Here is a 60,948-nt window from a genome sequence, read left to right as displayed (position 1 = left end):
TTTTTATTCTTTTGGTTTTTTGAGACAGGGTTTCTCTGTGTAGACCTGGCTGTCCTGAAACTAGCTCTACAGAGCAGGCTGGTCTCAAACTTAGTGATCCGCCCGCTTCTGCCTCCCGGGGGCGGATCAAAAGTGTGCACCACCACCGCCCGACTGCAGTTCGCTCTCAGTTTCGTTTCTTTTCTTTTCTTTTTTTTTTCTTTTCTTTTCTTTTTTGGCACAGGATCTCACTAGCCTGGAACTCACTATGCAGATCAGACTTGCTTCAAACTCACTGGGATCTGCCTCCCGCTGCCTCCTGAGTGCTGGATTCTTCATATTTTCAATAACGTAAACACATCTAGGTCTAGGAATGTGGCATTTTAACTAAAATGCACTAGGTCCTGTCTAAAGAACGGCATAAAACCAGACATGGTAGCCCGTCAGAAGGCATCCTCAGTATGTAGTGAATTTGAGCCCAGCCTGGTCTGCCTGAGCATCTCTATGGACACCCGGGAGGGAGTTCCACTCTGCCTTATACACAAGGGTGGAGTTACTGGGTGGAGGGCTCCAGGAACTCTTGCTGGGTAATAATTATGAATTACCTTGCAACCTAGATGTTTAACAACTTTTTTTTTGTTGTTGTTTTTTTGTTGAGGGACTGGACCAAGGCCTTTCACATGCTAGGCAAGCACTCCATAGAGTCACACCACTAGATCAACAGTTCTTAAATCTCTCACACAGGTGTGAAGTTGGCAGAGCCCTGCTGCTGGAGGGGGGTGAATTCAGTGGAAAGTTTCTTCACACCCACAGCTGGTGTCTGGGCTGCCTGGCTAGATCAGCCCAGGATGGGGAGATGAGATAGCATCTCCTAAGTGACAAGAGGTTTGCAGCCATCTTTCATCTTCATGGTGGCTAGACTCGTCAGCTCTGTCTAACATCAGCTGCAAACTAGCTCCTGAGCGGTTTCCGCTCTCACCGGTAGCAAGGATTCGGACTCCATTGGATTTTATTGTTTGTTTGTTGCTTGTTCTGCTTTGTTTTGTTTAGTTTTTCGAGACCTGTTTTCTCTGTGTAGCCCTAGCTGTCCTGGGATTCGCTCTGTAGACCAGGCTGGCCTTGAACTCACGGAGATCCGCCTGCCTCTGCCTCCCAAATGCTGGGATTAAAGGTATGCACCACTATCACCCGGCTGTTGCTTGTTTTTGAGGTTGGGTCTCCTGTAGACCAGGCTGACCTCTAGCTCACTATATAGCTGAGGATGGCCTTGAACTTTGATTCTCCTGTCCCTCCCTACCTACTAAGTTGATGATGGGGGAGTGTTACCATGTTCATTGTAGTCCCTGCTGGGATGGAATCCCCAGCTTCCTGAACACCAAGCAAGCGCTCTGCCATCAGCACCTTTCCTGTCTCCTTTTCTTTTCTTTTCTTTTCTTTTCTTTTCTTTTTCTTTCTTTCTTTTTTTTAAAAAAATATTTATTTATTTATTTATTATGTATACAATAGTCTATCTGTATGTATGTTTGCAGGCCAGAAGAGGGCACCAGACCTCATTACAGATGGTTGTGAGCCACCATGTGGTTGCTGGGAATTGAACTTAGAGCCTTTGGAAGAGCAGGCAGTGCTCTTAACCACTGAGCCATCTCTCCAGCCCTCTCCTTTTCTTTTTGTTGTGTTTTGTTTTAAGACTAAGTCTCAGTCGTGCGGTCCTGGATGGCCTGGAACTTGCTACATAGATCAAGTTAGCCTAAAAAACCACAGGGATGCCTCTCCTGGTTGCTGTGCCTAGCTATTTGTTTGTTTTTTTAAACAGCGTTTTATTTTTTGTTTTTTGAGACAGGGTTTGCCTGTGTAGTTCTGGTTGTCTTGGAACTTGCTCTGTAGACCAGGCTGGCCTGGAACTTCAGAGATCCACCTGCCTCTACCTCCTGGAGTGCTGGGGTTAAAGGCGTGCACTACCACTGCCTGGCTTGAAACAGGGTCTTACTATATAGCCCTGGCTAGCTTGGAACTCACTATGCAGACAAGGCTGCCCTTGAACTCACAGTGCTGGGGATGGAATCAAAAGCATAGACCGCCGCCGAGCCTCTTTGTTTTTCTGTTTTGTTATTGGACACGACTTGATGTTTCCCATGCTGATCTCATTCTTTGATGTTGTGAAGATGACCCTGACCTCTTACATTTCTTTTCAATTGTTTCTATGTGTATGTTACTAGGTGTTTTGCCTGCATGTCATCTGTGCACCATGTGGGTGTGTTGCCCAAGGAGGTCAGAAGGTGTTGGATTCTCTTGGACTGGAGTTATAGTCAGTTGTGAGCCACAGTGTGGTGCTGAGAATTGAACCCTGTCCTCTGGAAGAGCAGCCAGTGCCCTTAACTGCTGAGTCAGCTCTCCATCCCTGACTTTGATAAGCGTTGGGAGCACAGGGATGCAGCCCAAAGCCAACCTGCCTCTAACCCCCTTGCAGGCTGGAGAAATGGCTCAACTGTTAAAGGCTAGGCTCACAACCACAAAAAAGTGTTGACTTCCAATGGCTTTAAAATGTGCCTTCCATACGTCTAAGCAAGCTGCGACCTTATGTTCCCTCACTCTGGAGAGATTTAAAGCTGGAAAGCCTTGGGCTGTTTCAAAGAACTCTTGCCACAGCCTCTCTAGAGGTTGAGGCAAGGGGATTACCATGAGCTCAGTGAGCTAGGGTCTAGTACAGAGTCCCGAGCTGCAGAGCGAGGTTCTGTTTTTGTTCTTCCTTCCTTCCTTTCTTTTCTTTTTTGTTCTTTTTTTGTTTTTTTTTTTTTTGTTTTTTTTTTTTTTTTGTTTTTTAGAGACAAAGTTTCTCTTTGTAGCCCTGACTGTGCTGGAACTCGCTCTGTAGTACAGACTGACCTCACACCCTGAAATCCTCCTGACTCTGCCTCCCAAATGCTGGAATTAAAATTAAAGGCCTGGGCTACCACCACCACCTGGTTAATTGTAATTTATTAGGGGGATATCCTTTGGAGGCCAGTTCTCTTTTTGTTTGTTAAAGGGAACAGAAGGAGGGGTGGATGGGGGAGAGAGAAGGGGAAAGGTGGGAGGGGTGGAGGGAAGGAACTGCCATCAGGATATAATGTATGAGAGAAAAAAGTGCAAAAAAAAAAAAACCAACTAAAAAACAAACAAAGAAAAAAAGTTAATTATGGTAAACCCAACGACTGGTGTACCCACAAGGGGAAGACAGAGCAAGGCTGCCATACAAGCAGAGGTGACCTCTGGAGAGACAACAACCCTCTCTATAGCCAGAGGCCTCAGGAGGAACCCACTGTGCGGTCTCTTTGACTTTCTAGGACTGTGAGAAATGAATTTCTATGTAAGTCACCCATTCTGGTATTTGTCCACGGCTCTGCAGAATACAGGATACCAGTGTTTCAGTTTACATCTGCAGCTCGCTCATCCTGCCCAGTTTATGTTTTGTCTGAAATGCAAATAGACCTCCGCCTGCTGCTTCTGATGCCTAGCGTCAACACGCTGTCCACTGACCGCTTTCCTTCCATCTGTCCCGCGGCCTGCAGCCCGATTCCTCTCAGCTGTCCTCCATGCGTCTAGTCTCCTCGCTAGGGTCCTCTGGCTGGAGGTGGGCGCGCGGGGGGTGGGGGTGGGGGTGGGTTCTGCTGGTCCCCAGGTCGTGCCCTTTCCACAAGGATTGCCTCTTCCATCTTTTGCTGTCTCCTCTTTGTGCAGGTTTGGGGTTTAAATGCCTAGTACCTGGGGAGAAAACCACGAGGCGGAAACAGCCGAGTTTGGGGTCTAGAAGAGCCAGCGCCGGGTGCTCCGAGCAGAACCTTTTAGGCGGGTTTGGACAATGAATGGACCGGGAAATCACGCTGAGCACATCTGGCCCGGACTGGGATCCTGCGGTGAAGGAAGCCTCTTCAGAGTTTCCTGCTGGGAGCCTGGGGTCCCCCGACAGGGCAACAGGATGCGTGGGGGGAGGGGAGCTCCGGCCACCCCTCCCCCGGCTCACGATCCTAAGGAAGCAGAAGCAAGGCCTGCTCCTGGAGTCCTGAAACCGCACGGATCTGGGAACAGAAACTTTTCTGACGGAGGCTGTGGATGAGACGACACATCAGACCACTTGCTCCACCTCTAGTCCTTGAGCTCGCCTGAGAGTCCCTGCATCCCAGTGAGGACCAGCGCGGGGGGCGGGGGCGGGTTTGAACCCCTAGTCCTCCCCTTCGTACTGGACATTGAAGATTGGACTACTTCCCCGCCGCGCCCTTAGCACTCATTGCGGTGAGCCCCGCCCCATCCAGGCTTTCACTTGCAGGTGGGGCAGTTGGCGCAGCACCCAGGCCGGGACAGCACCTGGGGGCCGGGGGACAGGAGAGGTCCCCGTAGTGGACCTCTTTATCGGACCTCTGTCCCCTCCTGTGCCTTCTCCACGCTCCCAGGACCCCCAGCCCCACCTCGACTTTCGGCTATCGTCTGTCAGCCCCTGCTGTGTCTCCCAGGATCCCGGATCTCTCCTGCCCATCTCTACTACCCTGTGTCGGCTCCCTTGATCTTCGCCGGGTACCTCCAGACCCCCAGGGCGGACGGAGTCGGGGCCCCTTCGAGAGTGTCCTCTCGGAGCAAGCTGAAAGCGCCATGAGGCTGCAGGCACTCGACCTCCGGTTACTGGTGCTACTGCTGGTTCTTCTGCTTCAGCCTGTGCACGGGACTCCCAGGGCGCAGGACATGAGCCTGGGCGTGGTGAGCTCGGGTCCGCTGGCTCCTGGGATCATAGAGAGCCTGTAAAAGGAAAGGGGTAGGGCGGACTCCTGGGTCTGAAGGAAAGAGGGGGCTGGATTCAAATGTCCTGAAGAGTGTCTAGGGATGGGCTCTTGGGCCCCTGGATTGCTGGCTCTATCTGCAGGTTTGGTGACTGGGATTCGGAACTGTGGAAAGGAGCTAAATTGGGAAGCTGGGGCCTCATCTGCTGCTCTATCAAGACTGACAAACCCAGAGCTGGGGGGTGGGGACCCTGGCTGTATGTATAAGGGAGGTGGGTTCTATCATCCAGGACTAGGAGCTCTGGCTCTGGATTCCCTAGAGGGTTGGACTTTTCAAATAACGGTGAGAAGGGAAAGCCCCATCGTTTCAGGGCTTCATCATTCCTCTCCTATGCCCCAGGAATGGCTGACTCGCTATGGCTACCTGCCACCGGCTGATCCTTCCCAAGCCCAGCTGCAGAGCCTTGAGAAGCTGCAGGATGCGATCAAAGTCATGCAGAGATTTGCAGGCCTGCCTGAGACAGGTCAAATGGGTAGGTAGGCCACCAAGGCATGGGGCAGTCCTGCCTCTGCCTTTAAACTGCAGGGAACGCTGCAGACCCTGGAGGTCTGCGGGTATCCAGCTATCCTGTCCTGGTTTTGTCAGGCTCCGATGTGGCAGCAGGGATGGAACAGGTCTGGTCCACACTCTCTGGAGCTGACTTTATAAGGGAGAAAGAAACAGACGAAGAACATCAATATGCAAAATTATTTCAAATGGTGCCAGCTTGGCCTCGAACTTGAGATTCTCCTGCCTCAGCCTGAGTCTGCACCTAGCTGGGCAGGCCACTCTGAAAGGTGTCTTGTGAGTTTATAAGCTGATATCACAAATAGGAGGACACAGCCACAGGACCATGTGGGAGGAAATGGCCCAGTAACTGCAGAAGAACTGCGGCAGGCACGGATTATATGCCTGCAGTGAACAGCAGAGGGGCTTAGGCAAGGGCATGATCAGGTTATCTTGAAAGAGGTTTGTTCCAAGTATAATAAGAAACCAGGGGAGCAGGACTGGAAGGAGGGAGTTAACTTCATCTGACTTTCAGGTTTTTGTTTTTGTGGGGTCAGGTGTTCTTCTCTGTGTTGCTTAGGCCGCTCTTGAACACGCAGTCTTCCTGTTTTAGCTTCACTGAATGGGTCGTTGGGAAACAGTGGCCATGCCATATTGCTCTGTTCTGGTTTGATCTTAAGCTTCTTTGGTCTGTTGATGTGGAGTGGAGGGTGGGTGGAGAACCAGAAGAAGCCTTTTGCAGGTGGTGCTGGGGACCAGGGGTGGGGATGTGGCAGAGAGTATATTTTGAAGGTAGAGTCAAGGGCTGTTAAATAGAAAGACAGAGGGAACTTGGAGAATCTTCAAGGAAAAAACTCCTCCCTCTCTGTTCCTTCTCAGCCCAGAACAGAGTATGACGCCACTATGTTCTTGGTTACTGTTTGCTATTGCTGCCATGAGATGCAGTTTGACCTCACTTGAAGCTGAAATGACTCCTGGAAAAGGGAGGTGCTAGAAAGGGGGTTTACAGATGGGCCTAATGTGAGAAGGGGTGGCAAGGTGCTGCAGACTAAAGACCCCTGCTGGACTTCAGACTTTGATCAGCATTCCACGAGGACTAAAGCCAGGCGGGATGGTGGTGGTGCTCGCCTTTAACCCCAGCATTTGGGAGGTAGAGGCAGGCAGATCTCTGAGTTCAAGTTTGTGGCCAGCCTGGTCTACAGAGCAAGTTCCAGGACAGTCAGAGTTACACAGAGGAACCCTTTTTTTGAAAAACCAGGAGAGGAAAAAAAAGAGTGACGGACAGCTTTAAGGGGAGAGCACAGTCGTTTGGATTCTGGTCTTAAAGGAGAGAGGAGAGGACCTAGTTGGTAAAGTGTTCACCTTGCAAGCTTGGAGACTTGAGTTGGGCTCTAGAACCCAGCTGAAAAGGGGCCTGGTGGAGTGGCCTTGTGATCCCAGCCCCGTGGAGGCTGAGATGCAGATCCAGTCTAACCTAACCTAGTTGGGGAGTTCTGGACCATGTGAGAGATCCTGTCTCAAAAAACCAAAGTCAATGAAGCAAGCAAACAAACCCAAGGTTGACAGCACAGGAAGGACACCCAAGGTTGCCCTCTGGTCTCCACTCCCAGGTGCGCTCCCTACCCTATAGACATACGTATCAGCCCCTTCCACCTTTGGGGTACCTTCCTTCAGCATCCACCAGCTGGGGCCAGGGAAGGGGTAAGACCCAGCTTAAGCCTGTAAGTGCCTCCTACGGTGGCCAGTCCACCCATGGTCAGGTAGAGAGGGCACCTGGCTTGAGCTAGTTTTCCCAGTGACTGTTTGGGTTCGGGCCATTTGTTTTCTTTTTTAAACATTTAGTTATTTTTATTTTATGTGTTTGGCCTGTGTGTTTGTCTATGCCTCACAGAGGTCAGAAGAGGGTGTCAGGTCCCCTGAAACTGGAGTTACAGACTAATGTAAGCCACCAGGTGGGTGCTGAGACTTGAACTCAGGTCCCTCTAGAAGAGCAGCCAGTGACTTCAAGTGTTGAGCTAACTTTTCAACTCTATTGAGTCAATTTTTTAGTTAGTGGGTACCGTGATGACGGACTGTTCTGTCACTCGCCACGCCTGTCTCCCACAGACACAGAAACAATAGCTGCCATGCACAAGCCCCGCTGCTCCCTGCCTGATATTCTGGGGGCTGCTGGGCTGGTCAGGCGCCGGCGTCGCTATGCTCTGAGTGGCAGTGTATGGAAGAAGCGCACCCTGACATGGAGGTAGGTCTTGGTTCCTCTGCTTCCCCTTGACCTGCTGACCAGGTCCCAGACTTGCCTGGCTGGCCGGTACCTCCACAGCCACGGGCTCTCCTCCTCTCTCCTCAGTATCCAGTCCTTCCCTCAGAGCTACCAGTTGAGCCAATCGACCGTGCGGGCCCTCATGAGTTATGCCCTGGCTGTCTGGGCTGTTGAGTCAGGCCTTACCTTCCAGGAGGTGGATTCTCAGCATCAGGAGCCCGACATCCTTATCCATTTCTCCCGGGGCTACCACCAAGACAGTTACCCCTTTGATGGACCCGGTGGCACCCTGGCTCATGCCTTCTTCCCTGGAGAGCACCCCATCTCTGGAGACACTCACTTCGATGATGAGGAGACTTGGACTTTTGGGTCACAAGGTAAAAGTTTCCATCTTCAGAGTGGTTCCCTCTTTGTATCTTTCTGTGCTGAAGAACTAGGTTTAAGTTAATTGATTGGTGAAAGCTGTGTCGGTCAGAGATCCCCCAGAGAAGCTGGAGGCATGTACTACAGTGGTATGCTGCTTGTCTAGCATGTATGGGCTCAGAACACACCACACACACACACACACACACACACACACACACACACACACACACCACACGGTCCAACACGGTAACACACAACTTTAATCCCAGCACTCAGGTGACAGTGGCAGGTGGCTATCTATGAATTTGAGGTTCGCCTGCTCTACATGGTGAGTCTAGCCATGGCTACATAGTGGGAGCTTGCATTGCAGAAAATAAAAAAAAAATTTTTTTAAGTTGATTTAATTTTAATTTTATGTGTATGGGTGTTTTATCTGCATGTTTGTCTGTGTACCAGGTGCATTGCCTGGTGCCTCTGAGGCCAGAAGAGGGTGAGGAACTGGCATTAAATATGGTGTGATCGATCGTGTGGTTTCTGGGAGTCGAGCCTGGATCCTGTGGAAGTTCAGCCAGTGCTCCTAATCACTAAACTGCCTCTCCAGTCCCCAGATCCCTAAAAAGCATTTAAAAAGAGGGTTTTGCTTTTGTTTTTGAGATGTGACCTCATTATTGTAGCCCAGACTGGCTTTGAGCTCACTGTTTATTCCAGGCTGTCCTTGAAGAGATTTGCTCTGAGGAGTTGGCTCATGGGGATTGTGGGGATTAGCATGGCCAGAATTTATAAAGGACTAGGAAAACTCAAGGTAGATTTCTGTCTTGAGACAGAATTTCTTCCCTCCTAGAACCCTCAGTGTTCCTAGGGCTGGATGGATATGGTCCTTCTGCACCGGGGTGGCTTGCTTCGGTGAGAGCAGATCCTAGTTAGATCTCTGAAGCACCTTCACAGTCACATCTGGGCTGCTGTTTGGGCAGTTCACTAGGCACAACCAAATCAATGCAAAATCACCACTACAGAGGCCTTTCAAGTGCCCAGCTCAGGCAGTAGTGGCACTCACCTTTGATCCCAGCACTTGGGAGGCAGAAAAAGGCAGGTCTCTGTGAGTTCAAGGACATCCTGATCTACAGAATGAGTTCCAGGACAGCCAGGGCTACACAGAGAAACCCTGTCTCAAAAAAAAAAAAAAAAAAAAAAAAAAAGGAAAAAAAAAAGAAAAGCAAGCAAGCAAGCAAAAGCATTGCCTTGTCAAGTGCCCAGCTCACAGATGCAATGATGTAAAAACTCAAACCCCGTCAATTTAGGCAGAAGGGTGACTGTCACCACTGTGCACCGTGATGCGATAGCTAAAATTCACAGCAGAGGAAAGTCTCAGCTTGAGTTTCCCGAGGAGTTTCTTGGGCAGGGGAGGTTTCCTAGAAGTGATGACTCTTTCTGCTTAAATAGACTCGTGTGCCGGATGTGGTGGCGCTGAGGGTGACGGCACATATCTGTAATTCAGCGCTTGAGAAGCTGTGGCAGGAGGATTGTGAAATCGAGACCAGCTGAAGACAGATAGCAAGAACCCAGAACTGGGTGTGGTCCCGCACACCTTTAATCCCTGCACTCGGGAGGCAGAGGCAGGCGGATCTCTGGGAGTTTGAGGCCAGTCTGGTCTATAGAGCAAGTTCCAGGACAGCCAGGGGCTGGGCCTGTTCTGATTTCCCTCAGATCTGCCCCTTCCAGAGCAGTTCCCATATTCTCTTACCCGGACTCTCTGGCCACTTCCTGCCTCTTTCCCTCTCTCCGAGATTCCGCCTCCCCATGCATCCAGGAATATGTCTAGGATGCAAAACTATTCGATGTGATCCCATTGCTTCCCGAATCCTGTTGTTCAAATTCTATTTACTTTCCCAGACCCTTTGTAATCCAGAGCCCACTCTCACCTGTGACGTCATCCCTTTGTAATCTAGAGCCTGCCCTCGCCTGTGACGTCATCGTCACTGATCCCACCCACAATTCTGTTTTCCAGCCATCGATGCTCCTGATCCTATCTCCCTGGCTATCACCTCTGGCTACGAGGCACTCAGCTCACTGGCTGGTGTGCTCTCCTTGAGTGTCCCCTGTACCTATGCACTTCAGACGAACAAGATTTGCCCATCTAGCCTGTGACACCTGGTGCTCAGCATTCTTTTGTTTTGTTTTGTTCAAGACAGGGTCACTCTGTAGCCTAGGTTGGCCTTCATCTCACTATGTAGCTGCAGCTTGGCCTCAAATTTGCTACAATCTTTTGTTTGTTTTGTTTTGTTTTTCGAGACAGGGTTTCTCTGTATAGACCTGGCTCTCCTGAAACTTTCTTTGTAGACCAGGCTAGGCTGGAACTCACAGAGATCTGCCTGCCTCTGCCTCCTGAGTGCTGGGATTAAAGGTGTGCACCACCACCATCCAACCAGATAGAAGTTCTTAAGCAGTTTGTCAAGGGAGAGGGTTCTCAGGAGAAAGGATAGCAGGAGGGGAATATGTAGTGATATGGAGCGGCGGGCTGCATTCCTGGCACCCAGCTGCCCGCATGGCTAGCTTTATACCCGAAATAATTACACGGAAACTGTATTCTTTTGAACACTGCCTGGCCCATTAGTTCCAGCCTCTTATTGGCTAGCTCTTACATATTGATCTAACCCATTTCTAATATTCTGTGTAGTACCACGAGCTGGCTTACCAGGAAAGATCTTAACCTGCGTCTGTCTGGAGTGGGAGAATCATGGCGACTCACTGACTCAGCTTCTTTCTCCCAGCATTCTGTTCTGTCTACTCCGCCTACCTAATTTTCTGTCCTATCAGGCCAAGCAGTTTTCTTTATTAGTTAACCAATGAAACTAACAGATAAGATACAAGACCCACCTCCATCATTAATAGAACTGAACATGGATGTGGGGCCAGCTCTTCTCAGTTCTGTATCAGTCAGTCTTTTACTGCACTAGGGTAGGATGAGTGGGGAGATGATAGTTGGGTCAGGTGCCCAGGTGTGGAGCCCCACTGACAGCCAGTCACAGACTGACAGCAGGCAGTACCCTGCAGCACACCGAAGCTAGAGATGAAGGCCGGGAGCCTGGGGAGACCACAGAGCTGCAGTCTCCAGTGCAAGCAGGTCAGCTTTGAAGATGAATCAGCTCAGGTTCCTCCACTCGTTGCTCTCTGTTTCCTCAGCTGAGAAATGAGGGAAGAAGCGCCCGCTTGCTGAGTGGTCTGTGTTCTTTTCACTCCTTGGCACCCGTGCTACTGACTTATTGCCAACTGCTCTCAGAGCTGAGTGTGGGGAGGGATTAAAGGGTGCCAGGAAGAAAGTACAGCATGCAAAAGTCAAAAGCAGAGCAATGGAGAGCCTTGGAGTTAAGAAGTAGGTAGCTAGGAAGAGAGATGGGGAGTTGGGCTTGGGTACATAACTATCATCCCAACATTTGGAGTCAAAGGCAAGGTGGCTGATACAAGTGACCAGCCAGGGAATAATCTACATAAAGAGATCTAGGCCTGCAAGCAAGAGATGCTGCCTTGGAAAACAAACAAACAAACAAAAAACAACCCAAACTGGAGGTGGGGAGAAAAAACGGGCTGAAAGACAATGAATAATAGTTGAGAGGAAGAGGTTAGGTCCAGCAAGCACAGCAAGGCAGGGAAAAGTCCAGCAAGTTACATGGCCAGGATTTAGTTATGTGGGGACAAATGACTTTTTTTTTTCAAGACAGGGTTTCTCTGTGTAGTCCTAGCTGTCCTGGAACTCACTCTGTAGACCAGGCTGGCCTCGAACTCACAGAGATCTGCCTGCCTCTGTCTCCGAAGTACTGGGAATAAAGGCGTGCGCCACCCCCACCCCCCTCGGCTGACGAGTGACCTTTTTGTGCCCGCTTGCTCTGTGGCGTGAGAAGAATCTCAAACTGTCCTTAGGCGTGAGAAAAAAGAGGAAGCGTTGACTGTTTATACCACTGGCTGGGGAGCTTGACTGGGAAGCAAGGGCAGAAACTGGTAAAGCCAGAATCCCGGTGACCTAAGAGTGTCTCAGGATGGAGTGTTCTAGGCTTTGGATCTCCCAGTTGAGTCAACAGAAGGGTGGATGTGGATGCCTGGACAGACAGCACCCCTTTCACCCCAGCACTTGGCAGACAGGCAGGCAGATCTCTGCGAGCTTATAGTCTATATACACTCAAAAATAGGGGGCGGGCACAGATGCCTGGATAGAAAGGAAGAAGTGGGCACTGGCAGGAGACAAGAGGCAAGTGTGGGACCATGAAGCTATCTGTCCCTGGGCACATGCGTAGCAAAAGTGAAGACATCACACGCCACTGCCTGCCTTTTGTTTGGTTTGCTTTCGGTCTTATTTTCAAGATTTATTTTTGTTGGTTTTAGCCATGTGTATGCCCATCTGTGTGGGGGTATATGCCCATGGGTGCAGGTGCCAGAGGAGGGTACGGACTCCCTTAGACCTGGAGCTACAGGCAGTCGTGAGCCACTTGAGGTGGATGCCAAACTGGGGTCCTCTGGAAGAGCCGTAAAACATTCTTAATAGCTGAACCATCACCTCAGCCCCCGGGTTTGTTTTCTTGGGAAAGGGTCTCATGTATCTCAGGCTGGTCTCAAACTTGCTGTGCAGCTAAGGATAGCCTTGAGCACCTGGTCAATCTACTATCATCTCCCCCACATGCATGCACCATTATGGCTATTTTACCTTGTGCTGGGAATCAAACCCAGGGCTCTATGCATTCTGGGCACGCTCTCTACCAACCGAGTACATCCACAGCCCTGCCTGTCTTGAGAAACAAGAAGCACACTTGCCAGCTGTGGCACATGCAGGTGGGGACTGAGTCTTGGCCTCACCTGAGTCTCATCTCAACTCCAGAATAAGAAGTTGAGGGGACCAAAGCAGCCACCTGCTAGGCCAAAGACAAGAAAGACAGGCACCCTGAACATGGTCCACCAGGACTCCCACAGGGTTAGTTTGGGTGATTATGTAAATTTCTCCGCCTGCATAGGGTGAGAACAGTGCAGGAAGGGGTTCGTGGCCCGGAAGCCCCGTGTTGCCCCAAGAGAGGTGAGATAAGGAAGGAGAAAGAGAACATCTTGATTGAGACACCAAACTTCCTCTGATTTCTCAGTAAAAGGATGCATGGCAATAAGATGACATGCAGCCAACATGGAAGTTCAGTTGTAGCTCAAACAAATTCGTCTAAAGACGGAACCTGCCGAAAGGCAGAGGCACAGCCAGGGCACTCAGTGTCCGTGCCAGCTCTGCCTCTGACCTTGATGGCTCTGTTTCCCCTTTGTGGAATGATGGGAGACAGAGAAGCTCACTCTGTAGACCAGGATGGCCTCGACCTCACAGAGATCTGCCTGCCTCTGCCTCCCAAGAATGCTGGGGTTAAAGGTGTGCGCCACCACCGCCTGGCCAAAGCATAGCATTTGCTGCTTTTAGAATTTACCCAGTGTGCCAAGTGTAGTGGCACATAACAGTAGTACTTTTGCTTATGAGGTAGAGACAGGAGGATTGCATGAAGGTCAAGCTCTGTTACCTGAACAATGAATGAAAGTCTAGCCAGCTCTACATAGTGGGATCCAGTCTCAAAAAAGAAAAAAAAAAAACTGCTGTCCTTTCTTTCTTTCTTTCTTTCTTTCTTTCTTTCTTTCTTTCTTTCTTTCTTTCTTTCTTTTCCTGTTAGGGCAAGTGGCTTTTCAGTTGACTAGTCATATCTCACTTTCAATATCATCAATACTGGTTAGGATCTATGAGGCAGAGCAACATTCGGGAACCTAGGCTTTTCTGGGAGACCGCCTGGCTCTGCTAACTCTTTTAGTGTCTTCTGGGCCTTAACCACTAAAGGCAGAGATCGATGAAGCCAAGCGTTGAGAGGCTCTGTCCTGACCTGGGTGGAATCCCCAGGGAAGAAACTGTGGCGGGAAAAGGCTCCAGAGCAGGGGCTGTGGTCTGGGAGTGCCGAGTTCTGACTTCTCGCTCAGTTAGGGAAGGGTGGCACGTGGGAGGGGTGAGGGCTCTGGGAGAGGTGGGCAGAGACGTGAAGTGGCCTGGAAATGTGGATCCAGGGAGGGATGGAAAGAAAGGGGATGAAAGAGACCCTGGTGTGAAGACTGGGAAGGAGGGTGCTTCTTTTCCTTTTTCTTTTCTTCCTTCCTTTTATTTCTTGAGATGTGGTTTCTCTATGTAGTCCTGACTAGACTTTAGTTTGCAATATAGGCTGGGCTGGCATCAAACACACAGAGATTCTCCTGCCTCTGCCTCCCGAATGCTGAGATCAAAGGCCTGCACCATCACACCCCGCAGAGTGAGCACTTCTTCCTCTTCTTCTTTTTTTAAAGAGATTCACTTTTTTATTTTATGTGTGTGAGTGCTCTGTCTACCTTTATGCCAGGAGAGGGCCTCAGGCTGTGAGCCACCGTATTGGTACTGGGAATTGAACTCAGGTCCTCTGGAAGAGCAGCCGACGTTCTTTCCCATTGAGCCATAGAGTGGGGATTTCTAAGCACAGACTGGAGTTGGGGGGGGATGGTCTGAGTGCTTAGTTCCCCAAGGGCTCTGCACCCTAAGTTTCTATATACAGTTTTCCCTTCCCGGGTGAGGGTACAGCAGCATAAGGACAGCTTCCTCGTGTCCTTTGGGTGTCTTTTTACCCGTGTCCAGTGTCACAGCAAACACATTTGCTGCATGGTTGAAGGATACAGAAGTAGGGGTGCCACTCGGGAGGGTGCAGGGCAGAGGAGGTGCGGCCTCACCCCAGGGTTTCCTGGGTCTTCCTTCTGGCCAGCAGACTCAGTCCCTCTTTCCCTTCCCAGCATGGGAAGGTCTTAGCTTCCCCCCCTGTCCTCTCTCCCCAGATGGTGAAGGAACCGACCTGTTTGCAGTAGCAGTACATGAGTTTGGCCATGCTCTAGGCCTTGGTCACTCTTCTGCTCCCGACTCCATTATGAGGCCGTTCTACCAGGGCCCGGTGGGTGACCCTGACAAATACCGCTTATCCCGAGATGACCGTGATGGATTGCAGCAGCTCTATGGTATGAGAAGGAGATGCCAGAACCAGCCCCAGGTATAGCTTCCGTGTGACCTATACAGCACGTCCGGGGAACTCATCTGCCTGCCTCTCCCCACAGGGAAAGTGTCCCATACCCCGTATGATAAGCCCACAAGGAAACCCTTGGCTCCACCTCCACAGCCTCCAGCCTTGCCCCCCGACAGGTGAGTCTCCTACTAGCTGCGCGATCAGCACCCTGGCTCACTGTCCTCCATGAAGTGCTAGAGAGATGACTCAGTATTTAAGAGCATTTGCTGTTCTCTGAGACCCAAGTTGAGTTCCCAGAACCCACTCTAGACTGCCCACAGTCACCCGTAACTCCCACTCCGGAGGACACTTTGTGGATCTCAGACACCCACACACATGTAGTGGTATACACACACATAAATAAAAATTTTAAAAAATAATAAAAAGATTGGGGAGATTGCGTCTTTAGCAAAGCAACTGTCATGCAAGTGTGAGGACCCGAATGCAGACCCGAAACAGCCCTGAAAGCCCAAGGCTTGGGTCTGTAATCCCATTACTCAAGAAGGCAGAGACAAGCATGCCAGCCTAGCTGAATTAATGAACTCCAGGTTCAGCAAGAGAGCTTGTCTCAAAAAATAAGGTTTTCCAGAGGTCCTGAGTTCAATCCCCAGCAACCACATGGTGGCTCCTAAGCATTTGTAATGAGATCTGGTGCCCTCTTCTGGGGTACAGGCATACATGTGGGCAGAGCACATACAAGCACACAAAAGATGTGGATGGGAGCCGGGAGATGGTGACACGCGCTTTTAATCACAGCACTCGGGAGGCAGAGGCAGGAGGATCTCTGTGAGTTTGAGGCCAGCCTGGTCTACAAGAGCTAGTTCCAGGACAGGCTCCAAAGCTACAGGAAACCCTGTCTCGACAAACCGGGGGAAAACCAAACAAAACAAAAAAAACCTGTGGATGGGAAGTGTTCTTGCCAGACTAGTCAAGAACAAGGAACAGGCAGCCCTAACCCGTCACTCGCCATTCCTCCGCAGCCCCTCCACACCTGTGCCTGATCGCTGTGAGGGCAATTTTGATGCTATTGCCAATATCCGTGGGGAGATCTTCTTCTTCAAAGGTAAGTCAAATAGGATGGCCCTTGAGTCTGCATAATTGGCTTTTTGCGTACTTCAGGTGACCTACCTAGACTGCAAAGTTTCCCGGGACGTGAGATTGTTGGCGTTAATAAAAGGGAGCGGTGGTCTGGGGAGACATCGTGGGCAAGTCATAAAATGATGGTCATAGATCTGCTTGATATGTAGAGGGATCCGCCCCTGCCCAGTCACTCGCTGGGTTGGATAGAGGGACATCAGTGAAGGGACAAGATCTCTGACCTTGTGTATCCCTAGGCCTTGTTCCCTTCTTTCCCTGCAGGCCCCTGGTTCTGGCGCCTCCAACCCTCAGGACAGCTGGTGTCGCCCCGACCAGCTCGGCTGCACCGCTTTTGGGAGGGGCTGCCCACCCACGTGAGGGTCATCCAGGCTGCTTACGCCCGACCCCTAGATGGCCGAATCATCCTTTTCAGCGGTGGGTAGGGGTCATGGGTACTGGATAGGGCAGGTCCAAGGAACCCCCCATCCCCTGCCCAAGTTACCTAAACTTGCCTCCTTCCAGGCCCCCAGTTCTGGGTGTTCCAGGACCGACAGCTGGAGGGCGCAGCACGGCCACTGGTAGAGTTTGGGCTTCCCCCGGGAGAAGAAGTGGATGCTGTGTTTTCTTGGCCTCTCAATGGCAAGACCTACCTGATCCGAGGCCAGCAGTACTGGCGGTATGACGAAGCGGCTGCCCGCCTAGACCCTGGCTACCCACGCGTCCTGAGTCACTGGGAGGGGGCGCCGCCCGCCCCAGACGATGTCACCGTCAGCAACACAGGTGTGGGGAACTCTGGAAATCCTCATTTGCCAACTGTAGTCCCTGGGGGAGGGAAAGGAAGGAGAAAGATGGAGATGGGATGACAACGTGCCCGGGAGTTGGTGCGGGGGGGGGGGGGGGGGAGGGGAAGGAGCAGTGGCTTTGGGGCAGGCCTGGACCAAGGCTCTGAGGTGTCTCCTCCCCTACAGGTGACACCTACTTTTTCAAGGGTACTCTTTTCTGGCGCTTTGCGAAGGGCAGTGTCAAATCTGAGTCGGATTCCCCCCAGCCCATGGGGCCCAAGTGGCTGGACTGCCCTGCCCCCAGCTATGACCCTCAAGTCCCCAACCGCCCGAAAATGACACCCAAAACCGGAACCTGTGATTGTCAGTGCGAACTCAATCAGGCCACAGGGCCGCTGTCAATGACCCTCCTGCTGTCCCTCCTTCCCTTCCTGACTGGAGTTGTCTTTTCTTGCTGAAACCTGGTCCTTCCTAGCAGATCAGCTTCCTACACCGAAGAGTCTCCGGCAGCTGGACCTAGTGTAGGGTCGTGAGATGCTGCGGAGTCTCACTGTCTGTTCCCACGGGGAAATCAGGCTCACAGAGCTGGGCGGGTTCCTAGCAGAAGCAGAGCTGGGACGCTTTTATGGGGCGGGGGGGGGGGGCGAGGAACCCAAACCTGCTTGCTATTAGGGCACAGGAGCTGCGGCAGTAGTCAGGGCTACCGCCAGGGGGCGGAATGCACCCTTCTCCATCGCCAGGAATAAGGCTTTGCTGCCTGGAGCTAGGAAGTCATCTGAACCGCGGATTGAACACACAGTGCTCGGCCCTACCCCGTTGCTCCTCAGACACCACACCTGCCTCATGTTGTGTGCTGTGGTGACTGACTTTCTGCACCCCTCTGATTCTCCACAATTGTTCATACTGGTGACAGTGGGACAGCAACTGTACTCTGACTAGATGGTTAAACAGGACCGGGACATTGAACTCCAGTGCCTCCAATAGCGCTGAATGTGTTGCTGAACCTTCTAACGCTACATTCACGGTACTCTACATTCCTTTACAGTCACTGCCATAGGGTGGGGCGAAGACCAAGAGCTGCTACCTCCCCCAGGGCATGCCTCGAACCCTGCTTGTCGCCAGCGTTGGTGTGGGTGGGGTTTCTTCACGTTGGGCCCAGTTGCTCTCATTTCATATCACCCTCATGTCAGAACACAACCGGCACGGGGGAGGGTCACCCCGAATTCAGGATCGCCAGATTCCATTGGAAGGGATCCGATGACACCTGTCCCCGCACCAAGTGAAGTGACCGCTAGTTCCTTCTGGAACGGCGTGGCTCCCGTCTGCACAGTGCTGCGGTGGACAGGACCCTCTCAGCGATGCTATATTGCTTCCTCCTCCTCTTCCCTTTCCTTCTCACATTCTAATTTCAGTTGTGTCTGTGAGTACTGGAGCCCGGGGGGCCCAGCGGTGCTGGATCCTCTCGGAGGTGGAGTGGTCTGGTCGTGAGCCCTGGGTCCTGAGTGTAGAACTCGGGTCCTCTACTAGAACAACATGAGACAGCTCCAGCCCCTGCCATTGCCTTCTGAGCCCTTCCCAGGGGCCCAATGATACAGTAAGGAATGATGAGAACTGAGGCAGCTGCCTTCAACCCAACATCCCCATAGATTGAGAACCTAGATCGATGATTCTAGAATATTCCTCATCAGAATAACTTTATGGGATTTTATTTTTTTCAAGATAGGGTTTCTCTGTGCAGCCCTGGCTGCCCTGAAACTCACTATGTAGGCCAGCCTGGCTTTGGACATCCACCTGTCTCTGCATCCCGAGTCCTGGGGTTAAAGGCATGTGTCAACACCATCTCATGGGAATTTAAAAATGCAGGTCCCATTCACTCTGCCTGAATCCTCATTCTGGGGTGGGGCAGGCATCTGCACTTTAACAAGTCAGGGGGTGGGCCCTGAAGCACCAGGTCTTCTCAGTGCCACTTCTCCCAGGGACCATCTCTTCTTGTGTTCTCCACAAGGTCAGGCTGATGGTTGGGGAGCCATCTCCCCCAGACTCCTTTCCAAGTGTGAATGGGCCAGGTGTCATGGGGCTCTCTCTCCATTCTTGTTTTCTTGAAGGGATGAATTCAGTCGAGAGACAGACAGGTTGATTAGTTTAAGACAATACCTGGTAGCGAGCAAAGTGCTCTGAAAAGAGATTGAGCGGTAAGCAGCCTAATGGACAAGACCAGAGAGGCTCTATAAATTATTATGAATATTTATGAAGTAGGTGGAATATCGATTGGGTTCTATGATCTTTTCCCATCACAAACCATGGTAGACCATATCTTCCTATCAAGATCATTCCATTGTTAGCTCTGCAAAAGGAAGGCATGTCAGAAGGATTCAGAGCTTTTGTTAGTGCAGAGCTATAGGTTGAGTGACCTCACGGTTTGGTTTCTGATCCTATGGGGACAATGTGCCTGCTTCTTCAAGGATGTGCAGGCAAAGCAGGCAGTCTGGCCCTCAGGAGACAGCTACCAACATGCAACTGTAGAATCCTTCATATCGCTTACCTAGCTCCTGGTCTACAGCATGGTCTCTGCTGGAATTTGGAGCATTTTAGAGACACAGTATTTTTGTTGTAGGCCTTTTCTTTCTTTCTGTCTTTCTTTTTTTTTTTTTTTTTTTTTTTTTTTGGTTTTTCGAGACAGGGTCTCTCTGTGGTTTTGGGGCCTGTCCTGGAACTAGCTCTTGTAGACCAGGCTGGTCTCGAACTCACAGAGATCTGCCTGCCTCTGCCTCCCAAGTGCTGAGATTAAAGGCATGTGCCACCACCGCCCGGCTAGGCCTTTTCTTTTGAGCCATCAACCAGCTCCCAAATCACAACACAGAGACTTATCATCAGTTATGAATGCTCAGACTTATGTTTGTCCTATGAAGTCTTCTAACTTAAATTAACCTGTTTCTCTTCTACATTTTTGCCTTGGTGCTTATTACTTTTCTTCCATTCTGTAAGTCCTACTCCTCCCCTGACTGGCTGTGGCCTGGCCCCAGGAGTCTCCCTTCCTTTCTCCCTACTTCTCTTATCTCCTCTCTCACAAGCCTAGATTCCTCCTACCTATTTTCTCTGCACATCAGCACCAACTATCCCTCTACTGCCTTGCTATTGGCCCTTCATATTTTCACTAGACCAATCAGGTGCCTTAGGCAGGCAAGGTGAAATAGCAGCATCTTCACATAATTGAGCAAATGTAGCTCACCATTCCAGAGTTAAAGTACTATTCCACAACATGCTATACCAGTTTAGTCTGGTACAGTGAGATGAGTTAGGAGAGCCGGTGAAAGGGCAATGACACCTTGGATGGGTCCCTCAGGGCCTTCTGGGGTTCCAATTAGAGCCTACGCCTCAGAGCAGCTCACTGGCTTTTTCATAGAGCCCCATCTTCTGATCCTGTCAGCTTTGCTATTTCATGCCCAGGAGCAAACCCTCTTATTTTTATCCTCAGTGTTTTGAGCCTGTCCCACTCTAGCTCTGGCTAGCCTGGAACTGTCTGTGTAGATGAGGATACCTCATAGTTGCAAAGACCATCAGGCCTCTGCCTCTGAAGTGCTGGGATTAAAGGCTGGGAATAAACTCTGGTGCTTCAGGGTTCTTGATCCCTACAACCTCATCACATGACTTCACTTTAACTCACATGCTTGCTTTTACAATAATCGGAGGGGCAGGAAACCAAGGCAGGAGCAGGAAAAGAACAAATAGTGGCCGAGGCTGGAGAAATGCGCACTGGAGACCCTGACCTTGCAGAGGACTCAGTTCTGGTTCCCAGCACCCATGTAGTGGTAACTCCAGCTCCAGGGGATCTGATGTCCTTTTCTGACCTCTGTAGGCATGTGGTACATGTGCAAGCTAAACACTCCTATAAATAAATGTCAAATGTTGTTAAAAAGGCGATTAGAGAAAGCCTTTCATCTTTTGTCAGCATTGATGGGTCCGGGGTGCAGGTCTGAAACAAACATCAATAACTGTTTCCCAGAAGCGGCAGGTCGGGGTGGGGTGTTGAAGGACTTTTAAGGGTGTGGGACCCAGCTGTTCTGAGGTTGCACGGGTCCCACACACATAGGCAAAGGACAACAGAGCCAAGGTACACTCCTGTGATAATAATGGCCTATTTACACAGAATTCACCCAAAAGTGGCATTCTGCACATGAATTACATCACTCTTTACTCAGGGGCTCTCCAGGTATCCAGGGTCAGCTTTCATTTGATCCCTGGAGGCCGGGATCAGTGCCTTACTCACTCCTGACATCTCCTTCATCGCTCTAACCTTACTGGCCCCGTGCTTCTGTTGCCTACAGGAATTTTTGAGCAAATAAGCAGATGACATGTGAACATCTGTAATTGGGAGTCTGAGGCAGGAGGATGACTCGGGCCCCAGAATTTGAAGCCAGTTTAAGTTAGACACTATGTCAAAACAAACAAACAAGCAAAAGCAAGCATGCCTCCTCTAGCCTCTGACACAGACAATGGACAGGCTGACGGCAGTTCCACAGGTCTAAACGTGCTGGCCCCACACTGAGGGATCACGGAACACCGACTATGTGCCTGAGTGCAGTTCTCTATCAGGAGTCCACCACAAGGCAGTGACCAGTGTCCCAGGGTACACACAGTAGAGACGATGTAACCTTCCAAAGGAGGAACTTTGCAGTGGGTTCTCAAATAGACCTACTGCCTGCCTGTCAGAGAAGATTCCAGACAAATACTTGATTCCTTTAAAGCAACTTTTATTAAGAAACATGGGACAAGAGGAACAGAATAAACATACAGGGAACAGGTTACACAGGGGCCTGAGGGTCAGAGTGGACAATAGACAAAATAAGAGGGTCTTGAGGACTTTCTGTGCAGGACATTAGGGGAGGACAGGCTCCGCACTGTTACCTACGCCTGTTTGGATGCCTCCAGATGTCTCTCATGAATAAAGGGGAAATTTTCTTATTAGTTCCCTGAGTAACCCAAAACACCTAGCCAAATATTTAGAAATTTTCTTCAACATCTCTAAGACTTGCAGGCATAGGTCCCTAAAACTCCTGTGTTTGCGCCTACCTTGTCTTTTTTTTTTATCACTATCTCCTTTGGCCTTGTCTTCTCTCTTTTTGGTCTTGACTTTTTTCCGATTCTTAGCTTTGCTCTGCTTTTTCACTGCTCTACTCTCCTTGGCGTGGCTCTCATTGGTCTGGACTTGTTTCTGATCTTTAGGTTTGCTATCCTCTCCTACAGCTCCCATCTTGGCTTGTGCTCGGGTCAGCTCAGCCTGGGCTCGGACCAGCTCAGCCTGGGCTCGGACCAGCTCAGCCTGGGCTTGCGGGTGCTCAGGATGGGATCGGGTCAGCTCAGCCTGGGCTCGGACCAGCTCAGCCTGGGCTTGCGGGTGCTCAGGATGGGATCGGGTCAGCTCAGCCTGGGCTCGGATCTTCTCAATCCCAGCTCTGATTTCTGCTTCCCCAGCTCTGTCAGACAGGATCTGGTAGTAAAGTATCACGGGTTTAAAAGCCCAGATCTTCAGTTTTGTACCCAAACCCTGTTCCCAGACCTCATAATCCCCTTAAATGGCACCCTAACCCTAACCAGCTAGGACATAGAGACCAGTTAGCCCGGGATCCCTGCCCTGTTTTCAATGTGGTGTAGGATATGGACACCTCCTTTGGTCTCCAAGGCCTCCTGTGTCCCATCACCTAGCACGGCTGTCAACTGAGAAGTTGGTGAGCTACAGGAGTCTGTGCATGAAGCATGGGCAAGCCTGAGAACGCAGCTTCCTCACTGAGCTGGGACAACTTTCTCCAACCAACGAACACGAGTTGGAGGCTGAGGCTGTTGGGACATAAACCCAGGGACTGAGGGCAAATTCAACAGTCTGGTACCTTATGTTTCTTTGCTAAATTGACTCTATACTTTTTTGAGAATGTTCCTTTGACTCTGTAGACCAGCTTGCTTAGGGCTTATGGTCACCTTCCTGCCTCAGCCTTCAGAGTTCAGGAATTACAGGAGAGAGTCAGTAAGTACCTGCTCTATATAGCCAGTTTTTGCTTGTAAACAAAAGAATTCTTTCTCTCTCTCTCTCTGTCTCTCTCTCTCTCTGTCTCTGTCTCTCTGTCTCTGTCTCTCTCTGTCTCTGTCTCTCTCTCTCTGTCTCTCTCTCTCTCTTCATGTCTATGTGTTGAGATGGGGTCTCACAGTGTAGCTATGGCTTGCCTGAAACTCATTGTGTAGACCAGGCTGACTTTGAGTTCACAGCCACCTGCCCCTGCCCCCTCTGCACACTCCCTCCCCGAGTGCTGGGATTAAAGAGGCATGCCACCACATCTGGGTTGCCAAGGGTGTTTATCAAAGCATCTCTCTAAATATAGATGTGATTGTGATGAGATACAGAGGTGGGATCATGCTGCGAGATCCTTCTTCCTCTTGGGTGCCAGGAGGGCCAGAACCTCCTCAGCACCACAGAAGGACAAGGGTCAACAGTACTCTGGACCCACTTGCAGAACAGCCTTGCCAATGTGTACCTCCACTGTCCCAGGGATCGTCTTTTACCTGTGGAAATAGGGAGCACTCTGCCCCTTCTGTGACCTTTGCCATCCCCAGTCAGCCACAGATATCACAGCGTGTCCTACAGATGCCATTGCACAGAAACATGTGATGATGAACATCTCCAGATATGCCACCCCAGATCGCTTCCAAGACCCCGGAGTCTAGCACCCCGACCAGCAATGTTTGGAACAATCTCTGCACCTTATCCCCAAAGATTACCTGCAGCTTCTGGGTCGTTGCATTGTCAGCATCTGGGAAGCTCTCAGAGTAACCCTGCGATTTGTGTCGTACTCGCTCCACATCAGAGAAGAAGAGAGGCGAGTCCTGTGGGAAGAGAGAGTGCTCAGGGCTGATGGCTCAAGTTGCTTAGCCCAGGGTCTGACTCTCCGGGTCCTGGGCAACTTGAGGCCACCTCACATCTGTGAGTGTTGTGGGAAGAGAGGTCAGTTTCCTGAGGACAATCCCACAGACACACTGCCCTTTCCTAGACCCTTATCCTACATTTTCCTCTATAAGAGGCCAGAACTCACTGGACATGAGAGTGCACACACAGGGCTGACTATCAGTTTGGATTTAGACAGAGGACCTGTGTTGGAGAGGAAGGCATTGCTGCCCCTTTTGTGGAGCAGTGATGGAAATCACGCCAGCTGGGAACTCACTATGGAGCCAGGCTGGTCTTGAAACCACGGAAGTCCTGCCTCAGTCACGGGTGCACTGTGATCACAAGTGAGTCCAAACATACTCAGATCAAAGGCTCATTTTTTTCCAGTGAAGACAAATGACCTGGTAAGTAACTGACCAGTCTGTCCCCTATCCTCATTTAATTTTCTTCTTTCTTTTTTCTTTCTTTCTTTTTTCTGTTTTTGGGACAGGCTCTCTCTGTGTAGCCTTTCCTGTTTAGGAACTCACTCTCTAGACCAGACTGTACTTGAAATCATAGAGATCCAACAGCCGTTCCCTCCCAAGTGCTGGGATTAAAGGTGTGCACATCACCACCAAACTATTCTCATTTCTTTTTTTTTTTTTTTTTTTTTTTTGTTTTTCGAGACAGGGTTTCTCTGTGGCTTTGGAGCCTGTCCTGGAACTAGCTCTGTAGACCAGGCTGGCCTCGAACTCACAGAGATCCGCCTGCCTCTGCCTCCCAAGTGCTGGGATTAAAGGCGTGCGCCACCACCGCCCAGCACTATTCTCATTTCTTAACTCTATTCCTGCTGGTCATCCGGTGTATCTCAGTTCCTTTTCTCAACCTCAAACAATCACGCCCCAGTCCTCCAGTCTAGAATATTCCCTGTCTGGAGTGTGTTCCATATTCGTGACCAGCTATTTCTGCTTGACAAGGTTCCAGCATGTTGACTTTGGGGATCATTGTTCTCCAGCGCCTTTCACTTTAGTTCCTAATGACTCCACTATATGTTATGGGAATTGTCCTACACAATTTCCTTTGGGAAATTTTGTTCGGGCTTGAAGGATAAAGATATATAAAATGGCAGACTCTCTAAACAAAAGACTTTTTTGGAAAAAAAAAAAAAACACCACTGTAGAACCACAAAGTGTGATAACTGTCTACTCCTGTACAAGTTAACCCCAGGATGCTAGAAAATTTATATAAATAACATTTGCTTGATAAATAAGGCATATTTGATAATCAAGACTTATAAATTCTAAAGGTCTACTCAGGTTTACAGAAATATATATCTGGCCTCATCTTTGCTCACTTTTAAGCTTTCGTTAATTGAATAGACTAAGCCACACAAAAGCTACCATATTCTATAATATCAGATTCTATAATCTTGTCTCATCTCCCAAGAGAGTCCTTTTTTCCAAGGTCAGGCATTTAGACAAAAAAAAAATCACATTCTTTCAGAGGCTTGAAGAAAGTTAGTGTTTGCTAATAAAAAGGAGACTTTCCTATCTCTGGCAAGAGGAACTTTGACCCTGCATTAATATGTAACTTGTCAAAGTCAACACTAGCTTTCTCTATCCCTAGTCCCAAGCCACACTGCAGTCCACATCCCCCTTTCTCCTGTTTAATCCTATGTGCAGCTATAGAGTATAAACAGTGTAGTCTTTCCTTAAGAAACGCGCGGGAAGCCATCCCGATTCACCCTCAGATCCTTTTGTGTCTCCACCTTCCCCCAGCTGACTCCACATCCTTCTTAGGACCAGAACGCCCGCCAAAGCTGGGCTCCAGCAGTTAGGACAGGACAGTGACAGCAGAGCAGTCGCCAGGTGAGCAGCACATCTGGAGAGACTCATTGTCTCCTGACTAAAGAGTGGGTTTTGTCCAAGGAGAACGAGGGAGACTGCTCCCACCACCCAGCCCACTGCCTCCTCTCACTCACCTTGGTGCCACCCATAGCTCAGCAAGGGTCAGGGTCGAAGCCTGTTTGGGAGGAACAGAGGAGGGGGAAATGCATTAGATAACTTCCTGGACACTAGCCCAGAGAGTCAGGGCCTCAGGAATGGAGGCCAACTCCCTGTAGTAAGAGTCTGCTACTGACCTTGTTCTCAGGGTTCTGATCTCCACTAAGACTGTCACCTTCCCCTTCTTGTCCTCCCAGCACGAAGGCCAGCTGGTGTCTACCCAGGAGGAAGGCCCTGGCTGTTCTGATTCCAGAGGAGGGAGGAAGGAAAGGTGGAGCTTCTGTGGAGGGGAGGATCCTTCAGAGAGGACAGTGAGAGTGAAAGGGAAAGAGAAACAAGCAGATTGAAGGCAGGAAAGTCCCTTGATCCACTACAGGAGCCAGGAACCTGAGTCGGAGCTCAGCTGCTCACTCCTCTTTAGAACAGCAGGGTTAGGTGGGATGTAGCTCAACAGACTATTTTCTTTAGCATGGGCCCCATCCTGGGCTGACCCCACACTGGAAAGAAACAAGAAAAAGTTTTGACTTGGAGGAGCAGTTGGGAGTGAGGAGCACAGTCAAGTGTGTGGGGGTCAGAGGGGAAGATTGACCAAGCGTGCCCAGGGCACTGCACCTTTTAGAACCCTGAAGAGCTCTTGCTGTAGCGGCTGAGTGAGAGGAGGCAGAACCTGTCAGTCCTGGTGGGGGCCTTCAGGGATAGAGATCTGTGAGGCTGTGGTAGTTAGGCTTTCTATTGCTGTGAAAAGACAGTGACCATGGCAACTCATAAAGAAAATCATTTAATTGGGGCTGGCTTAGAGTTTCAGACGTTCAGTAAATTATCATTATGGCGGGGAACATGGCAACTTGCAGGCAAGCGTGGTTTTGGTAAAGTAGCAGAGAGTCCTACATCTTGTAGGCAAGAGGAAGTGGTCTGAGTGTCACACTGAGGGAAGCTTGAGCAAAAGATTCCTCCAAGCCCCCACCTCACAGTGACACACTTCCTCCAGCAAGCCCACACCTCTCTTTGTAGGAACTTAAAGTATTGGAGATATAATGCATGCTACTTCAGGAAGTGCTGCTTTGGATTTAGCAGTGGGTAACATTTAGCATTACCTCCACACATTCCTTGTTGTACAATAGCCACTGGAATGTGTGGTCGTCTTCCCCCAGGGACAGTAGGAGTAAGTATGGGAAGCAGTAGTTTAACATCTTAAGGATTTATTGTACCTCTAGGAATTATAGATGTTGATTCCCAGGGAGGAATTAAAGTTATGGTTTATGGAGAGAAGGCTATGCCAGTAGGAACTGGTGTTAGAATTGCCCAATTACAATGCCTCCCTATCTTAAAGGGAAAGCAGCTCCAGTATGTATAACAGGAAGGTTTGGCAGTACTGGAAAAAGATATTTGGGCAAACAGTCACCAGTGATGAAAGATGTAAGTTAAAAATAAAACTAAGCCTGGTGATGATAGCGCAAGCCTTAAATCCCAGCACTCGGGAGGCGGATCTCTGTGAGTTTGAGGCCAGTCTGGTCTACAGAGTGAGTTCCAGGACAGGTTCCAAAGCTACAGAGAAACCCTGTCTCGAAAAACCAAGCAAGCAACCAACCAGCCAAACAAACAAACAAACAACAAACAAACAAACAAACAAAACCACCAAAAGTCAATCCTTATTTGTTGGCAGTGCTAGTAAGTGACTCTCAGCTCACATTTCTTTTAGGCTTACAATTTTATATTTCTTTATTTTTACATTCCTGTTCCTGGATCCTCCATTCCCATATTTCTATTCTCTTCAAGAAGAAGATTTGCTTTTACACTTCCTACTCACAATAATGCTCGTTCCCACAGAAAATGTTAAATAATTCAACTTATGCCAATATTTTGTAAACCAACCACTAGAAGTCGTTCATAAACAATTCCCTCAGATTATTGCTTACCATATTTGGATGATATCTTAATAGCTGCCTCTGATACTGATACCCTTGAATAGGTGTTTGCTGAGGTACAATAGATCTTACCTCAACAGGAATTGCAAATTGCTCCTGAAAAAAACTCAAAGAGAAAATTCTTTACATATCTAAGATTTTTTTTATGAGCAAACAAAAAATTCAACTCCAAGGTACATATTAGAAAAGATCATTTGCACTTAATTTTTTTTTTTTTAATTTTGGTTTTTCAAGACTGGTCTTCTCCATGTAACAGCCCTGGCTGGCTTAAAACTTGCAGAGATCTGCCTGTCTCTGCCACCCAAGTGCTGGCATTAAAGGTATGCACCACCACCGACGGGTATCAATGGCCCACTCTTAATGATTCTCAGAAATCATTGTGGGGTATCAGTTGGTTTCTGTTGGAGAAACTGCTGGCCAGCCTACCCAAGCCTCAGTCGTCCCGCCCAAACCAGCCAGCGTGAGCATGCGCAGCGTGCACTTCCACCCTGAGACAACCTAGGTCCAGCCGCTACACCCAGAGACTGTTGACGCCCAGACACCTGACCAGAGATGCCAATGAGGGAGAGACAATGCAGCAGAGGCAGCTACCTGAGCATTGGGACGCTGGCACGGTGTGGGAACCCACAGAAGTGGATCTGGTCCACCTTGATACAGGTCAGAGAGTTTAAGCCTATTCTTGCTCCTTCAAGGTTGGTGAATTCATGAGTTCACTGGGTTGCTTTCAGGAGCATGGACAACTCACAAGAAGATCCCTATCTGGAAGTCTCACTCCTGGTCAGCTTTTGTTGTGGTGGTTGTTGTTGCTGCTGCTGTTTTTGTTTGTTCTGTTTTTGGTTTTTGAGATGAAAGGCTTTGGGGCACCTTAACATTACTGCACCCCCTCTTCCTGGGAACTAGGGGACCCTGGTAACCAACCATGCATGCAGTGGAGTTTGAGTACTCTCCATACCCTTTGTAGTCTTTCTTCAATAGACCCAGACCCTGGAACTGGGGTGAGACGACCTGCAGTTAACCTGCAGGAGTTTCCTCCTTGTTTAACCAATCCAGCAACCACCATAGCATTGGTCAATTAAGAGTTAGCTGACCATTAAATGAACTAGTCAAAATAGTTGACAAATGATTTCTGGACTCTCCCTTTTGATTCTGTACTACCCCTCCCTGATTTTGTGTTTTTTTTTTCTTTAAAAGAGCCTGTAATAGACAAAGCAGGGGTCCTTCTTCTCTCGAGGCTGAGAGACCTCTGCCGCGGCAGCAGAATAAAAATTCCTCTAGCCCTTGCATAAACCATGCTGAGGGTGTCTCTTGGGGCGACCTCCTCCTTGGTGGGGCTTTAGGGCCCAACAGAGATAGTTTCTCTGTAGCTTTGGAGCCTGTCCTGGAACTAGCTCTTGTAGACCAGACTGGTCTCAAGCTCACAGAGATCCACCTGTCTCTGCCTCCCTCATGCTGGGATTAAAGGTGTGCACCACCACCACCCGCCCGGCTCTCCTGGTCAGTTATTAACCCTTGTAGCATTTCACACGTCCTTTTTGTTTTAGGAAACGGTCTGTGTAGCCTGGGATTCCGTCAAGCTCACTGTATAGCTGAGGCTGGTCTTGAGCTCCTGACCCAACACTCCCAGTTTTTTTTTTTTTTTTTTGGTTTTTCTAGACAGGGTTTCTCTGTGGTTTTGGAGCCTGTCCTGGAACTAGCTTTTGTAGACCAGGCTGGTCTCGAACTCACAGAGATCCGCCTGCCTCTGCCTCCCAAGTGCTAGGATTAAAGGCGTGCGCCACCACCGCCCGACCCAACACTCCCAGTTTTACTTCAGAGTTCCTAACAGGATGTATAGCTGGGGCAGGGCAGGAGGTGGTCTTGTCTCACCCTTTCAGAAGGATGGTCAACAGCCCTACCACCAGAGACCTTGCTGCTGTGATCCAGCTGCCCTCACTCCCCCTGACCAGCAGGGGAACTTCCTTGTGGTCTGTAATTGACAAGGATGTTTGTGTTCTTTCTGGCTGGTGGGTCTCCACAGAAGGAGTAGAGGTATAAAAGGTTGCTGAGAAAAATAAAGGTTGCTGTTCTTCCACCTGAAAAGAAGCCTCCCTGTCTCAATCCCGGCACCCCACCCCCCCCCCCCCCCCCCCCGTCAGTCTCGGCTATCCAGGCCCCCCGCCAGTCTCTGCTATCCAGGCTGTGCTGGCTGTGCTGGTTGCAGCAAGTGGAGGTCCCACCGAGGTCTGGAAAGTGGGGACACGTGAACGGGGTCGCTCCAGCCGCCGGCTAAATCGAGGAGCGTATTGGGAAAGGTAAAGTGTTCTAATTTTTCATCCCCAGAGATAACTCTGAGGGACATCCTCCAAAAGATAAGTATAAAGAGGCAGGAGGGTGAATTGAAAGACCTCAAAAAGTAACTGAAACTCTTAAAGCAACAAGGCACTGAAGTAACAAGGAAGACAGCCAAAGATTTTGTGCAGGAGGGGGTTTAAATGTTCCAGATTGGGAACAAGCCAAGCCAGATTAAAAAGAGTATGTATGTCTTCATCTCCAGAGATGCTCTGAGGGATGCCCTTTGGAACTTTGGCTAGTAGGGAAGAAATAAAAAGGAGGCAGGAAGGTGGATTGAGGGCCTCAAAAGATAGAATGTGTAGAGATATATGTTATTGTGCTGATTGTGTTGTCTTTTGTGTTCTGGACTGGAGAAAGACATTTGATTCTGGGAACTGCTAAGAAAGGTATTTTGACTTTAAAATATGAGCCTAAGAATTTGATGCTTTGGAAAAGAGGTTATGCTTTTGTCTCCACAGAGGATGAGAACCTGTGGATTCATTGCAAATTTATGTGGTTTGAATAACCGAAAACCCCTGAAATGTTGATGTAAAATACCCCCCAAGAATGCAGCGCCCCAGCTCAGGAGGAAGTAGCCAGACAGGTTGACGACGCCCGAACTCCCTAAAAGATTGTTAAAGTGGGGCCCCTTCAATGGTTCTGGAGCAGGAGCAGCGAGCCTGCTTCCCTGAGTTCTGCTCCACTCCATGCAGCAGTTTGGATCCAGAGTGAGTGCGGCTGGGGCCAGAAGGCAGCTGGAGCAGAGCTTTGCCACCACAGCTACTGCTGCCTGCTCTCTCACAGACTGTGCAGACGGCTGAGACTGTCAACCAGCTTGCTGAAAGAGTCTGCAATGCTTTGAACATTCAAAGTGATCTTAATGGACATATTCATTTGGACATATTGACCCTGAACCAACAAGTGGCTCTGGTTCAGGAGCAAGAGGACTATCTTTGGACTTTTCAACAATTAATCATGTGATGTGAGTTACTCATGGCACTGTATTGTATGCTTCTGCTACTGTTATGGAGCTCGACCGTCATATGAGAGGGGTTTGGAATACTGCTTTTGTTAATTTTACCACACCCAGTTAGTGCATGCTAGATGGTTACAGCGCTGGTCTGGCTCCTTGACACTGTCAGTCCTGGGGATACTTGGTTTAGGGCTGTGTGTCTGGGTAGCCACAGATGGGAAATACTTTGGGGGCAGGATGCCAGCTAAGACAGGGACTATTAGAGAGCTATTCCCCATGACAGGCAAGGTATTATAAAGTAAAATAGGGGGAGCTGCTGTGATCCAGCTGCCCTCACTCCCCCTGACCGGCAGGGCAACTTCCTTGTGGTCTGTAATTGACAAGGATGTTTGTGTTCTTTCTGGCTGGTGGGTCTCCACAGACGGAGTAGAGGTATAAAAGGTTGCTGGGAAAAATAAAGGTTGCTGTTCTTCCACCTGAAAAGAAGTCTCCGTGTCTCAATCCTGGCACCCCCTCCCGCCAGTCTTGGCTGTCCAGGGTGCTCTGGCTGCAGCACCTTGCTATTAGCTATATATTGTTTATTTTATTCCCATGGTGACCACAGTGGTTCTGCTTCCTGGTGGCAGTGGTCATGGCAGGCCTGGAATAAATAGCCACACCACAGTTCCCACACTACTTATTCACTGGGGACGGGTGAAGGAGTTTGACAAGGTCCAGGCTACCAAGGCAGAGGCCAGGAGGTTGAGGAGAATTCAAAGAGCTGTAGGCAGACGAGACTTGCTTTATTTACCGGAACACAGGCCTTACACACACGCACAGGCAAAGGATAGCAGGGCGAAGGAACACACCTGTGATAATAATGATCCATTTACACAGAATTCACCCAAAAGTGGCATTCTGCACAATTACATCACTCTTTACTCTGGAGCTCTCCAGGTATCCGGGGTCAGCCTTCATTTGATTCCTGGCTTCCCTTACTCCTGACGTCTCTTTTGTCTCTCTAACCTTACTGGCTCCGTGCTCCTCTTCCCTACAGGAATTTTTGAAGAAGTAAGAGATGACTTGTGCACTTCTGTATTTGGGAGTCTGAGACAGCAGGATGACTCGGACCCCAGAATTTGAAGCCAGTTTAAGTTAGATACTATGTCAAAACAAACAAGCAAAAGCAAGCATGCCTCTTCTAGCCTATGACACAGACAACGGACAGGATGACGGCAGTTCCACAGGGCTAAACATGCTGGCTCCACACTGAGGGATCACGGAACACCTACAATGTGCCCGAGTGAGTTCTCTATCAGGAGTCCACCACAAGGCAGTACTGCATAGTGACCAGTGTCCCAGGGTGCACACAGTAGAGACGATCTAACCTTCCAAAGGAGGAACTTTGTGGTGGGTTCCCAGATAGACTTACTGCCTGTCTGTCAGAGAAGATTCTAGACAAATACGTGATTCCTTTAAAGTGACTTTTATTAAGGAACACGGGCCAAGAGGAACAGAATAAACATACAGGGAACAGGTGACACAGGAGCCTGAGGGTCAGAGTAGACAATAGAAAGGGTCTTGAGGACATTCTGTGCAGGACATTAGGGGAGGGCAGGCTCCGCATTGTTACCTACACCTGTTTGGATGCCTTCAGGTGCCTCTCATGAATTTTAATACATCGGAAATATATGGTATAAGTTGCTTGAGTGACAAAATTGGCTGAACAATGAATCCACAAATTTCCCACAACTTCTTCATGAAATACTGGATTGTGTTCCAAAAACAACTGTGTTCGGGCTGACCTTGGCTTTTTTGTTGGGCATGTACTAGGATGCACTCAGCCTGTGCTCGGACCCACTCAGCCTGGCCTCGGGTCAGCTCAGCCTGTGCTTGGATCCATTCAGCCTGTGCTAGGATCTTCACAGCCTGGGCTCGGGACAGCTCAGCCTGGGCTCGCTGGTTCTCAATCTGGGCTCGCATCTCCTCAATCCCAGCTCTGACCTCCACTTCCCCACTGATGTCACACAGAATCTGGTAGGAAAGAATCACCAGGTTTAAAGGCCTAGATCTTCACTTTTGTGCCCCCAAACCCTGTTCATTTTTACTGATTCCACTATGTGTTATGGGAGGTTCCCTTACACATTTTCCGTTGGGAAATTTTGTTCAGACTTTGAAGGATAAAGACATAGGAAAGGGCAGGCTCTCTAAACAAAAGACTTATTGGAAAAACCCCACCACTGTAGAACCACAGAGTGTGATGACTGTCTACTCCACAGAGTGTGATGACTGTCTACTCCACAGACTGTGAACTGTCTACTCCACAGAGTGTGAACTGTCTACTCCACAGAGTGTGAACTGTCTACTCCACAGAGTGTGATGACTGTCTACTCCACAGAGTGTGATAACTGTCTACTCCACAAAGTGTGAACTGTCTACTCCACAGAGTGTGATAACTGTCTACTCCACAGAGTGTAATAACTGTCTACTCTACAGTGTGATAACTGTCTACTCCACAGAGTGTGATGACTGTCTCCTCCACAGAGTGTGAACTGTCTACTCCACAGAGTGTGATGACTGTCTACTCCACAGAGTGTGAACTGTCTACTCCACAGAGTGTGATGACTGTCTACTCCACAGAGTGTGATGAATGTCTACTCCACAGAGTGTGATGACTGTCTACTCCACAGAGTGTGATAACTGTCTATTCCACAGAGTGTGATGACTGTCTACTCCACAGAGTGTGATGACTGTCTACTCCACAGATGTGATAACTGTCTACTCCACAGAGTGTGAACTGTCTACTCCACAGAGTGTGAACTGTCTACTCCACAGAGTGTGATAACTGTATACTCCACAGAGTGTGATAACTGTCTACTCCACAGAGTGTGATAACTGTCTACTCCACAGAGTGTGAATTGTCTACTCCACAGAGTGTGATAACTGTCTACTCCACAGAGTGTGAACTGTCTACTCCACAGAGTGTGATAACTGTCTACTCCACAGAGTGTGAACTGTCTATCCACAGAGTGTGAACTGTCTACTCCACAGAGTGTGACGACTGTCTACTCCACAGACTGTGATGACTGTCTACTCCACAGAGTATGATTACTGTCTACTCCACAGAGTATGATTACTGTCTACTCCACAGAGTGTGATAACAGTCTACTCCATAGAGTGTGATAACAGTCTACTCCACAGAGTGTGATAACTGTCTACTCCACAGAGTGTGAACTGTCTACTCTACAGAGTGTTATAACTGTCTACTCCACAGAGTGTGAACTGTCAACTCTACAGAGTGTTATGACTGTCTACTTCACAGAGTGTGATAACTTTCTACTCCACAGAGTGTGATAACTGTATACTCCACAGAGTGTGATGACTGTCTACTCCACAGTGTGTACTGTCTACTCCACAGAGTGTGATAACTGTCTACTCCACAGAGTGTGTACTGTCTACTCCACAGAGTGTGATGACTGTCTACTCCACAGAGTGTGATGACTGTCTACTCCACAGAGTGTGAACTGTCTACTCCACAGAGTGTGATAACTGTATACTCCACAGAGTGTGATGACTGTCTACTCCACAGAGTGTGATGACTGTCTACTTCCCAGAGTGTGATGACTGTCTACTCCACAGAGTGTGATAACTGTCTACTCCACAGAGTGTAAACTGTCTTCTCCACAGAGTGTGATAACTGTCTACTCCACAGAGTGTGATAACTGTCTACTCCACAGAGTGTGATGATTGTCTACTCCACAGAGTGTGATAACTGTCTACTCCACAGAGTGTAAACTGTCTTCTCCACAGAGTGTGATAACTGTCTACTCCACAGAGTGTGATAACTGTCTACTCCACAGAGTGTGATAACTGTATACTCCACAGAGTGTGATGACTGTCTACTCCACAGAGTGTGATGACTGTCTACTTCCCAGAGTGTGATGACTGTCTACTCCACAGATATGATAACTGTCTACTCCACAGAGTGTGAACTGTCTAATCCACAGAGTGTGATAACTGTCTACTCCACAGAGTGTAAACTGTCTTCTCCACAGAGTGTGATAACTGTCTACTCCACAGAGTGTGATAACTGTCTACTCCACAGAGTGTGATGATTGTCTACTCCACAGAGTGTGATAACTGTCTACTCTACCTAGTGTCAACTGTCTACCCCACAGAGTGTGATAACTGTCTACTCCACAGAGTGTGATAACTGTCTACTCCACAGAGTGTGATGACTGTCTACTCCACAGAGTATGATGACTGTCTACTCCACAGAGTGTGATGACTGTCTCCTCCACAGAGTGTGATGACTGTCTACTCCACAGAGTGTGATGACTGTCTACTCCACAGAGTGTGATGACTGTCTTTTCTACAGAGTGTGAACTGTCTACTCCACAGAGTGTGATGACTGTCTCCTCCACAGAGTGTGATGACTGTCTACTACACAGAGTGTGATGACTGTCTACTCCACAGAGTGTGATGACTGTCTACTCCACAGAGTATGATGACTGTCTATTCCACAGAGTGTGATAACTGTCTATTTCACAGAGTGTGATGACTATTCCACAGAGTGTGATGACTTTCTACTCCACAGAGTGTGATAACTGTCTACTCCACAGAGTGTGATAACTGTTTACTTCTGTACAAGTTAATCCCCGGCTGCTAGAAAATTTAGATATTAACATTTGCTTGATAAATAAGGTATATTTGGTAATCAAGATTTATAAACTTCAAAGGTCTACTCAGTTTCACAGAAATATATATCTGGCCGCACCTTTGCTCACTTTAATCTTTAGTTAATTGGATAGACTAAGCCACACAAAAGTGACCCGTCCCGCAGGTCCAGTAATTTATGGGTCTCGAGGACGCATCACCTAGGAATAATGGGGGGAAAGGGAAAGGGAACCAAGCACGTAAGGAAAGACAAAGTCAGTCTGAGATGCGTCAAGGTTCCGTTTATTGAAAGCAAAGCTGCAATTATATAGAGCTGTTTCGGTAGGGCGGGGTAAGGGTTTGAGGGGATGGAAAGTGCTATACCCAAGGCCAAGGAGGAAGTGATTGTTATTTTTTGCGGTTAGGCTGTGGCATCTAAGCTGTTATGAGAACTTGCAACACAGCAGGCCGTACTTAGGAAAACTGCTCTTGCAAAAACAAAACATTCTCAAGAGGGAAGTAGGCCAGGTCCTGACCTGAGGGTCTCTTGGCCCCCAACATCTCTGAGGGTCTCTTGGCCCCCAACAGAAAAGCTACCATATTCTATAATACTGTGTCTGATCTCCCAAGAGAATCCATTTTTCCAAGGCCAGGCCTTTAGACAAAAAAAAAATTGCATTCTTTCAGAGGCTTGAGGAAAGTTAGTATTTGCTAATCAAAAGGAGACTTTCCTATCTCTGGCAAGAGGAACTTTGACCCTGCATTAATATGTAAGCTGTCAAAGTCAATGCAAGCTTTCTCCATCCCTGGTCCCAAGCCACACTGCAGTCCACATCCCCCTTTCTCCTGTTTAATCTTTTTTTTTTTTAAATATTTATTTATTTTATTTATTATGGACCCCATTACAGATGGTTGTGAGCCACCATGTGGTTGCTGGGAATTGAACTCAGGACCTTTGGAAGAGCAGGCAATGCTCTTAACCTCTGAGCCATCTCTCCAGCCCCTCTCCTGTTTAATCTTATGTGCAACTGTAGAGTAAAAATAGTGTAGTCTTTTCTTAAGAAATGCATGGGTAGCCATCCCGATTCACTTTCAAATCCTTTTGTGTCTCCACATTCCCCCCAGCTGAACCACATCCTCCTTGGGACCAGAACGCCCACCAAAGCAGGGCTCCAGCAGTTAGGACAGGACAGTGACAGCAGAGCAGTCGCCAGGTGAGCAGGACATCTGGAGAGACTCATTAGTTTCCTGACTAAAGAGTGGGTTTTGTCCAAGGAGAACTGAGGGAGACAGCTCCCAGGACCCAGCCCACTACCTCCTCTCACTCACCTTGGTGCCACCCATAGCTCAGCAAGGGTCAGGGACGAAGCCTGTTTGGGAGGAATAGAGGAGGGGGAAATGCATTAGATGACTTCCTGGACACTAGCCCAGAGAGTCATGGGCCTCAGGAATGGAGGCCAACTCCCTGTAGTAGGACGTCTGCTACTGACCTTGTCCTCAGGGTTCTGATCTCCACTAAGACTGTCACCTTCTCCTCCTTGTCCTCCCAGAGCAGAGGCCAGCTGGTGTCTGCCTAGGAGGAAGGCCCTGGCTGTTCTGATTCCAGAGGAGGGAGGAAGGAAAGGTGGAGCTTCTGTGGAGGGGAGGATCCTTCAGAGAGGACAGTGAGAGTCAAAGGGAAAGAGAAACAGGCAGAGTGAAGGCAGCAAAGTCCCTTGATCCACTACAAGAGCCAGGAACCTGAGTCAGAGCTCAGCTGCTCACTCCTCTTTAGAACAGCAGGGTTAGGTGGGATGTGGCTCAACAGACTGCTTTCTTAAGCATGGGCCCCATCCTGGGCTGACCCCACACTGGAAAGTGTGGTCGTCTTCCCCCAGGGACAGTAGGAGTAAGTATGGGAAGCAGTAGTTTAACATCTTAAAGATTTATTGTACATCTAGGAATTACAGATGTAGATTCCCAGGGAGGAATTAAAGTTATGTGACCCATCCCGCAGGCCCAGTAATTTATGGGTCTCGAGGGGGCATCACCTGAAGGAAATGGGGGGAGAGGGAGAGAGAACCAAGCACGTAAGGAAAGACAGAGTCAGTCTGAGATGCGTCAAGGTTCTGTTTATTGAAAGCAAAGCTGCAATTATATAGAGCTGTTTCAGTAGGGCGGGGTAAGGGTCTGAGGGGATGGAAAGTGCTATACCCAAGGCCAAGGAGGAAGTGATTGTTATCTTTTGCAGTTAGGCTGTCAAGGCTAAGCTGTTCTGGAGAACTTGCAGCACAGTAGGCCGTACTTAGAAAAACTGCTCTTGAAAAACATTCTCAAGAAAACTGCTCTTGAAAAACATTCTCAAGAAGGAAGTAGGCCAGGTCCTGACCTGAGGGTCTCTTGGCCCCCAACAGTTATGGTTTATGGAGAAAAGGCTATGCCAGTAGGAGCTGGTGTTAGAATTGCCCAATTACAATGCCTCCCTATCTTAAAGGGAAAGCAGCTCCAGTATGTATAACAGGAAGGTTTGGCAGTACTGGAAAAAGATATTTGGGCAAACAGTCACCAGTGATGAAAGATGTAAGTTAAAAATAAAACTAAGCCTGGTGATGATAGCGCAAGCCTTAAATCCCAGCACTCGGAAGGCAGATCTCTGTGAGTTTGAGGCCAGTCTGGTCTACAGAGTGAGTTCCAGGACAGGTTCCAAAGCTACCTGTCTCGAGAAACCCTGTCTCGAAAAACCAAGCAAGCAACCAACCAGCCAAACAAACAAACAACAAACGAACAAACAAAACCACCAAAAGTCTCCTTATTTGTTGGCAGTGTTAGTAAGTGACTGTCAGCTCACATTTCTTTTAGGCTTACAATTTTATATTTCTTTATTTTTACATTCCTGTTCCTGGATCCTCCATTCCCATATTTCTATTTCCTTCAAGAAAAAGATTTGTTTTTACACTTCCTACTTACAATAATGCTCGTTCCCACAGAAAATGTTAAATAATTCAACTTATGCCAATATTTTGTAAACCAACCACTAGAAGTCGTTCATAAACAATTCCCTCAGATTATTTCTTACCATATTTGGATGATATCTTAATAGCTGCCTCTGATACTGATACCCTTGAATAGGTGTTTGCTGAGGTACAATAGATCTTACCTCAACAGGAATTGCAAATTGCTCCTGAAAAAAACTCAAAGAGAAAATTCTTTACATACCTAGGATTTTTTTTATGAATAAACAAAAAATTCAACTCCAAGGTACATATTAGAAAAGATCATTTGCACTTAATTTTTTTTTTTTTAATTTTGGTTTTTCGAGACTGGTCTTCTCCATGTAACAGCCCTGGCTGGCCTAAAACTTGCAGAAATCTGCCTGTCTCTGCCACCCAAGTGCTGGGATTAAAGGTATGGACCACCACCGACAGGTATCAATGGCCCACTCTTAATGATTCTCAGAAATCATTGTGGGGTATCAGTTGGTTTCTGTTGGAGAAACTGCTGGCCAGCTTACCCAAGGCTCAGTCGTCCCGCCCAAACCAGCCAGCGTGAGCATGCGCAGCGTGCACTTCAGCCCTGAGACAACCTAGGTCCAGCCGCTACACCCAGAGACTGTTGACGCCCAGACACCTGACCAGAGATGCCAATGAGGGACAGACAATGCAGCAGAGGCAGCTACCTGAGCATTGGGATGCTGGCACGGTGTGGGAACCCACAGAAGTGGATCTGGTCCACCTTGATACAGGTCAGAGAGTTTAAGCCTATTCTTGCTCCTTCAAGGTTGGTGAATTCATGAGTTCACTGGGTTGCTTTCAGGAGCATGGACAACTCACAAGAAGATCCCTATCTGGAAGTCTCACTCCTGGTCAGCTCTTGTTGTGGTGGTTGTTGTTGCTGTTGCTGTTTTTGTTTGTTCTGTTTTTGGTTTTTGAGATGAAAGGCTTTGGGGCACCTTAGCATTGCTGTACCCCCTCTTCCTGGGAACTAGGGGACCCTGGTAACCAACTATGCATGCACTGGAGTTTGAGTACTCTCCATCCCCTTTGTAGTCTTTCTTCAATAGACCCAGACCCTGGAACTGGGGTGAGACGACCTGCAGATAACCTGCAGGAATTCCTCCTTGTTTAACCAATCCAGCAACCACCATAGTATTGATCAATTAGAGTTAGCTGACCATTAAATGAACTAGTCAAAATAGTTGACAAATGATTTCTGGACTCTCCCTTTTGATTCTGTACTACCCCTCCCTGATTTTGTGTTTTTTTTTTCTTTAAAAGAGCCTGTAATAGACAAAGCAGAGGTCCTTCTTCTCTCGAGGCTGAGAGACCTCTGCCACGGCAGCAGAATAAAACTTCCTCTAGCCCTTGCATAAACCATGCTGAGGGTGTCTCTTGGAGCGACCTCCTCCTTGGTGGGGCTTTAGGGCCCAACAGAGATAGTTTCTCTGTAGCTTTGGATCCTGTCCTGGCACTAGCTCTTGTAGACCAGACTGGCCTCAAACTCACAGAGATCCCCCTGCCTCTGCCTCCCTCGTGCTGGGATTAAAGGTGTGCACCACAGCAAGCCCGGCTCTCCTGGTCAGTTATTAACCCCTTGTAGCCTTTCACACGTCCTTTTTGTTTCAGGAAATGGTCTGTGTAGCCTGGGATTCCTTCAAGCTCACTGTATAGCTGAGGCTGGTCGTGAGCTCCTGACCCAACACTCCCAGTTTTTTTTTTTTTGTTTTGTTTTGTTTTGTTTTGTTTTGTTTTTCGAGACAGGGTTTCTCTGTGGTTTTGGAGCCTGTCCTGGAACTAGCTCTTGTAGACCAGGCTGGTCTCGAACTCACAGAGATCCGCCTGCCTCTGCCTCCCAAGTGCTGGGATTAAAGGCGTGCGCCACCATCGCCCGGCCCAACACTCCCAGTTTTACTTCAGAGTTCCTAACAGGATGTATAGCTGGGGCAGGGCAGGAGGTGGTCTTGTCTCACCCTTTCAGAAGGATGGTGAACAGCCCTACCACCAGAGACCTTGCTGCTGTGATCCAGCTGCCCTCACTCCCCCTGACCGGCAGAGGAACTTCCTTGTGCTCTGTAATTGACAAGGATTGTTTGTGTTCTTTCTGGCTGGTGGGTCTCCACAGAAGGAGTAGAGGTATAAAAGGTTGCTGGGAAAAATAAAGGTTGCTGTTCTTCCACCTGAAAAGAAGCCTCCCTGTCTCAATCCCGGCACCCCCCGCCAGTCTCTGCTATCCAGGCTGTGCTGGCTGTGCTGGCTGCAGCAAGTGGAGGTTCCACCGAGGTCTGGAAAGTGGGGACACGTGAACGGGGTTGCTCAAGCCGCTGGCTAAATCAAGGAGCGTATTAGGGAAGGTAAAGTGTTCTAATTTTTCATCCCTAGAGATAACTCTGAGGGACATCCTCCAAAAGATAAGCAAGTATAAAGAGGCAGGAGGGTGAATTGAAAGACCTCAAAAAAGTAACTAAAACTCTTAAAGCAACAAGGCACTGAAGTAACAAGGAAGACAGCCAAAGATTTTGTGCAGGAGGGGGTTTAAATGTTCCAGATTGGGAACAAGCCAAGTCAGATTAAAAAGAGTATGTATGTCTTCATCTCCAGAGATGCTCTGAGGGATGCCCTTTGGAACTTTGGCCAGTAGGGAAGAAATAAAGAGGAGGCAGGAAGGTGAATTGAGGGCCTCAAAAGATAGAATGTGTAGAGACATATGTTATTGTGTTGATTGTGTTGTCTTTTGTGTTCTGGACTGGAGAAAGACATTTGATTCTGGGAACTGCTAAGAAAGGTATTTTGACTTTAAAATATGAGCCTAAGAATTTGATGCTTTGGAAAAGAGGTTATGCTTTTGTCTCCACAGAGGATGAGAACCTGTGGATTCATTGCCAATTTATGTGGTTTGAATAACCGAGAACCCCTGAAATGTTGATGTAAAATACCCCCCAAGAATGCAGCGCCCCAGCTCAGGAGGAAGTAGCCAGACAGGTTGACGACGCCCAAACTCCCTAAAAGATTGTTAAAGTGGGGCCCCTTCAATGGTTCTGGAGCAGGAGCAGCGAGCCTGCTTCCCTGAGTTCTGCTCCACTCCATGCAGCAGTTTGGATCCAGAGTGATTGCAGCTGGGGCCAGAAGGCAGCTGGAGCAGAGCTTTGCCACCACAGCTACTGCTGCCTGCTCTCTCACAGACTGTGCAGACGGCTGAGACTGTCAACCAGCATGCTGAAAGAGTCTGCAATGCTTTGAACATTCAAAGTGATCTTAATGGACATATTCATTTGGACATATTGACCCTGAACCAACAAGTGGCTCTGGTTCAGGAGCAAGAGGACTATCTTTGGACTTTTCAACAATTAATCATGTTATGTGAGTTACTCATGGCACTGTATTGTATGCTTCTGCTACTGTTATGGAGCTCGACCGTCATATGAGAGGGGTTTGGAATACTGCTTTTGTTAATTTTACCACCCAGTTAGTGCATGCTAGATGGTTACAGCGCTGGTCTGGCTCCTTGACACTGTCAGTCCTGGGGATACTTGGTTTAGGGCTGTGTGTCTGGGTAGCCACAGATGGGAAATACTTTGGGGGCAGGATGCCACCTAAGACTGGGACTATTAGAGAGCTATTCCCCATGACAGGCAAGGTATTATAAAGTAAAACAGGGGGAGTTGCTGTGATCCAGCTGCCGTCACTCCCGGTCAGGGGAACTTCCTTGTGGTCTGTAATTGACAAGGATGTTTGTGTTCTTTCTGGCTGGTGGGTCTCCACAGATGGAGTAGAGGTATAAAAGGTTGCTGGGAAAAATAAAGGTTGCTGTTCTTCCACCTGAAAAGAAGCCTCCATGTCTCAATCCTGGCACCCCCTCCCGCCAGTCTTGGCTGTCCAGGCTGCTCTGGCTGCAGCACCTTGCTATTAGCTATATATTGTTTATTTTATTCCCATGGTGACCACAGTGGTTCTGCTTCCTGGTGGCAGTGGTCATGGCAGGCCTGGAATAAACAACCACACCAAAGTTCCCACACTACTTATTCACTGGGGACGGGTGAAGGAGTTTGACAAGGTCCAGGCTACCAAGGCAGAGGCCAGGAGGTTGAGCAGAATTCAAAGAGCTGTAGGCAGACGAGACTTGCTTTATTTACCGGAACACAGGCCTTACACGCACAGGCAAAGGGCAACAGGGCGAAGGAACACACCTGTGATAATAATGATCCATTTACACAGAATTCACCCAAAAGTGGTATTCTGCACATTAATTACATCACTCTTTACTCTGGAGCTCTCCAGGTATCCGGGGTCAGCCTTCATTTGATCCCTGGAGTTCCTGGCTTCCCTTACTCACTCCTGACGTCTCTTTTGTCTCTCTAACCTTACTGGCTCCGTGCTCCTCTTCCCTACAGGAATTTTTGAAGAAGTAAGAGATGACTTGTGCACTTCTGTATTTGGGAGTCTGAGACAGCAGGATGACTCGGACCCCAGAATTTGAAGCCAGTTTAAGTTAGATACTATGTCAAAACAAACAAGCAAAAGCAAGCATGCCTCCTCTAGCCTATGACACAGACAACAGACAGGCTGACGGCAGTTCCACAGGTCTAAACGTGCTGGCCCCACACTGAGGGATCATGGAACACCGACTATGTGCCCGAGTGCAGTTCTCTATCAGGAGTCCACCACAAGGCAGTACTGCATAGTGACCAGTGTCCCAGGGTGCACACAGTAGAGACGATGTAACCTTCCAAAGGAGGAACTTTGCAGTGGGTTCTCAGATAGACCTACTGCCTGTCTGTCGGAAAAGGTTCTAGACAAATACTTGATTCCTTTAAAGCAACTTTTATTAAGGAACACGGGCCAAGAGGAACAGAATAAACATACAGGGAACAGGTGACACAGGGGCCTGAGGGTCAGAGTGGACAATAGAAAGGGTCTTGAGGACATTCTGTGCAGGACATTAGGGGAGGGCAGGACCCGCACTGTTACCTATGCCTGTTTGGATGGCTTCAGATGCCTCTCATGAATTTGAATAAAGAGGAAAAATATGGTTTTAGTTCCTTGAGTGATCCCGATAACTTTGACAAATATTTACAATTTTCATTAACATCTCTAAGACTTGCAGGATTAGGTCCCCAATCCTAAGGTGTTCGGGTATACCTTCGCTTTTTTTATTATCACTATCTCCTTTGGCCTTGTCTTCTCTCTCTTTGGCCTGGACTTTTTTCCGATTCTTAGCTTTGCTCTGCTTTCTCGCAGCTCTACTCTCCTTGGCGTGGCTCTCATTGGTCTGGACTTGTTTCTGATCTTTAGGTTTGCTATCCTCTCCTACAGCTCCCATCTTGGCTTGTGCTCGGGTCAGCTCAGCCTGGGCTCAGGTCAGCTCAGCCTGGGCTCGGATCAGCTCAGCCTGGGCTTGCGGGTGCTCGGGATGGGATCGGGTCAGCTCAGCCTGGGCTCGGATCAGCTCAGCCTGGGCTTGCGGGTGCTCAGGATGGGCTCGGGTCAGCTCAGCCTGGGCTCGGATCTTCTCAATCCCAGCTCTGATTTCTGCTTCCCCAGCTCTGTCAGACAGGATCTGGTAGTAAAGTATCACAGGTTTAAAAGCCTAGATCTTCAGTTTTGTACCCAAACCCTGTTCCCAGACCTCATAATCCCCTTAAATGGCACCCTAACCCTAACAAGCTAGGACATAGAGACCAGTTAGCCCGGGATCCCTGCCCTGTTTTCAATGTGGTGTAGGATATGGACACCTCCTTTGGTCTCCAAGGCCTTCTGTGTCCCATCACCTAGCACGGCTGTGAACTGAGAACGCAGCTTCCTCACTGAGCCGGGACAACTTTCTCCAACCAACGAACACGAGTTGGAGGCTGAGGCTGTTGGGACATAAACCTGGGGTCTGAGGGCAAATTCAACAGTCTGGTACCTTATGTTTCTTTGCTAAATTGACTCTATACTTTTTTAAGACTGTTTTTTTCATGAATTGACTCTGTAGACCAGCTTGCTTAGGGCTTACGGTCACCTTCCTGCCTCAGCCTTCAGAGTTCAGGAATTACAGGAGAGAGTCAGTAAGTACCTGCTCTACATAGCCAGTTTTTGCTGTAGACAAAAGAATCCTGTCTTTCTTTCTTTCCTTTTCCCTCCCTCCCTCCTTCCCTCCCTCCCTCCCTCCCTCCCTCCCTCCCTCCCTCCCACTCTCTCTTTCTTTCTTTTCATGTCTGTGTGTTGAAACAGGGTCTCACAGTGTAGCTCTGGCTTGCCTGAAACTCACTATGTAGACCAGGCTGACTTTGAGTTCACAGCCGCCTGCCTCTGCCCCCCAAGTGCTGGGATTAAAGAAGCATGCCACCACATCTGGACTGCCAAGGTTGTTTATCAAAGCATCTGTCTGAGATACAGAGGTGGGATCATGCTTCCAGATCCTCCTTCCTCTTGGGTGCCAGGAGGGCCAGAACCTCCTCAGCACCACAGAAGAACAAGGGTCAACAGGACACTTGCAGAACAGCCTTGCCAACGTGCATCTCCACTGTCCCAGGGATCGTCTTTTACCTGTGGAAACAAGGAGCACTCTGCCCCTTCTGTGACCTTTGCCACCCTCCAGCCTGTCCTACAGATGCCACTGCACAGAAACGTGTGATGATGAACATCTCCAGATGTGCCACCTCAGATCGCTTCCAAGACCCCAGAATCTAGCATCCAGACCAGCGATGTTTGGAACATTCTCTGCACTTTATCCCCAAAGATTACCTGCAGCTTCTGGGTCGTTGCATTTGCAGCATCTGGGAAGCTCTCCGAGTAACCCTGCAGTTTGTATCGTACTCGCTCCACATCAGAGAAGAGAGGCGAGTCCTGTGGGAATAGAGAGTGCTCAGGGCCCATGGCTCAAGTTGCTTAGTCCAGGGTCTGACTCTCCGGGTCCTGAGCAACCTGAGGCCACCTCACATCTGTGACTGTCGTGGAAAGAGAGGTCAGTTTCCTGAGCACAGTCCCACAGACACACTGCCCTTTCCTAGGGCCCCTGCCCTACACTTTCCTCTCTAAGAGGCCAGAGCTCACTGGACATGAGAGTGCACACACAGGGCTGACTTTCAGTTTGGATTTAGACAGAGGACCTGTGTTGGAGAGGAGAGAATTGCTGCCCTTTTTGTGGAGCAGTGATGGAAATCACGTCAGCTGGGAACTCACTATGGAGCCAGGCTGGTCTAGAAACCACGGAAGTCCTGCCTCAGTCACGGGTGCACTGTGATCACAAGTGAGTCCAGCCACACTCAGATGAAGGGATCATTTTTTTCCAGTGGGGACAAATGACCTGGTAAATAACTGACCAGTCTGTCCCCTATCCTCATTTTATTTTCTTCTTTCTTTTCTTTCTTTTTTCTTCTTCTCTTTTTGTTTGTTTTTGAGACAGGCTCTCTCTGAGTAGCCATTCCTGTTCAGGAACTCACTCTCTAGACCAGGCTGTACTTGAAATCATAGAGATCCGACCGCCGTTCCCTCCCAAGTGCTGGGATTGAAGGTGTGCACATCACCACCAAGCTATTCTCATTTGTTAACTCTATTCCTGCTGGTCATCCAGTGTATCTCAGTTCCTTTTCTCAACCTCAAACAATCAAGCCCCAGTCCTCCAGCCTAGAATTATCCCTGTCTGGAGTGTGTTCCATATTCGTGACCAACTATTTCTGCTTGACAAAGTTCCAGCATTTTGATTTGGGGATCATTGTTCTCCAGCGCCTTTCACTTTCGTTTCTAATGATTCCACTATGTGATTTGGGAATTCCCCTACACAATTTCCTTTGGGAAATTTTGTTCGGACTTGAAGGATAAAGATATACAAAATGGCAGACTCTCTAAACAAAAGAATTTCTTGGAAAAACCCCCACCACTGTAGAACCACAGAGTGTGATGACTGTCTACTCCACAGAGTGTGATAACTGTCTCCACCTTCCCCCCAGCTGACTCCACATCTTCCTTGGGACTAGAAGGCCTGCCAAAGCTGGGCTCCAGCAGTTAGGACAAACAGTGACAACAGGGCAGTGACAGCAGAGCAGTTGCCAGGTGAGCAGCACATCTGGAGAGACTCATTGTCTCCTGACTAAAGAGTGGGTTTTGTCCAAGGAGAACTGAGGGAGACAGCTCCCAGCACCCAGCCCACTGCCTCCTCTCACTCACCTTTGTGCCATCCATAGCTCAGCAAGGGTCAGGGATGAAGCCTGTTTGGGAGGAACAGAGGAGGGGGACATGCATTAGATGACTTCCTGGACACTAGCCCAGAGAGTCAGGGCCTCAGGAATGGAGGCCAACTCCCTGTAGTAGGACGTCTGCTACTGACCTTGTTCCCAGGGTTCTGATCTCCACTAAGACTGTCACCTTCCCCTTCTTGTCCTCCCAGAGCAGAGGCCAGCTGGTGTCTACCCAGGAGGAAGGCCCTGGCTGTTCTGATTCCAGAGGAGGGAGGAAGGAAAGGTGGAGCTTCTGTGGAGGGGAGGATCCTTCAGAGAGGACAGTGAGAGTGAAAGGGAAAGAGAAACAAGCAGATTGAAGGCAGGAAAGTCCCTTGATCCACTACAGGAGCCAGGAACCTGAGTCAGAGCTCAGCTGCTCACTCCTCTTTAGAACAGCAGGGTTAGGTGGGATGTGGCTCAACAGACTGTTTTCTTAAGTATGGGCCCCATCCTGGGCTGACCCCACACTGGAAAGAAACAAGAAAAAGTTTTGACTTGGAGGAGCAGGTGGGAGTGAGGAGCACAGTCAAGTGTGTGGGGGTCAGGGGGAAGATTGACCAAGCGTGCCCTGGGCACTGCACCTTTTAGAACCCTGAAGAGCTCTTGCTGTAGCGGCTGAGTGAGAGGAGGCAGAACCTGTCAGTCCCCACAGGGGTTCTTCAGGGATAGGGATCTGTGAGGCTGTGGTAGTTAGGCCCTCTATTGTTATGAAAAGACACAATGACCATGGCAACTCATAAAAACATTTAATTGGGGCTGACTTAGAGTTTCAGAGGTTCGGTCCATTATCATTATGGCGGAGAGCATGACAACTTGCAGGCAAACATGATTTTGGTAAAGTAGCAGAGAGTCCTACATCTTGTAGGCAAGAGGAAGTGGTCTGAGTGTCACACTGAGGGAAGCTTGAGCAAAAGATTCCTCCAAGCCCCCACCTCACAGTGACACACTTCCTCCTACAAGGCCATACCTACTCCAACAAAGCCCCACCTCTCTTTGTAGGAAGTTAAAGTACTGGAGATAATGCATGCTACTTCAGGAAGTGCTGCTTTGGATTTAGCAGTGGATAAACATTTAGCATTACCTCCACACATTCCTTGTTATACAATAGCCACTGGAATGTGTGGTCGTCTTCCCCCAGGGACAGTAGGAGTAAGTATGGGAAGCAGTAGTTTAACATCTTAAGGATTTATTGTACTTCTAGGAATTATAGATATAGATTCCCAGGGAGGAATTAAAGTTATGGTTTATGGAGAGAAGACTATGCCAGTAGTCTGTCATTTTGTCTAGTTGATTGTGTCCTTTGCTGTACAGAAGCTTTTCAGTTTCAGGAGGTTCCATTTATTAATCGGTTGTCTCAATGTCTGTCTTGCTGGGGTTCTATTTAGGAAGTGGTTCCCTGCGCCATTGTGTTCAAGTGTACTTCCCACTTTCTCTTCTATAAGGTTCAATGTGGCTGACTTTATGTTGAGGTCTTTGATCCATTTGGACTTGCGTTTTGTGCATGGTGATAGATAAGGATCTATTTTTATTCTTCTACATGTTGATATCCAGTTATGCCAGCACCACTTGTTAAATATGCTTTCTTTTTTCCATTTGATATTTTCCCCTCCTTATCAAATATCAGGTGTTCAAAGATGTGTGGATTGATATGCGGGTCTTCTGTTCGATTTCATTGGTCCTCCTGTCTGTTCTTATGCCAATGCCAGCTTGTTTTCAGTCCTGTAGCTCTGTAGTAGAGTTTGAAGTCAGGGATTGTGATGCCTCCAGAATTTCTTTTATTGTACAGGATTGTTTTGGCTATCCTGGATTTTTTTTCTTTTCTAACTTAAGTTGGGTACCATTCTTTCGACGTCTGTGAAGAATTTTGCTGAGATTTTAATGGGCATTGTGTTGAATCTGTAGGTTGCTTTTTGGATAATATCTTAATAGCTGCCTCTGATACTGATACCCTTGAAAAGGTGTTTGCTGAGGTACAATAGATCTTACCTCAACAGGAATTGCAAATTGCTACTGAAAAAAATCAAAGAGAAGATTGTTTACTTATCTAGGATTTAAATTGAGTAAACAAAACAATTCAGCTCCAAGTTACATATTAGAAGAGAGCATTTGCACTTAATTTTTTTATTTTTAATTTTTCGAGACAGATTTTCTCCATGTAACAGCGCTGACTGCCCTGGATTTCACTCTGTAGCCCAGGCTGGTCTAAAACTCACAGAGATCTGTCTGCCTTTGCCTTTCAAGTGCTGGGATTAAAGGTCTGCACCACCACCGACGGGTATCATTGGCACACTCTTAACGATTCTCAGAAATCATTGGGAGGTATCAGTTGGTTGCTGTTGGAGAAACTGCTGGCCAGACCGGGCGGTGGTGGCGCTCGCCTTTAATCCCAGCACTTGGGAGGCAGAGGCAGGCGGATCTCTGTGAGTTCGAGGCCAGCCTGGTCTACGAGAGCTAGTTCCAGGACAGCCTCCAATGCCACAGAGAAATCCTGTCTTGAAAAAGCAAAAAAAAAAAAAAAAAAAAAAAAAAAAGAAAGAAAAGAAACTGCTGACCAGCCTACCCAAGCCTCAGTAGTCCTGTCCAAACCAGCCAGTGTGAGCATGCTCAGCATGCACTTTCGCCATGAGACGACCTAGGTCCTCCTGCTACACCCAGAAACTGCTGATGCAGAGACACCTGACCAGAGATGCCAGTGAGGGAAGGACAACGCAGCAGAGTCAGCCGCCTGAGCCAATGGGACGCTGGCACGGTGTGGGAACCCACAGAAGTAGATCTGTTCCACCTTGACTACATGTCAGAGAGTTTAAGCCTATTCTTGCTCCTTCAAGGTATTGACAGGAGATTTGACTTAAGGTGTGACTACTAACAAGGTATCTTGAGTACGGTTGGTTGCTTTGTGCTTTGGGCATTAAGATGGTAATCACTTTGTCCCTTGTGTCAAGTCATGGTAAAAGTCTTTTGCTTTCTTCCCATTGTTTTGGATTGGGGAATTTAAAGATCATAAGAAATAAACACGGGTAGGTCATTATTCACTGGGTTGCCCTCATGGTAATATCCTATGTCTCTGTATTTCTTTAGTATCTCTGTTTATTTCTGCCCAACCTTTCTAATCCACAAACCCCTACCCTGGACAGTACAAACCCATCGAGCCTGGGCCCTGACAGATGTTGTCCCAACTTGTGCCTACAACACAAGGGCTATGTAGGCAGGCTCAATGTCCATGATAGACTAGTCTATAGCTGTGTGTCTTGCTGCTCTCCTGACTCTGTCTCTGCATCTTTGACTCTGTACCTTCTCACACACTCCCCCAACGGGTGTCTTAAAAAGGGTCACCCAAACAGGTTATGGCCTACCATTAGATTGTCTACTGAAGAAATCATTCATTAGTTTCAAATTTTGCAAGGTGACTCGTTTTTAAGCAGCCCAAGACATTTAACAGATAAAGCAGAGAAGGAGCTGACCCAAGAAGAACAAAAAAATGCAAAAATGCTTATACTGATTGATTAAATCTCACAGCTGAGGATATTTTGGTAATTTTTTCTTCTACCCATTCCTGTATGTACTTATTATGCGAAGGGAAGATAATATTTTAGAATGGATATTTTTAGCTCATAAACAGAATAAAAAGTTAAAGGCCTATTATAGAAAGGGTTTCTGAAGTAATTATAAAAGGAAGAATAAGACTTTGTCAATCGTCAGTAATGGATCTGGCTGAGATTGTAGTACCTCATACTAATATTGAAATTATGCAGTTATGAATTATTAATGGTGATTGACAAAGGGCCTGCAGTAATTATTTAGGACAAATCAATAATAAATACCCCAATAGTAAATGACTTCAGTTAATAAAAAGCTGAATGGATTCTTCCCAACACCGTGAAAAGAACATCTGTTTCTGAGGCTCTTACATTCTGTACTGATACAAATCAATTAGAAATGCCCGGTTACAAAGCAGGAATCATAAGTAAAGTAATTCAAAGTCCATATGCTTCACTTCAGAAGTCAGAGTTGTGTGCTCTTCTAATGGTTTCATTAGACGTTAGTGAATCTCATCAGGCCTCTGCCTCTGAAGTGCTGGGATTAAAGGCTGGGAATAAGCTCTGGTGCTTCAGGGTTCTTGATCTCTACAACCTCATCAAATTACTTCACTTTAACTCACATGTTCGTTTTTGCTAATCAGAAAAGAGGGAAACCAAGGCCAGAGCAGGAAGAGAACAAAAAGTGGCGGCAGAGGCAGAAGAAACGCTCAGTGGAGACCCTGACCTCACAGGGGACTCAGTTCTGGTTCCCCACACCGGTGTGGTGGTAACTCCAGCCCCCAGGGGATCTGATGTTCTTTTATGACCTCTGTAGGCATGTGGTACACGTGCAAGCCAAACGCTCCTATAAATAAAAGTTAAATGTTGTTAAAAAGGCGATTAGAGAAAGCCTTTCATTTGTGTGAGCATCGATGGGTCCGGAGTGCAGGTCTGAAACAAACATCAATCACTGTTTCCCAGAAGCTGCAGGTCGGGGTGGGGTGTTGAAGGACTGTTAAGGGTGTGGGACCCAGCTGTTCTGAGGTTGCACGGGTCCCAAATGGTGAAGGAGAGGCGAGGCCAACAGTTTCCCCAGCCTCCTGGAAGAGTTCATTTGCTCTAAGAAAACCAGCTAGTTCTGGACAAGAGTAAAGAGCCTGCTGCCTCACATCCTCATCCCTGTCTGGAATGTTCTGGAGCTTATTTGCCTTCCTACTAAGGCTGTGTGTACTCGCTTTGACTGTATCCCTAAGGCGCCCTGTATCTTCACCCCCTCACCCCCACATCCTTTTCAGATCCATCCAGTCACTATAGTCCAATCCTGTGCCAGAAAAGCTCTGATTCAGGCCAGTTCAGTGGAGCTGCGGTCGGCGGGTGGACAAGGCTGCATCTCAGGGAGCTGGACCATTGGATGGAAAGGCATCCACCTGCTCTGCTTTCAAAGGCACAAGGGTTGCAAGACTGAAGGGCTCTGGAGGGCAGCTGAGGTCTGGCCCCTGGTGTCAGGAGCTGAGTCCCTGAAGAGAGGTGAAGGGTGGCTTAAGTTGCAGTGGAGATCCTAAGATATGGAGATGTGAGAAATATGGGAAGTCCTGTTTCTTACTTCAAGAGGGCCCAGTCACAGTTTGGACAAAGCAAAACCAAACTCTAACAGGGTAAATAACTCAGTGTCCAGTGTCTAGGGTTCACTCTGGCCCTTCTGGGCTCCTCCAAAGGGCTTGGGTCACTTCTCTGGTTCTGCCCCCGGCAGCACACACAGCTCATCTTCTAGGCTCAGGCTGGCTCTATGCCACAGCTGCTGCTCCTCTCCCTGGTTGTCCTGTGGCACCGGCACTTCGAAAACGCTGGGGTCTCTGCTGCAACTGGGCTGCACTTTCACCAACAGCTTCTCCTGGGCTCCCTTCAGGACCTCCAACCCTGCCTCAGAGTGCCAGGCCAGGGGCTCTCCATGATACCTACATCCCTTCAAAGCCAGCACCACCTGGCTGACTTAAACTACTACCAAGTTCTCACAGCACAAGCTTCTTCCTTGGCCTGGTGGTGGCTGCACAAGCCTTTAATCCCAGCACTCAGTAGGCAGAAGCAGGTGCATCTCTGAGTTTGAGGCCAGCCTGGTCTGCAAAGTGAGTTCCAGGGCAGCCAGGACCGTTACATAGAGAAAACCCGCCTCAGACGAAAAAAAACAAAAAACAAAAAACAAAAAACAATAACCAATGTTCTACCTTGGCTGTCTCTAGAACACGCTTCTGTGCACTGACTCTCAGAAAATAATTCCCAAAAAGTTCGCCTCAGTGATGCTGGTTGCTTCCTGTTTTTGTTCTTCTTGTTGTTGCTTGTGTGTTGGTTTTATTTGTTTGGGTTTTTGTTTGTTTGTTTGTTTTTTGTTTTTCGGCAGGGTTTCTCTGTGTAACAGGCTTGGCTGTCCTAGAACTAGCTTTGTAGACTAGACTGGTCTTGAACTCAGATATCTGCCAGCCTAGTCTCCCAAATTAAAGGCCTGTGCCACCACTGTCCAGCAAATCTTGGTTTCATAAAGTGACCAGCTTGTTAAAGACAGATTATTGATGGAGAACGCGAATAAAGTAATCCCACACTAACTCTGAATTGGATCTAATAAGGGGTTCTTCACGTAAAGGGGGACTCACAGATCACAGTACTCTGCATGAACGGGGAACAAGAACCAAATACAGCATCCAGGAGAGAGAGAGAGAGAGAGAGAGAGAGAGAGAGAGCGAGAGAGAGAGAGAGAGAGAGAGAGAGAGAGAGAGAGAGAGAGAGAGAGAGAGAGCACGTACCTCTCTTTGGTACCAAGGACCATGCCCAACCTGGTCCAGCCTCTCAAAGGCCACTGACTGAAGGAGGATCCCCGGTAGGTTATCCTGTGTGGAAGTCAGAGGGTATCTTGTGGGAGTTATTCTTTCCTTCCTTCATGTGGATCCTGGGGTCAAACTCTGGTGTCCTCAGGCTTCAGGGTGAGCAATTTACCCATGAGCCATCTCTCCAGCCCTGCGCCACACTGTAACTCCGTGATCATGAAGTTCACTTCTTTGGCCTGTGGAATCTTAACACTGGTGTGGCTCTCCCCACTTTACCCCCAAATTTGGGAACTTTTGTTGACCCAGGGAAAGAGCTGACAGATCAAAAAAACAAAAGCCTTGAAGTCCAATTTGGTAAATTCATGAGTTCACTGGGTTGTTTGCAGGAGCACGGGCAATTCACAAGAAGATCCACAACTGGAAGTCACAAGAAGATCCACATCTGGAAGTCACAAGAAGATCCACATCTGGAAGTCACAAGAAGATCCACATCTGGAAGTCATAAGAAGATCCACATCTGGAAGTCAGAAGAAGATCCACATCTGGAAGTCACAAAAAGGTCCACATCTGGAAGTCTCACTCCTGGTTGGTTTTTTGGCGGGGGGAGGGAAGGGATTTCAATATGATTTTTCTGTAGCTTTGGAGCCTGTCCTGGAACTAGCTCTTGTAGATCAGGCTGGCCTCAAACTCACAGAAATCAGCCTGTCTCTGTCTCCCTTGTGCTGGGGTTAAAAGTGTGTGACATCACCACTCAGCTCTGCTGGTCAGATTTTAACCCCTTGTAGACTTCCACATTTCCTTTTTGTTTTAGGACACTGTCTTGTGTAGCCTGGGATTTTATCGAGCTCACTATATAGCTGAGACTGGTCTTGAGCTTCTGACCCAACACTACCAGTTTTACTTCAGAGTTCCTAACAGGATGTATAGCTGGAGCAGGGCTGGAGGTGGTCTCATCCCACCCGTACAGAAGGAATGTGAACAGCCCTACCACCAGAGAGCTTGTTGTTACCTATATATAGTTTATTTTGTTCCCATGGTGACCACAGTGGCTCTGCTTCCTGGTGGCAGTGGTCATGGCAGGCCTGGAATAAACAGCCACACCACAGTTCCCACACTACTTGTTCACTGCGGACAGGTGAAGGAGTTTGACAAGGTCCAGGCTACCAAGGCAGAGGCCAGGAGGTTGAGGAGAGTTCGAAGAGCTGTAGGCAGATGAGACTAGTTTTCTTTACCGGAACACAGGCCTTGCACACACACACACACACACACACACACACACACACACACAGAGGCAAAGGACAGCAGGGCGAAGGAACACACCTGTGATAATAATGATCCATTTACACAGAATTCACCAAAAGTGGCATTCTGCACATTAATTACATCACTCTTTACTCTGGGGCTCTCCAGGTATCCGGGATCAGCTTTCATTTGAACCCTGGAGGCCGGGATCAGTGCCTTACTCACTCCTGACGTCTCCTTCCTCTTTCTAACATTACTGGCCCTGTGCTTCTATTCCGTACAGGAATTTTTGAACAAGTAAGAAATGACTTGTGCACTTCTGTATTTGGGAGGCTGAGGCAGGAAGATGACTTGGGCCCAGAATTTGAAGCCAGTTTAAGTTAGATACTATGTCAAAACAAACAAACAAGCAAAAGCAAGCATGCTTCCTCTAGCCTATGGCACAGACAACGGACAGGCTGACTGCAGTTCCACAGGTCTAAACGTGCTGGCCCCACGCTGAGGGATCACGGAACACCTACAATGTGCCCGAGTGCAGTTCTCTATCAGGAGTCCACCACAAGGCAGTACTGCATAGTGACCAGTGTCCCAGGGTGCACACAATAGAGACGATGTAACCTTCCAAAGGAGGAACTTTGCAGTGGGTTCTCAAATAGACCTACTACCTGCCCATCAGAGAAGATTCCAGACAAATACTTGATTCCATTAAAGCAACTTTTATTAGGAACACAGGATAAGAGGAACAGAATAAACATACAGGGAACAGGTGACACAGGGGCCTGAGGGTCAGAGTAGACAATAGAAAGGGTCTTGAGGACATTCTGTGCAAGATGTGAGAGGAGGGCAGGACCCGCACTGTTACCTTTGTCTGTTTGGAACCCTACAGGTGCTTCTCATGAATTTGAATATAGAGGAAAAATATGATTTTAGTTCCTTGAGTTACTAAATAAACTGAACAATGCATTTCCAAATTTGCTTCAACTTCTTTAAGACACACTGAAATATGTCCCCAAACCTACTGTGTTCAGGCTCACCTTGGCTCTTCTGTTTGGCGTGGGCTTGGATCCACTCAGCCTGTGCTCGGAACCACTCATCCTGGGGTTGAGTCTGCTCACCCTGGGCTCGGATCAGCTCAGCCTGGGCTCGGGTCTGCTTAGCCTTGGCTAGGAGCTGCTCAGCCTGGGCTCGGATCAGCTCAGCCTGGACTCGCCGGTTCTCAGCCTGGGTTCGGGTCAGCTCAGCCTGTGCTTGAGTCAGCTCAGCCTGGATTCGCTGGTTCTCAGCCTCGACTAGCTGGTTCTCAGCTTGGGCTCGGGCCAGCTCAGCCTGGGCTCGGGCCAGCTCAGCCTGGACTTGCTGGTTCTCAGCCTGGACTCGCTGGTTCTTAGCCTGGGCTCGGGCCAACTCAGCCTGTGCTTGGGTCAGCTCAGCCTGGATTCGCTGGTTCTCAGCCTCGACTAGCTGGTTCTCAGCTTGGGCTCGGGCCAGCTCAGCCTTGGCTCGGGCCAGCTCAGCCTGCGCTCGGGCCATCTCAACCTGGGCTCGGGCCAGCTCAGCCTGGGCTCTGGCTAGCTCAGCCTGGACTCGCTGGTTCTCATCCTGGGCTTGCTGGTTCTCAGCCTGGGCTTGCATCTCCTCAATCCCAGCTCTGATCTCCACTTCCCCAGTGATGTCACACAGAATCTGGTAGGAAAGAATCACCAGGTTTAAAGGCCTAAATCTTCACTTTTGTGCCCCCAAACCCTGTTCATTTTTAATGATTCCACTGTGTGTTATGGGAGGTTCCCTTACACATTTTCCGTTGGGAAATTTTGTTCAGGCTTTGAAGGATAAAGATATAGAAAAGGGCAGGCTCTCTAAACTAAAGACTTTTGAAAAAACCCCACCACTGTAGAACCACAGAGTGTGATAACTGTCTACTCCACAGAGTGTGAACTGTATACTCCACAGAGTGTGAACTGTCTACTCCACAGAGTGTGATAACTGTCTACTCCACAGAGTGTGAACTGTCTACTCCACAGAGTGTGATGACTGTCTACTCCACAGAGTGTGAACTGTCTACTCCACAGAGTGTGATAACTGTCTCCTCCACAGAGTGTGATAACTGTCTACTTCACAGAGTGTGAACTGTCTACTCCACAGAGTGTGATAACTGTCTACTCCACAGAGTGTGAACTGTCTATTCCACAGAGTGTGATGACTGTCTACTCCTGTACAAGTTAACCCCAGACTTCTAGAAAATTTAGATAAATAACATTGCTTGATAAATAAGGCATATTTGATAATCAAGACTTATAAACTCCTAAGGTCTACTCAGGTTTACAGAAATATATATCTGGCCTCATCTTTGCTCACTTTTAAGCTTTTGTTAATTGGAGAGACTAAGCCACACAAAAGCTACCATATTCAATAATACCGTGTCTGATCTCCCAAGAGAGTTCTTTTTTCCAAGGCCAGGCATTTAGACAAAAAATCATATTCTTTCATTGTCTTGAAGAAAGTTAGTGTTTGCTAATAAAAAAGAGACTTTCCTATCTCTGGCAAGAGGAACTTTGACCCTGCATTAATATGTAACTTGTCAAAGTCAACACTAGCTTTCTCCATCCCTGGTCCCAAGCCACACTGCAGTCCACATGACCCCTTTCTCCTGTTTAATCCTATGTGCAGCTATAGAGTATAAACGGTGTAGTCTTTCCTTAAGAAACGCGTGGGAAGCCATCCCGATTCACCCTCAGATCCTTTTGTGTCTCCACCTTCCCCCAAGCTGACTCCACATCCTCCTTGGGACCAGAACGCCCGCCAAAGCTGGGCTCCAGCAGTTAGGACAGGACAGTGACAGCAGAGCAGTCGCCAGGTGAGCAGCACATCTGGAGAGACTCATTAGTCTCCTGACTAAAGAGTGGGTTTTGTCCAAGGAGAACGAGGGAGGCAGCTCCCAGCACCCAGCCCACTGCCTCCTCTCACTCACCTTGGTGCCACCCATAGCTCAGCAAGGGTCAGGGTTGAAGCCTGTTTGGGAGGAACAGAGGAGGGGGAAATGCATTAGATAACTTCCTGGACACTAGCCCAGAGAGTCAGGGCCTCAGGAATGGAGCCCAACTCCCTGTAGTAGGACGTCTGCTACTGACCTTGTCCCCAGGGTTCTGATCTCCACTAAGACTGTCACCTTCCCCTTCTTGTCCTCCCAGCACGAAGGGTGGCTGATGTCTGCCTGGAAGGAAGACCCTGGCTGTTCTGATTCCAGAGGAGGGAGGAAGGAAAGGTGGAGCTTCCCTGGGTGGGAAATTCCCTCAGAGGAGAAAAAGTAGAAGGGGAAGGGAAAGCGAAACAGACAGAAGCACACTGAAGCAGATTGAAGACAAGAGAGGCCCCTTGACCCACTACAGAGGCCAGGAAACTGAGTCAGAGCACAGTGGCTCACCCCTCTTCAGGGCAGCAGGGTTAGATGGGTATATAGCTGAATACAGACTGCTTTCTTTAGTGTGGGCCACACGGTGCACTGACCCCGTGCTGAAAAGAAACAAGAAAAAGGGTGTGTGAGTCAGAGGGAAAACCTAACCAGGCATGTGCAGGGCACTGCACCCTTCTAGAACCCTGCGAAGCTCTTGCTGCAGCTGATGGATGAGGAGAGGAGGAAGAACCTGTCAGGCACTGGACTAGAGGGCTAGAGGTCTGGGAGGCTGTCTTAGTTAGGGTTTCTATTGTTGTGAGGAGACATCATGAGCATGGCGACTCTTTTGTTGTTGTTGTTGTTGTTTTGTTTTGTTTTTCGAGACAAGGTTTCCCTGTGTAACAGTCCTAGCTGTCCTGGAACTAGCTCTGTAGACCAGGCTGGCCTCAGACTCACAAGGATTCACCTGCCTCTGCCTCCCGAGTGCTGGGATTGAAGGTGCATACCACAACTGCCTGGCAACCATGACAACTCTTATAAAGGAAAACATTTATTTCGAACTGGCTCACTTACAGCTCAGAGGTTCAGTCCATTATCATAGAGGGGAGCATGGCAACTTGTAGGCAGACATGATGCTGGCAAAGTAGCTGAGAGTCCTACATCTTGCAGGCAACAGGAAATGGTCTGTCACACTGAGGGAAGCTTGAGCAAAAGAGACTCAAAGCAGGTCATACCTATTCCAACAAAGCCACACCTCCTAATAGTGCCACTCCCTGTGATGCTAAGGGGACAATTGTGTTGTGGGATAATGTTTTTGTACAAGGTAAAGATATGTCACTCAAGTTAGTTTAATAAAATGCCAATTGGCCAGTAATTAGGCATGAAGTATAGGCGGGGCAACGAGACAAGGAGAATTCTGAGAAAAGGAAAGGCAGAGAGACACAGTTGTCATGGAGAAGCAGAGAAAGCAAGATGAGAATGCCTCACTGAGAAAAGATACTAAGGCACATGGCTAATCATAGACAAAAATTGTGGATTAATTTAAGTTGTAAAAAGTAGTTAATAGCCGGGCGGTGGTGGCGCACGCCTTTAATCCCAGCACTTGGGAGGCAGAGGCAGGCAGATCTCTGTGAGTTCGAGACCAGCCTGGTCTACAAGAGCTAGTTCCAGGACAGGCTCCAAAACCACAGAGAAACCCTGTCTCGAAAAACCAAAAAAAAAAAAAAAAAGTAGTTAATAATAAGTCTGAGCTAATAGGCCAAACAGTTTACAATTCATATAAGCCCTTGTGTGTTTCTTTGGGACTGAGTGGCTGTGGAATGGACATGGACACACACACACACACACACACAGAAACTTCCGTCTACACAATTGCATTCAAACTGTCACAGAGGTGAAAGCAGTAGTCACAGCAATGCAGTTCAGTAGAAACAGACTGGCCCTGAAGGACTGAAGGCAGCCTGGGCTCTCTCCTCACCTAAGTAGGTTCTCCTGCCCCTTTTCTGCCATGGCCTGAATTCTGAGGTACTTTTCTGAGATCTAAATAGTCTGTCACTATTCCAATGATTGGCCTCACATGACCAGCTCTTTTTCATGGCCCAGTTTTTTTTAATATAGATTTATTTATTTATTATGTATACAATATTCTGCTTTCATGTATGCCCGCATGGCAGAAGAGGGCGCCAGACCCCATTACAGATTGTTGTGAACCACCATGTGGTTGCTGGGAATTGAACTCAGGACCTCTGGAAGAGCAGCCAGTGCTCTTAACCACTGAGCCATCTCTCCAGCCCCCCATGGCCCAGTTTTGGACCAAAGATTCTCCCATATCTGCTCAGGCATTACATGACCTTCTGTGTTATTCCCCCAGGCGGATGGACTAATCTAACACCAGACTATTGACTCGAATTCATCCTCTGGAGGACCAGCAGTCTACAGACACAGTCTGACATCCAGGTGTGACTAACATAGGTTCCTCTGAGTGTGCAGACAGAAAGGGCTGTTCCTGGCTTCTCTCTCATTGTGAGGACAATGTCAGGTTCACAGGGTATACCCTGTGCAGAGAGAACATGTCCAGATCTCCCCAGTTTCCCTGGTCACAGGATCTTCCTTCTCATAGGATCATTTCCCCTGGTGGTGAGTGCGGGGAGCAGAGGAAGCCCTGAATGTGTGAGATCCTGACTGAATGTGTGTTGTGTTCACAGCCATGACAAAGACCAAGACCTCAGTGCAGTTCCCATGTCGGACAGGCTTGAAGTTGACAAAGCTTCCTTTTCTCTGGTCCTACAGTGTTTAAAAACTGGTTGATGGGTTTGCACAAACCCTGGCACTGCAGCTTCCTCCTCCCCTCGATGTCTCCCACCTCAGACTGCTGCACTACAGAGACCTCATAGTGAGCTTAGCCAGCCCCTCCCCTGTACAGCCCATTAGAAACCTGCTGAGGTTTCCGTTTGGTGAACTAGGTGCCAAAAATGAATTTTTTGGTTTATGTTTGAGAAGGTAAAATATATGTTGCATGTTTTGTAGGTGTAGTTTTTTTTTTTTTTTTTTTTTAGGTTTATTTCGTTATGTTCGTAGTTAGGATTTTCAGGGGATCTTTCTCGGTCAATACCCTGGAATGAATCTACAGCCTCTCATTTCCTGTGGCAATAAAAGTTCAACCTCTTCTGCAAAGCAACACATATTTTGTCTCTAAATTTTGAAGTCAAGATTTTTTTTTTGAGACAGGGTTTCTCTATGTAACAATTCTGGCTGTCCTGGAACTAGCTCTTGTATACCAGGCTGACCTTGAACTCACAAAGATCTGCTAGTCTCTGCCTCCTGAGTGCTGGGATTAAAGTCGTGTGCCACTCACCACCACCTGGCCAAAATATTTTTAAAATATATAAATTGGTTTAATCTAGCAGTTTTTATAATCCAGTTTCCCTTAGCAGTCAAAAATTTTTTTTTCTATTCTTGGTTTTTCAAGCTAGGGTTTCTCTGTGTAGCTTTGGAGCCTGTCATGCTGTCCTGGAACTCACTCTGTAGACCAGGCTAGCCCAGAACTCACAAAGATCCACCTGCCTCTGCCTCCTGAGTGCTGGGATTAAAGGTGTGTGCCCACACTGCCTGGGGCAGCCAAAAATTTTAAGTAGAACATAATAATTTACAGGATGCAGACTCTGCTTATTTTACATCTGTCTTTTTTCATGGGGACCTTGGGAGAGGGTTGAAGGAGGGA

General features: G+C 48.4%; 3 protein-coding genes across 3 annotated transcripts; 1 reads left to right on the top strand and 2 right to left on the bottom strand.

Annotated features, from left to right (window-relative positions):
* The first annotated feature begins 4,050 nt into the window (after window positions 1-4,050).
* Window positions 4,051-17,443, top strand: Mmp25 (matrix metallopeptidase 25). Its single transcript, XM_057775791.1, has 11 exons — window positions 4,051-4,248; window positions 4,407-4,707; window positions 5,128-5,260; window positions 7,381-7,516; window positions 7,622-7,911; window positions 14,753-14,929; window positions 15,026-15,110; window positions 15,954-16,036; window positions 16,333-16,485; window positions 16,573-16,830; window positions 17,019-17,443. Exons 2-11 carry the CDS (start codon window positions 4,603-4,605, stop codon window positions 17,288-17,290), a joined length of 1,692 nt encoding a protein of 563 aa, XP_057631774.1. The 5' UTR covers window positions 4,051-4,248; window positions 4,407-4,602; the 3' UTR covers window positions 17,291-17,443.
* Window positions 17,444-21,612: 4,169 nt separating this feature from the next.
* On the bottom strand, window positions 21,613-23,988 carry LOC130878788 (uncharacterized). The gene is made up of 3 exons (XM_057776912.1): window positions 23,968-23,988; window positions 23,601-23,705; window positions 21,613-22,320 (listed from the first exon to the last, which is right to left on the bottom strand). Exons 1-3 carry the CDS (start codon window positions 23,986-23,988, stop codon window positions 21,769-21,771), a joined length of 678 nt encoding a protein of 225 aa, XP_057632895.1. The 3' UTR covers window positions 21,613-21,768.
* Window positions 23,989-55,070: 31,082 nt separating this feature from the next.
* LOC130878468 (flagellar attachment zone protein 1-like) lies at window positions 55,071-57,534 on the bottom strand. The gene is made up of 3 exons (XM_057776453.1): window positions 57,466-57,534; window positions 57,306-57,346; window positions 55,071-56,020 (listed from the first exon to the last, which is right to left on the bottom strand). The coding sequence occupies exons 2-3, from the start codon at window positions 57,318-57,320 to the stop codon at window positions 55,280-55,282; spliced, it is 756 nt and encodes a 251-aa protein (XP_057632436.1). The 5' UTR covers window positions 57,321-57,346; window positions 57,466-57,534; the 3' UTR covers window positions 55,071-55,279.
* Window positions 57,535-60,948: the final 3,414 nt, after the last annotated feature.

This window comes from Chionomys nivalis, chromosome 7, assembly GCF_950005125.1.
Source record: "Chionomys nivalis chromosome 7, mChiNiv1.1, whole genome shotgun sequence".
Classification (NCBI taxonomy): domain Eukaryota; kingdom Metazoa; phylum Chordata; class Mammalia; order Rodentia; family Cricetidae; genus Chionomys; species Chionomys nivalis.
Note: the sequence above shows the minus strand (reverse complement) of the source record. Positions and strands in the feature narration are given on the sequence as shown.

Bases quoted from the DNA above. Each gene is read 5' to 3' on its own strand.
- Mmp25 (XM_057775791.1), top strand. From the start codon at position 4,603: ATGAGGCTGCAGGCACTCGACCTCCGGTTACTGGTGCTACTGCTGGTT. The intron at 4,708-5,127 runs GTGAGCTCGGGT...CCTATGCCCCAG, and splicing joins AGGACATGAGCCTGGGCGTG to GAATGGCTGACTCGCTATGG. The intron at 7,517-7,621 runs GTAGGTCTTGGT...CTCTCTCCTCAG, and splicing joins AAGCGCACCCTGACATGGAG to TATCCAGTCCTTCCCTCAGA.
- LOC130878788 (XM_057776912.1), bottom strand. From the start codon at position 23,988: ATGCCTTCCTCTCCAACACAG. The intron at 23,706-23,967 runs GTCCTCTGTCTA...CTCTTCCCACAG, and splicing joins TGCCTTCCTCTCCAACACAG to GACTCGCCTCTCTTCTTCTC. The intron at 22,321-23,600 runs GTAATCTTTGGG...CTTTACTACCAG, and splicing joins CAACGACCCAGAAGCTGCAG to ATCCTGTCTGACAGAGCTGG.